Source organism: Hordeum vulgare, chromosome 6H, assembly GCF_904849725.1.
Source record: "Hordeum vulgare subsp. vulgare chromosome 6H, MorexV3_pseudomolecules_assembly, whole genome shotgun sequence".
Classification (NCBI taxonomy): domain Eukaryota; kingdom Viridiplantae; phylum Streptophyta; class Magnoliopsida; order Poales; family Poaceae; genus Hordeum; species Hordeum vulgare.
Window position 1 is genome coordinate 44385014 of NC_058523.1, and position 72089 is coordinate 44457102.

General features: G+C 45.2%; 1 protein-coding gene across 1 annotated transcript; it reads right to left on the bottom strand.

Annotated features, from left to right (window-relative positions):
- Positions 1 to 30137: 30137 nt before the first annotated feature.
- LOC123405038 (receptor-like protein 3) lies at positions 30138 to 32264 on the bottom strand. Its single transcript, XM_045098900.1, has one exon. The coding sequence runs from the start codon at positions 32262 to 32264 to the stop codon at positions 30138 to 30140; it is 2127 nt and encodes a 708-aa protein (XP_044954835.1).
- Positions 32265 to 72089: the final 39825 nt, after the last annotated feature.

Sequence of the window (72089 nt, forward strand, 5' to 3'; positions counted from 1 at the left end):
ACCCTCTTACTTAAATGTCATCAACCCACATAACTCCAACTCTAATGCCCAAACATCCACACTATAATCTTATTTAGATGGATAAAAGGACAGAGGTCCTGACGTATTTCTAGCTTCACATCATCATGCCATGTACGAATGCACAGTCATACACGAAAGCAGGTAATATCATGGGAACCAGACCTTATAATCAGGATGCCCAGGTCCAGCATCCTCGCCCGCTCCCTGAGGGCATGCCGGCCGTGGAGCTTGTTCAGCCCACCCTGATTTTCAATCAAACAGGAACAAAAACAGCGACATCACTACCCACAAGCAAGAAGAACAAAAGAAAGAGATGCACGAGTTCGGGGAGGAGGGGGATCCGTGGTACCTTCCTCGGGCTCCATTCGGGCGGGTAGTAGAAGTTGTCGGCCGTCGCCGCGGCAAGTGTCGACTGCAGGAAGCAACATACAACAAATCAGTCGAATCGTCTCGGCGGACATGAAGGATCGTCGGCCGGACTACCCCGGAATCCCCCGGATTCGGGAAACCCTAGGATTTGGGGGCGAGAGGAGGTCCAATCGAAAGAGGCGAATAGGGCCGATCGTACCATGTTGTCTCCGGCGAGGAGGAAGATATCAGCGGTGCGACGAGCGTAGGTGCGGAGGCTCGTGTGGATCGACGACGACGGGGAGGTCTTCGGCGAGCGATGGAGGCGACGGGGAGGTTGCCAGGCCGCCGGAGCGCCGTGGGAGCTGCAGAGGAGGTGCCTCGCGGCAAGCATGCGGGCGCGAGGGTTCGTTGCGCGGGGCGGGGGGTGGGAGGGAGGGAGGAAGTGGACCGGCGCGGGGGAGAGATAGGCTAGGGTTCGCTGTGCAGGGGAGGACAAAGCACGGGAGAAAGGGAGGAAGGAGAAGAGAGGAAGAAAGAAGGCGGCGGGGGGGGAGGGGGATGGATGGAAATTGCCAGGAGGACAAAGCTAGGGTTTCGGCTAGAGAGATGAGGGCTACCGTTGGATCCAGGATCATCCAACGGTCCTTGATGCATGATCCGCGTGAGATTCACACGGACCAATCAAAATGCAATAAACACTATGAAGACGTTATGACCATCTAAATTGGTCCTAATTGATTGAAAAGAAGGTTTTTACAAGAAAAACATTTTCTTTTTGATTGACAAAGATGTATTTTTATGAAGGACCTTGTTGACACCTGATATTATGCACAATGTTGCATATTGGAATGCCAAACAATGTTGCATAAGAAAGTTTTTATTTTCTTTGGACGAAAAAAAACAATTTTTCATTTTTCAAGTGCCCAAAATGAGTTTTTTGTGAAGGATCTACCATATATTTGTTGTAAAATTAGACCAAATCATTTTATAGAATAGTACACCACATTTAATTTAATAATGATCAAATTGTTGTGTGTAAAAAGATTTGATCCACCTTTCGTGAAAAAGACAAATTTCCGTCGGTTCAGTAGGAAGAGGGTCAAATTTGAACTACAGGTCCCTCATAGTTTGCTCATGATTTTTGACAAAAAAAATTTCTACGTAGATAGGTATATTTTAATCATAGAAACACCAAAAAATTCAATATTCAACCCCTAGCTAGGAACGTTCATGCCCGATGTTTTGACCGCATTTTTAAAACGAGCGTGAAAAATTCAAAAAAAAATAATAAAAAATTGGAAAACCTTCACATTGTGCCATTAAATGTGACCAAGTGACGAGGAAAAATAATAAACTTGTAATATGACAATTATTTTTAAAAAGTGTTCTCGGAAATGAGCTATGATGTGTGAAGATTCATGGCTTTGAAGCCAAATGATAAATGTTATGGCCACATTCATGGCATAGTTTTCTCAAATGATCCCATATTATGGACAAGGGTGCATATTAGAATGACAAACAATGTTGCCTAAGGAAGTTTTCATTTTCTTTGGACGCAAAATTCATTTTCCATTTTTCGAGTATCCAAAATGAGTTTTTTTGTGAAGAACCTACCATATTTATTGCAAAATTGGATCAAAATATTTTTATAAAATACTAGGGCACATTTAATGTGCAAATGACCAAATGGTTTGGTGTCAAAAGCTTTTATGCACCTCTCGTGAAAAAGACAAATGTTCGTCAAATCAGTTGAAAGAGGGTCAAATTTGAACAGCAACTGCATTATAGTTTGCTCCTTGTTTTTCCCAAAAATCATTTATAGGTACCGAAGTATCTATTTCATCATAGAAACACGAAAATTATTACAAGATTCAACCACTAGCTAGGAACAGTCATACCCGCCTTTTTTACCGCATTTTGAAATGGGCATGAAAAATGCAAAAAAAATATAAAAAACTGGAAAAGCTTTGTATTGTGTCATTATATGTGACAAAGTTATCAGGAGAAATAATAAACTTGTAATACGGTAATTATTTTTAAATTTTTTTCTCAGAAATGGGCTATCATGTGTGAAGATTCATGGGTTTCAAGCCAAATGATCAATTTTATGGCAACATTCATGACATAGTTTGTATAAATGATCTAATATTATGCACAATGGTGCATATTGGAATGGCAAACAATGTTTATTAATGAAGTTTTCATTTTTCTTGTATGTAAACATCATTTTTCATTTTTCAAGTACCCAAAATGAGTTTTTTTTTGCGAAGGACCTACCATATATTTGTTTCAAAATGGTACAAAATCATTTTTCTAAAATATTAGGTCATATTTAATGTACAATTGTCGAAATAGTTGGATGTTAAAAGCTTTTATCCACCTCTAGTGGAAAAGACAAATTTATGTCGATTCAGTTGGGAGCGGGTTAAATTTGAACTACAGCTGCATTACAGTTTGCTCTTTGTTTTTCCCAAAAATCATTTATAGGTACATAAGTATATATTTCATCATAGAAACACTAAAAGTTTTCCAAGATTCAATCACTAGCTATGAACGGTCATACCCGCCTTTTTGACCGCATTTTGAAATGAGCATGAAAAATTGAAAACAAATCAAAATATTGGAAAACCTTTGCATTATGTCATTATATGTGACAAAGTTACGAGGAAAAATAATAAACTTGTAATACGGCAATTATTTTTAAAAAGTCTTCTCATAAATGAGCTATCATGTGTGAAGATTCATGGGTTTAAAGCCAAATGATCAATTTTATGGCAACATTCATGACATAGTTTATTGAAAAGGTGAGAAACAAAAGATGATGATGTAGGATTCCTTGAAGCATCATTCAAGGCCACATATTTTTCCATAGAGTGATGGATTTCCTCTACATTGTTAGCAGCACAACTCGAGGAAATAGATACATTTTTATCATGGCAACAAGATATAGAGCATATCATCATGAGATTTTGTCAAGCAGTTTTTACATGATATGCAAGGACTATTAACACTAGCATGTAAAACATTTAGAGTGCTGGAAGTGTTAACGCCAAAATATGAAGCATTGCAATAATATAGTGATAAAGGATCATCAACAATAAGCCCACAATTATCATTGCAATGATACACCACTACTCACCATATCATTACCTTGTGGCAATCTACATGTAGGTGGAGTGGATGAAGTTGAGAAGATAACACGACCGGAGGTGGAGAGCAATGATTCCTACAAATCTTGGACACACCATATTTATCTTGAAGCTTTGTCCACAACTCATGAGCATCCCAGAATGACATGATTTGAAATATAGCTACATTGCTCAAAGCATCAAAAAGCACATTAGAAGTTTGAGCATCGATATAAGAGTTTTTCTCATCGTCTAAAGATATATTTTTGAGAATCCTTTAGAGGAGAAAAACCCATATCTACAATTCGCTCTAAATTTAGGTCCAAGACCCTGAAGTGATTAAGCATGCCAATTACCCAAACATCAAAATTTGTGCCATCAAAACTAAGAGTGTGAGGGAATCCTAATCCCCTAGTCGACATCCTTACTCTCTAGGTGGTTAAACCTAATAATGAGAGACCTAGCTGTGATACAAATTGAAATGACGTGGATCTCGCCTAGAGGGGGGGGGGGTGAATAGGCGCTTTAAAATAATTAGGGTTTAGGCTTGAACAAATGCGGAATAAAACTAACATTTAATTTTTCAAGGACAAAACCTAAAACAACTAGTCTCATATATGTGCACCAACTACTTATGCTAAGCAAGATAAACAACTAAGTGATAGCAAGATATATGACAAGAAACAATATGGCTATCACAGAGTAAAGTGCATAAGTAAAGGGTTCGGGTAAGAGATAGCAAAGGTACACGGAGACGACGATGTATCCCGAAATTCACACCCTTGCAGATGCTAATCTCCGTTTGGAGCGGTGTGGAGGCACAATGCTCCCCAAGATGCCACTAAGGCCATCGTAATCTTCTCACGCCCTCGCACAATGCAAGATGTCGTGATTCCACTAAGGGACCCTTGAGGGTGGTCACAGAACACATACAAACAAGGTTGGGGCAATCTCCACAACTTAATTGGAGGATCCCAACAACACCACGAAGCTTCACCAAAATGGCATATGGCTTCGAAGTGACCACAAATGCTCGGGGCAATCTCCACAACTTAATTGGAGACCCCAACGTTTGCCCGGAGCAATACAACACAATGATTGAGCTCCGAGGCACCACCAAGCTTCTAGGGATACCAAGTACCCAAGGGTAATAAGCTTCTCAACTTCTCACTTCCACGTATCACCGTAGAGAACTCAAACCCAGGCAACTAATGCAACGACAAGAACAGACGAAGTGGTCAAGTCCCTCACACTCAAATCCCTCCACAACAACAAAAGCTATGGATAAATTTGAGAGGAAGAACAAGGAGCTCACAAAGAACTCCAAGATCGAGATCCAAGGGGTTCCCCTCATATAGAGGAGAAAGTGATTGGTGGAGATGTGGATCTAGATCTCCTCTCTCTTTTCCCTCAAGAACTAGCAAGAATCATTGGAGGGATTGTGAGTTAGCAAGCTCTAAGAAGGTCAAGAATAGGGGAAGAACACGAGCTTAACGGATAGATAAGGTCCAATGGGGAAGAAGACCTCCTTTATATAATGGGGGAAAGAATCCAACTGTTACCCCCACTCATAGCCCGACCGGAGCGGTACTACCGCTCCCAGAATGACCGAGGGAGCGGTACTACCGCCCGGGAGCGGTAGTAAAAATTTACTACCGCTCCAGGGGCGGTACTACCGCTCCAGGGGTGTTACTACCGCTTGCACCAGGAGCGGTACTACCGCTGGAAATCTTAAGAACAAGAAGTTATGAGAATGCCAATGATATAGAGATGTGAGACCTCTATGAACGAAGAACCGGAAAAAACTCCCAACATCGAAAACATCATAGAAGATGCATATGGACTCCGTTTTCGATGAACTCGAGCTTGTCATGAAGATGACCACAAGGACAAACACCAAACAAGAACCAAGATATGATGTAAGGATGAAAATGGTTTGAGCTCTCAACGAACGATATGATCAAGCTAATCACTTGAGATCCCCCCTTGACAGGACGACAAACTATCCTACAATAGAAAAACATAACAAGGACAAACCTATACCTTGCACCTAGTTCTCTTGAGCTATATGATGATGATATTGTGTTCCTCAAGATGGATCACCTTTCTTGATTTCTCCCCCATACTCACTATGGGTGAGCCACTCTTCAGCACATTCTTCACAAGTCCATTGCCACCACAATAGACGACAAGCTTGAAGCATGATATCTTCTTGATGCTCCACTTGAACGTGAACACCGCAATTTTGATGACGATAACCACTTGATGTCATCCTTCATAGGTTGAATGAGATGTTCCTCTTGACGCAAACCCATGGAAACGCACCTAACCCCACATAGAACTCTCACGAAGACATGGGTTAGTACGGAAAAGCATTATGAACAATGCTTACCATACCATGGGATCACTTGATCCTTCTAGGTACATATTATACGCTTTATGTGTTGATCATCTTGATTTACTCTCTGCTTAGTTTTGATCAACCTTGTGTCTTTATAACCAATCTTTGGATAATACTTTGAATATCACCTTGGTCATCATATAAACTCCTTGAAACCAAGAGATGAACTTCAAGAAGTGCATATGGACAAATCCTTTGAATATTACTTAAGGCAACCATTAGTTCATAGGGATTATCATCAATTACCAAAACCACATATGGAGAAATATGCTCTAACACCACCGCTCTCTCCCCCTATGCGTAGTCGTGCATTATCTGTCAACGTGGCATGATCGCAGGGCGATGGACGATCTAGGGTCGGCTGTGTGCCACACTCGGATCACGAGTGCGCGTTGTACAACAATTGGATACAATTTTTGTCTTTTGGACTTATAAACTCGGACGAATGTAGTGTAACACTAATCAATGCGAGCATGTCTATTTTATTTTAGTTTTTTGGGGGTTTTTATTTGTTTGCTTTGTCAACGTTTGTCCGGAAATATTGTTTGCCATAGCAAAAAAATGTTCTTGTTTTAAATATTGTTTACGATTTTAAGGATGTTCTCGAATTTCAAAAAAATATGCCCCATTTTGATAAAAATGTTCACAAATTTTAAAAATACATGGTTTGCAATATGTGTTTAACATCAATTGTTGATAATTTGTTAACTATTTTGATAAACGTGTTCAAATTTGTAAAAAATTTCATACATAAATTTAAATTACAAAACTGTTGACATATTTCATGAAATGGTTAGGACATAAGAAAATGTTCATATTGATTGATACGGAAATTCCAAATAACATAAGCATTCAAATTAGAAAAAATGCATGCTTACGCATGCACTCGTCTGCTCTATTCTAGCACACTCCTCTAAATTTTTTAGACAATGGATAAATGACCTCAACTTCTTGAAGTAGCCTGGCACAAACATATGAGGCATCCATGCAAGATTTGAAGGAATTGCGACACCATAAGAAAGTTGCTCACGTTCGGCCATTTATCTATCATTTTTCACGGAGAAAACTGCAGAAAATACAAAAAAAATCAAAAACTCGAACAACTTTTGGCATGGTGCCTTGAATTGATAATGAAAGCTGGTGGAATATTTGGGGCCATTTGCAGATATCGAAAATTATGTGCTTTCAAAAAGACCGATCTGGCCTTACACGAACACCCTCCATTGAATATGATCTAGTTTCGGACATTATTGAAATGACCCCAACTTTTGCAAGCAGGTTTTCATACCTATTGTAGGCATTCATGTCAGATTTTAATGATTTTTGACGTGTATGCAAGTTGCGACATGTCCGGCCATCTATTGACCTTTTTTACCAACAAATATCTAGAAAGATGTGAAACTTGTCAAAACCAAAACAATTTGGCATGGTGCTTTGAATTGATCTTTAGAAAGCCATGAAAAAATTGGGTACATTTTAAGAATGTCGACAAACAAACTGCTCTCTGACACAACCTTGTGGCTTACCTGGACATCCTTTGTTGAACATGTTCTAGTTTTGGACATTCTTTAAATGTCATGAACTTTTGAAAGTAGGTGAGCATGCCACGGAAAGGTATCCATTTCAGGTTTGAACGATTTCCGACACTGTATGCAAGTTGTGACACGTTCGGCCATTTATCGACTTTTTCCGCTTTTCTTCATGTTTTTTTCCTGCTTATTTCCTCATTTTCATTTTTTTTACCTTATTTTGTTTTCCATAAATTCAAAATTTTCAAAAAAAAGGTTTGAAAAAAGCCTTTGAGCCTTTTTTTTGAAAGCTTCTTCCATCAAGTTACTGAATGTCCCCGGGCTAGACTCGTTTTTTCTTCTTCTCCATACTCAACAACGCGAAATCAATAGATAGTTAGCCTTTTCAGCCGAGCCTTTAGTAGCAAACTCTGTTTCAAATTTTGTTCACGTGTTCATCAATTGTTCTTGTTTTTCAAATTTATTCATGTTTCAAAAAAAGTTGAAAATTCCAAATTCCAATAAAATTTCGAAACTCTAGTTGTGTCCATTTTCCAAAAAATGTTCATGCTAAAATAATTCACACCTTATTGAAGAGAAATGTTCACTGTGCATTGGGAAACATGTTCACTATGTATAAATTTTTTCTCATCGTGTATAAAAATTTGGTTCCGCATGCATATCAACAAAGGTCACCATATATTTAAAAAAAATTCAGTATGAATTTAATAAAGTTCATTGTTGCTAAGAAACTATTCAATGTGTATTTTAAATTACATTTTTAGAAAATTATTTCAAATTTTGATTTTTTTGCAAATCTAAAAAATGTTCATATTTAAAAATATGATCACAATTCAGAAAAGTATATTCTAAACTTGTTTATGATTTTGAAACATTCTTTGTATTTTTTTTAAATCATCATATTTGTTTTCAAAAAAATTTCAAGAGTATAAAAACGGTAGGTTTAGTTAGTACTCCTTCTGTACCAGAATATAAAGCGTTATTACTTTACCCAAGAAGTACTTTAAGTTTATTATTGCCTTTATATCGTCCAAAGTAACTACCTAGTGTGGCTAAAAGCGCTACAATTCATGTGGGAGGTTGGGAGTTCAGCTCCCTTAACTTGCACTTTTATATTTTTCGCCGCATTATGTACAGTATTAATCCGTAACCTTAAAGTACATATAATTTGTTAAAGTTCCATAAAGAAATTATTCAAAAGTTGACCAACTTATCACAGAAAAGGTGCAAATTTTTATCTAGTAAGCAAAATCATACTCTTTGGATTTATGAAACTCAAAAAGAAAAATAGCTTAGATTTTTTTTCTAATAATGCATATTAAATATTTGACATATGAATGCATGCAGGGTATAAAGTGTAATCGCTGCTAAATAATAATTATTTGTGTAACATTAGTGTAAAGACAGAAATCCTGTATTTTTTAGTAGGCTGTCAGCGTGTAACTTTATTAGTACAAAAATGCATGTACAGGATGTATGCACGTTGATGGATCTCAACATAGGCTAGCTAGCTAGCTAGATTATTTTTTTAAATGTTAGCAGTATCACTGCTAAATTCATTGAACAGAAGAATGATTGGTCTGGTTCATAAGAAGAACCGAACCTAAAAACCATACAAGAGTTGCCAACCGGCTTACAACGCACAACCACACGCATAACAACAAGGGCATGCCTTGCCTAAACCCTATCAAAATGGCGAGAGGTCAGGACACAGAGCCACAAGACCGCTTCACAACTGAAGCAAACAACTCAAAGCGCAAACCAAGCCCCAGGCAAGCACGTGTCAACGTACAACCCATCCATTTCGCCCAAAGAGAGTGGCGAGTGGACAGCAAGACCCGACTGGGCGTGAGGAAAGCGTCGTCGAAGAGATGTCGCATCAGCGTACATTGCTCCCTAAGGCCCCACCATGCTCTAAGTGGAGGCCAACTGTAGCACCAAGCACTGTAGTGGGACTCCGTGAGAAACCTGAACAGTACCTCCAAGAAGGTAACGACATAATGGCGCCGCCACTGGCTGAACAAGCTTCCTGGATCTGGGGTTTCCCCCGTTGCATGGGAGGAGGATGATAAGGTCCTAGACGACGCCTTCAAGAAGGTCACGGCGCCCACAGCCGCCGCCGTTGTCCGCGACAGCATCAGATTTCTCCAAGCCAACATCATCCCCACAATCCACACGCAGACCATTGAGAGCTAGCAGCCATACAACATCACCGACGAGAGGTCATTCGATACCGCTAGCAGTGATGATGATGGCCGCCTCAAGCAACTCCGAGGACAGACCGACGTGCTGCCAAACCTACATTCACTTCCCTGCATCGGACGGGTGGATGCAATGCCCATGACGGCGCCATTCGTCACCCGCCCGCCACCATACCCTCACGCCATCACCTGTGACAACACGTCGAGCCTGCCACAAACCCGAAGGATGCAACGCCACCAGACGGTGGCGCCATTCCTCTCCGATTCTCCCCAACGCCACCTCGCAACCCCTTCTGAGGAGGCCCGCTGAGCCGAGATCGGGCCCGAACGGGCCTAGATGCGTCGCCGCATCCCAGATCCAGGGTGACGTCGCAAGCTGCCTGGTGCAGCCACCCCTCCGCCTGCTCACACCATCACCCCTCCGCCTGCTCGCGCAGCACAGCCTCTCGCGCGACGGCCGCGCCGCCTCGCCTCCAGCTGGCGCAGGCCGCGCCGCGTTGCGCCCGCGTCGTTCTCGCGTAGATCGCGCCATGGTCAAACTCATGCTCGCACCAGCTGCGCCGCGCTCGCACCCATCGCGCACGGCCGGCCTCTTCCGCCCAGGGGAGCAGCCCCGTGCAGCTCCAGCACCGGTAGCAGGAAGAGAAGGCCCGCCACCACCGACTCTGCGCGGGCTATGCCCGACGGCGACGGAGGAAGGGGCTGTGGGGGGAAGCGGCTTGCGGTGGCTAGGGTTTTGCGCCCATGACGCTCCGCGGGTGGAGCGGCACGGGGCCTTTGCTACGGCAACAAAAGTCCTTCCCCGGCAATGCCAGGAATTCTTCTTGCTACTTCTCTTGTTTGCGTCGGGTTTTCCCTTGAAGAGGAAAGGGTGATGCAGCACAGGAGCAGTAAGTATTTCCCTCAGTTTGAGAACCAAGGTATTAATCCAGTTGGAGAATCTCGTCAAGTCCAAAGTACTTGTGCAAACACAAAAGAGCTTGCACCCAACGCTATAAAGGTGTTGTCAATCCCTTCAAGATTGATTGCAAAGTGAGATCTAAAGGCGGAAAGTGCAACGAAGTAAAAAGTGTAAGGCTGAAAATATCGTGTGGAGTAGACCCGGGGGTCATAGTGTTCACTAGAGGCTTCTCTCAAAATAAAAAATATCATCGTGGGTGAACAAATTACTGTCGAGCAATTGATAGAACCGCACAAAGTCATGACGATATCTAAGGCAATGATCATACATATAGGTATCACGTCTGAGACAAGTAGACCGATACTTTCTGCATCTACTACTATTACTCCACACATCGACCGCTATCCAGCATCCATCTAGTGTATTGAGTTCATGGCGAACAGAGTAACGCCTTAAGAAAGATGACATGATGTAGAGGGATAATCTCAAACCAATGATGAAACCCCCATCTTTTTACCCTTGATGGCAACAACATGATGCGTGCCTCGCTACCCCTTCTGTCACTGGGTGAGGTCACCGGACAGTATGAACCCAAAACCAAGCACTTCTCCCATTGCAAGAATAATAGATCTAGTTGGCCAAACAAAACCAATGACTCAAAGAGAATTACAAGGATATGAAATCATGCATAAGAGAGATCAGAAGGAACTCAAATAAGATTCATAGATAATCTGATCATAAATCCACAATTCATTGGATCTCGACAAACACACCGTAAAAGAATATTACATCGGATATATCTCCATGAAGATCATGGAGAACTTTGTATTCAAGATCCAAGAGAGAGAAGAAGCCATCTAGTTACTAGCTATGGACCCGTAGGTCTATGTTGAACTACTCACACATCATCAGAGAGGTCATGGTGTTGATGAAGAAGACCTCCGTGTCCGAATCCCCCTACGGCAGGGCACCAAAACGTGCCCCAGATGGGATCTTGCGGAGACAGAAGATTGAGGCGGCGGAAAAGTACTTTCGATGATCTCTTGATTTTTATGGAATTTTAGGGAATATATAGGTGCAAAACCTAGGGCAACGGAGCCTCAGGGAGCCCACAAGCCAGGGGGCCGCGGCCCCCCCTGGCCGCTCCATGAGGGCTTGTGGGGTCCTTGGTGGCCCCCTGCTCAGATTCTCCGGCTCCCCGATCTTTTTCTGTTCCGGAAAAAAATCTTTTTGGCAGTTTCATTCCGTTTGGACTCCGTTCAAAATCCACCTCTGAAAGGGGTCAAAAACATGGAAAAAACAGGAACTGGCACTTGGCACTGAGTTAATAAGTTAGTCCCAAAAAATATATAAAAGGCATGCAAAACATCCAAAGTTTGACAAGATAATTGCATGAAACCATGAAAAATTATAGATACGTTGGAGACGTATCAAGCATCCCCAAGCTTAACTCCTGCTAGTCCTCGAGTAGGGAAGTGATAAAGACTGAATTTTCGATGTGGAATGCTACCTAGCATAGTTGTCCTTTGCAACTTCTTTCACGTGACGTGAATGTTCAGATCCGTAAGATTCGAAACAATAGTTTGCTATTGACATGAAAACAATAATACTTCAAGCAAACTAGCAAAGTAATCATGAACTTTCAAAATAACAAGGCAAAGGAAAGTTATCCCTACAAAATCATATAGTCTGGCTATGCTCCATCATCCTCACACAACTAATGTAAATCATGCACAACCCCGGTATTGGCCAAGTAATTGTTTTCGCACTCTTACTTTCTCAAACTTTTTATAACTATCACGCAATACATGAGCGCGAGCCATGGATATAGCACTATAGGTGGAATAGAGTGTGGTTGTGGTTGTGAGACAAAAAAGGAGGAGATGGTCACATTGACTCGGCATATGAAAGGGCTATGGAGATGCCCATCAATAGATATTAATGTGAATGAGTAGGGATTGCCATACAATAGATGCACTAGAGCTATAAGTATGCAAAAGCTCAAAAGGAGAACTAGTGGGTGTGCATCCAACTTACTTGCTCACGAAGACCTAGGGCAATTTTGAGGAAGCCCATTATTGGAATATACAAGTCAAGTTATATAATGAAGGTTCCCACTAGTATATGGTAGTGACAAAGCAAGAAGCTCTCAATCATGAAGAACATGGTGCTATTATGAAGCACAAGTGTGGTAAAAGATAGTAGCATTGTCCCTTCTCTATGTTTTTCTCTTTTTTTTATTTGGGCACTTGGGCCTATTTTTTCTCTTTTTTTTATTTGGGCTCTTTGGCCTTTTTTTCCTCACATGGGATAATGCTCTAATAATGATGATCATCACACTTTTATTTACTCACAGCTCAAAGCTTGGAACGGTGATGACTCTATAGGAAATGCCTCCGGTAGTGTACCGGGATGTGCAACGATCTAGCTTGGCGTATGACGTTGAAAACATATCGCTAGCTATCTTACGATCATGCAATGGAAATATGAGAGTGACGGGACAAGTCATGAGACGGAACGGTGGGAGTTGCATGGCAATATATCTCGGAATGGCTATGAAAATACCATAGTAGGTAGGTATGATGGCTGTTTTGAGGAAGGCATATAGTGGGTTTGTGTACCGGCGAAAGTTGCGCGGCACTAGAGAGACTAGCAAAGGTGAAATGTGAAAGTGCATCTATACCATGGACTCACATTAGTCATGAATAACTCACATACTTGTTGTGAAAGTTTTTATTAGTAATCGAAACAAAGTGCTACACGCATACTCCTAGGGGAAGGGTTGGTAGGTGTTAACCATCGCGCGATCCCGACCTCAACACAAATGATGACAATCAATAGACCAATTATGCTCCGACTTCCTAACATAGCGGTTCACCATACGTGCATGCTACGGGAATCACTAACTTCAACACAAGTATTTCCAGATTCACAACACCCTACTAACATAGCTCTTAATATTACCAAATCCACGTCTCAAAACTAATTGAGAGGAAACAAAACTTCTCTTTCTACTCAATGCACATGAAGATGGAGGTTTTTGCATCCTCTTTGGGTACCTATCACCTTTGGGACTACTTTCATAGCATAAGACAACTACCAAGACACACACCGCCATGCTCTAAAAGATATAAGTGAAGCACATAGAGCAAAATTATCTAGCTCAAAAGATATAAGTGAAGCACTATGAGCATTCTAGCAAAATCACGATGAGTGCATGTCTCTCTCTAAAGGTGTGCAGAAAGGATGATTCCGACACAACAAAAAGAAAAGACTCCTACAATACAAGACGCTCCAAGCAAAACACATATCATGTGGTGAATAAAAATATAGCTCCAAGTAATGTTACCGATGGATTGAAGACGAAAGAGGGGATGCCTTCCCGGGGCATCCCCAAGCTTAGGCTTTTTGGTGTCCTTGAATTTGGCTTGGGATGCCTTGGGCATACCCAAGCTTGAGCTCTTTCCACTCCTTATATCTTTGTCCATGAGAACATCACCCAAAACTTGAAAACTCCACAACACAAAACTTAAACAGAAAATCGTGATAACATTAGCACAAGAAAACAAACTACCACCTCTTTTGGTACTTTAGCAAACTTGAATTCTATCTATATTGGTGTTGGGCTACTGTATTCTCACTTTTCCATGGCTAGTACCCCCCGATACTAACCATAGTTTCATCAAAACAAGCAACCAACTCAACAAAAACCGAATCTGTTAAAAACAGACCAATCTGTAGCAATCTGTATACTTCGTATACTTATGTTACCTCAAAAATTCTGAAAAATTACGAATGCCTGGGAAAAAGGCATATCAACGAGAAGCAAAAAGAATCAACTCAAAATCTCTTTGTAAAGAAAAATGAAAAATCATCTCGTGAGCGAAAAGTTTCTGTCTTTTTCCAGCAGGATCAAACAACCATCACCAAGACTAGTCATAAAGGTTTTGTTTGGCTCAAACACAAAAAGAAACACAAAAACACAATCACAACAGAATTATGATGGTGTGTATGCAACAAAACAGAAAGAAAAAGATAAATTCATTGGGTTGCCGCCCAACAAGCACTATTGTTTAACGCCCTTAGCTAGGCATAAAAGCGATAGAATCACGTATCGTCGTCTTTGGTGCTCAAACCATAAGTGGCCCTCATCATGGATTCATAAGGCAATCTTATTTTCTTTATAGGAAAGTGTTCCATGCCCTTCTTTAAAGGAAATTGAAATCTAATATTCCCTTCCTTCATATCGATGATAGCACCGATAGTCTTTAGGAAAGGTATACCAAGAATAATATGGCATGTAGGATTGCAATGAATGTCAAGCACAATGAAATCCACGGGTACAAAGTTCCTATTTGCAATAATAAGAACATCATTTATCCTTCCCATGGGTTTCTTGACAGTAGAATCCGCAAGATGCAAATTAAGAGAACACTCTTCAATCTCATTAAAACCCAGAACATCACATAAAGACTTTGGAATCGCGGAAACACTAGCACCCAAATCACACAAAGCATTGCATTCATAGTTTTTGATTTTGATTTTGATGGTAGGTTCCCACTCATCATGAAGCTTTCTAGGGATAGAGACTTCCAATTCAAGTTTCTCTTCAAGAGACTTTATCATAGCTTCGACGATATGATCGGTAAAGGCCTTGTTTTGGCTATAAGCGTGTGAAGAGTTTAACATGGATTGCAACAAGGAAATGCATTCAATCAAGGAGCAACTATCATAATTGAATTCCTTGAAATCCAAAGTAGTAATTTCATTACTACTCAAAGTTTTAATATCTTCTACTCCACTTTCAATGCTTTTAGCATCAAGATGGATGGACTCCGAATCATTGGGGCACTTTTCAACCAAAGTGGATTCATATCCAGCCCCATAATCATTAGGTTTGTCACAAGAAAACAAATATTCAATGGGAGTCACACCAAGCACTTTAAGATCTTCGTGATTCTTATCACGAGAACACGCCTTTTTAAGCCATTCATGTCTAGCACGAATTGGGCGGTTCTTTCTTTGCTCTCAATCATGGAAACACGCATAACTTTCAAAGTTTCATCCATATTAATCTTGGGATAGGAGCACATCTAACTTCCAAAGCATCAACATCACTAGACATTCTATCAACGCTCTTAGCCAAATCGTCAATTTTGAGTAGTTTTTCCTCTATGGACGCATTGAAAATCTTTTGTGAGTTGATGAACTCTTTGATATTACTCTCTAGATCAGAGGGTACTATTGTAATTTCCATGAGTATTGTTGTAGGAGTTGCCAAAGTTATTAGAGGAGTTACTAGGAAAAGGCCATGAACATAGTTTCCTCTAAAAGCATTGTTGTTGCCAAAATTATTCTTACCAACAAAATTAACGTCCAAGCTAGCGTTGTTACTCTCAATCAAGGAAGACAACGTAATATCAATAGGATCTAAAGGAGCACTTCTACTAGCAACCAAATTCATTAACTCATCCATCTTAGCACTCAACGAGTTAATTTCTTCTATAGCGTGTACCTTATTACTAGTAGGTGACCTTTCAGTGTGCCACTGAGATTAGTTCGTCATGATGTTGTCTAGGAGCTTTTTGGCTTCCCCTAACGTGATTTCCATGAACGTTCCACCTGAGGCGGAGTCATAGATATTTCTAGAAGCGAAATTCAAGCCATCGTAAAAGATTTGTATAATCATCCAAAGACTCAAGCCATGAGCGGGACAATTTCTAATCATTAATTTCATTTTCTCCCAAGATTGTGCAACATGTTCATGATCAAGTTGCTTGAAATTCATGATATCATTACGGAGAGAGATGATCTTAGCCGACGGAAAATACTTGGATATATAAGCATCTTTGCACTTATCCCAAGAACCGATACTATTTTTGGGCAAAGAAGAAAACCAAGTTTTTGCGCGATCCCGCAACGAGAAAGGAAAAAGCCTCAACTTAATCACATCATTACCCACATCTTTATTCTTTTGCATATCGCAAAGCTCAATGAAGGTATTGAGATGGGATGCGACATCTTCACTAGGAAGGCCGGAGAATTGCTCTTTCATAACAAGATTTAGCAAAGCGGCATTGATTTCGTATGACTCCGCACTTGTGGCGGGAGCAATCGGAGTACTAATAAAATCATTATTATTAGTATTCGATAAGTCACAAAGTTTGGTGTTTTCATTCATGGTGACTTCGGCAAGCAAGCAAGCACACCAACGAACAAAGAGCAAGCGAGAAAAAGGGCGAACGAAAAGGCAAACGGAAAAGGAAAACGAAAAAGGCAAATTGTGAAGTGGGGGAGAGGAAAACGAGCGGCAACTGGCAAACAAAGTAAATGCAAGAGATGAGTTTGCGACACCTACTTGGATGAGTTCTTGACTTGATCCTCCCCGGCAACAGCGCCATAAATTCTTCTGCTACGACAACAGAAGTCCTTCCCCGGCAACGCCAGGAATTCTTCTTGATACTTCTCTTGTTTGCGTCGGTTTTTACCTTGAAGAGGAAAGGGTGATGCAGCACACGAGCAGTAAGTATTTCCCTCAGTTTGAGAACCAAGGTATCAATCCATTAGGAGAATCTCGTCAAGTCCAGAGTACCTGCGCAAACACAAAAGAGCTTGCACCAACGCTATAAAGGGGTTGTCAATCCCTTCAAGATTGATTGCAAAGTGAGATCTGAAGGCGGAAAGTGGAACGAAGTAAAAAGTGTAAGACTGAAAATATGGTGTGGACTAGACCCGGGGACCATAATGTTCACTAGAGGCTTCTTTCAAAATAGCAAATATAACGGAGGGTGAACAAATTACTGTGGAGCAATTGAAAGAACCGCGCAAAGTCATGACGATATCTAAGGCAATGATCATACATATAGGCATCACGTCTGAGACAAGTAGACCGCTACTTTCTGCATCTACTAATATTACTCCACACATCGACCGCTATCCAGCATGCATGTAGTGTATTGAGTTCATGACGAACTGAGTAACGCCTTAAGCAAGATGACATGATGTAGAGGGATAATCTCAAACCAATGATGAAAACCCCATATTTTTACCCTTGATGGCAACAACACGATGCGTGCCTCGCTACCCCTTCTGTCACTGGGTGAGGTCACCGCACGGTATGAACCCAAAACCAAGCACTTCTCCCATTGCAAGAATCATAGATCTAGTTGGCCAAACAAAACCCACGACTCGAAGAGAATTACAAGGATATGAAATCATGCATAAGAGAGACCAGAAGAAACTCAAATAAGATTCATAGATAATCTGATCATAAATCCACAATTCATCGAATCTCGACAAACACACCGCAAAAGAAGATTACATCGGATAGATCTCCATCAAGATCATGGAGAACTTTGTATTCAAGATCCAAGAGAGAGAAGAAGCCATCTAGTTACTAGCTATGGACCCGTAGGTCTATGGTGAACTACTGACGCATCATCGGAGAGGTCATGGTATTGATGAAGAAGCCCTCCATGCCCGAATCCCCCCTCGGGCAGGGCACCAGAACGTGCCCCAGATGGGATCTTGCGGAGACAGAAGCTTGCGGCGATGGAAAAGTACTTTAGATGATCTCCTGATTTTTATGGAATTTTAGGGAATATATAGGCGCAAAACCTAGGGCAACGGAGCCTCAGGAAGCCCACAAGCCGGGGGGCCGCGCCATGAGGGCTTGTGGGGTCCCTGGTGGCCCCCTGCCCTGATTCTCCGGCTGTCCAATCTTTTTCTGTTCCGGAAAAAAATCTTTTTGGCAGTTTCATTCCGTTTGGGCTCCGTCCAAAATCCTCCTCTGAAAGGGGTCAAAAATATGGAAAAAACAGGAACTGACACTTGGCACTGAGTTAATAAGTTAGTCCCAAAAATATATAAAACGCATGCAAAACATCCAAAGTTTGACAAGATAATAGCATGAAACCATAAAAAATTATGGATACGTCTGAGACGTATCAGCCTTTTTTATTTTTCTTCACTTTTTAGCTAGCTAGTTTATCAGTGGATTCTAGAGACATGCACGCATATGATGCAAAGTAGGTACATAGATAACATGGGGCTCATAGTTTGCTACATGCATGTGCCGGTCACCTGAAAATTCATCCACATGTCAGCTTCAAGTACTTGTGCATATCCTTGGCAGTTCGCTATGGGCAAATAGCTCTTGTGCGACATTATTGAGGGGCAATTGATGAACAACGACGCTTTTCGCTGGAATGGCTCAAGTGCGACGTTTTTAGAGCAAACATAGCCCAATTGCGACATGTTGTTTAAATGCAACTGATGTATGATGTTAGAATTATGTGAGACCGAAGGCCAAAGGGAATGACATACGGGATTATACGAATCCTTGGCACTGAGGTTCAAACGATAAGATCTTCGTAGAATATGTAGGATCCAATATGGGCATCCAGGTCCCGCTATTGGATATTGACCGAGGAGTCTCTCGGGTCATGTCTACATAGTTCTCGAACCCGCAGGGTCTGCACACTTAAGGTTCGGCGTTGTTTTATGCGTATTTCAGTTATATGGTTGGTTACCGAATGTTGTTCGGAGTCCCGGATGAGATCACGGACGTCACGAGGGTTTCCGGAATGGTCCGGAAACGAAGATTGATATATAGGATGACCTCATTTGATTACCGGAAGGTTTTCGGAGTTACCGGGAATGTACCGGGAATGACGAATGGGTTCCGGGAGTTCACCGGGGGGGGGGGGGGGGGCAACCCACCCCGGGGAAGCCCATAGGCCTTGGGGGAGACACACCAGCCATTAGTGGGCTGGTGGGACAGCCCACAAGTGCCCTATGCACCAAGGAGAAGAAAATCAAGAGAGAAAGAGAAAAAAAAGGAGGAGGTGGGAAGGAAGGGGGACTCCCTCCCACCAAACCTAGTCCAACTCGGTTTGGGGGGGGGGGAGAGTCTCCCCCTTGGCTCGGCCGACCCCCTTGGGGCTCCTTGAGCCCCAAGGCAAGGCCCCCTCCCTCCCACCTATATATACGGAGGTTTTAGGGCTGATTTGAGACGACTTTTCCACGACAGCCCGACCACATACCTCCACGGTTTTTCCTCTAGATCGCGTTTCTGCGGAGCTCGGGCGGAGCCCTGCTGAGACAAGGTCATCACCAACCTCCGGAGCGCCGTCACGCTGCCGGAGAACTCTTCTACCTCTCCGTCTCTCTTGCTGAATCAAGAAGGTCGAGATCATCGTCGAGCTGTACGTGTGCTGAACGCGGAGGTGCCGTCCGTTCGGTACTAGATCGTGGGACTAATCGCGGGATTGTTCGCGGGGCGGATCGAGGGACGTGAGGACGTTCCACTACATCAACCGCGTTCTCTAACGCTTCTGCTGTACGGTCTACAAGGGTACGTAGATCACTCATCCCCTCTCGTAGATGGACATCACCATGATAGGTCTTCGTGCGCGTAGGAAATTTTTTGTTTCCCATGCGACGTTCCCCAACAGCGCCACCCTTATGGCCTATGGGCTTCCCCGGGGTGGGTTGCCCCCCCGGTGAACTCCCGGAACCCGTTCGTCATTCCCGGTACATTCCCGGTAACTCCGAAAACCTTCCGGTAATCAAATGAGGTCATCCTATATATCAATCTTCGTTTCCGGACTATTCCGGAAACCCTCGTGACGTTCGTGATCTCATCCGGGACTCCAAACAACATTCAGTAACCAACCATATAACTCAAATACGCATAAAACAACGTCGAACCTTAAGTGTGCAGACCCTGCGGGTTCGAGAACTATGTAGACATGACCCGAGAGACTCCTCGGTCAATATCCAATAGCGGGACCTGGATGCCCATATTGGATCGTACATATTCTACGAAGATCTTATCGTTTGAACCTCAGTGCCAAGGATTCATATAATCCCGTATGTCATTCCCTTTGTCCTTCGGTATGTTACTTGCCCGAGATTCGATCGTCAGTATTCGTATACCTATTTCAATCTTGTTTACCGGCAGGTCTCTTCACTCGTTCCATAATACAAGATCCCGCAACTTACACTAAGTTACATTGCTTGCAAGGCTTGCGTGTGATGTTGTATTACCGAGTGGGCCCCGAGATACCTCTCCGTCACACGGAGTGACAAATCCCAGTCTTGATCCATACTAACTCAACTAACACCTTCGGAGATACCTGTAGAGCATCTTTATGGTCACCCAGTTACGTTGCGACGTTTGATACACACAAAGCATTCCTCCGGTGTCAGTGAGTTATATGATCTCATGGTCATAGGAATAAATACTTGACACGCAGAAAACAGTAGCAACAAAATGACACGATCAACATGCTACGTCTATTAGTTTGGGTCTATTCCATCACGTGATTCTCCTAATGACGTGATCCAGTTATCAAGCAACAACACCTTGTTCATAATCAGAAGACACCGACTATCTTTGATCAACTGGCTAGCCAGCTAGAGGCTTGCTAGGGACGGTGTTTTGTCTATGTATCCACACATGTAAATGAGTCTTCATTCAATACAATTATAGCATGGATAATAAATGATTATCTTGATACAGGAATTATAATAATAACTATATTTATTATTGCCTCTAGGGCATAATTCCAACAGAGGTGGGCAGAGCCGAGGTTGAGGAACTCGCGGGTGAGTTCCACCGGGCCCCTCCACCTCGATATGGCCCAGAGGTGGAGGGTGTCCTCCACAATCACGCCGGTCGGGTAGCGCCTCTCCGGCACGGCGGGCGGCGGGTTGAAGGTGACTCCGACGAACTCCATCGCGACTAGAGAGGAGAGGAACGGGAACTGGAGGGGCGAGAGGGGGCGCTAGAACTGGATCTGTGCTTTCCGTGGAGAGAGGTGGTGGTTATATAGCCGATTGGAGAAGATGAAGGCGAAGAGAGGCGTGCGAGTAAATGGCCAACGCGTCGGACGAGTACACGTGTGTACTTGAAGTTGAATCGAGCGTGCGCGTGCCCTATTTTTGCCGCCTGTTGCATCCAAGTCTGAACAACGACGTTACTTGCTCTGGTGCAATGTGTGAGATGAGTCAGTGATGTGGTTTAATTGCTGCGGTGCGGCGTTCGAATCGATGTACTAGTTCGCATGCATTCTAACGTGGAAGCAACCTGGATGCGGGCCACACATGCATGCAAAAGCGGGTGCCCTCCGAAAGACTACATGGATGCGTTGCACAACGGGCCAACGAGTGTCTTGCGGACCAACCAATCCGAGCACAGAACAAGCGTCTCGCGGATAGATGTGGCTGAGGGGCCGATCGCAACCGTCCGACGGAAGATTCCTTCTACAAGGCCTCGATCTAACAGCCGAGGTCGAATCTGGGTCAACATGGTTTTGTGAGGGTTGACCAAGTTTAAAATGAGCATACATAATTAAAAACAAATCAAAAAAAATATAAAGCCGACGCACATAGTACTGTTGTGTCATATACTAACGAGAAAAAAAATATAAACCTGTCTTATAAACAATGGAACGAAAAATCCTTCACCGATATGTGATATCTCGAACATAGTAGTCCAGATTTTGAAAACTTTGAAAATGAAAATACTCAAAACCTCACAAAAGCTTCATTTTGGAGTGACTAAGAAGCATCGAGGCTTGGTTTGTCATTTTCATGTTTGAAACTTGTTTAAATGTTTGTCAAACTTAGGTTTGACCAAGTTTGAAATGAGCATAAAAAATAAAATGAAAAATATAAATATTGGAAAAAAGTGCACATATTCTTACTTTGTCATATACTAACAACTCAAATTGATTTGGCTGTTTTAGACATGGTGGACAAAAAAACTTGTTTAGAAATGGGGTATTTACCCCCTTTGGAGCTAATATGAAACTCATGTGTGAAGACAAGTGGTTTTGGGTCTTGAACTTCAAACTTTCAAAAACCTCACAAAAGCTTCATTTTGGAGTGACTAAGAAGGATCAAGGCTTGGTTTGTCATTTCCATGTTTGAAACTTGTTTAAATGTTTGTCAAACTTAGGTTTGACCAAGTTTGAAATGAGCATTAAAAATAAAATAAAATATTGAAATAACAGAACACATGTTCTTACTTTGTCATACACTAACAACTCAAATTGATTGGCACCAATTTTCTATTTTTTTAATTTTTTTGAATTACTTATGCTCTACTCTAACCTTTAAAAACCGTAAAACCTCGTTCGTGATAGCCAAGTTTGTGAAGGTTTTTTCATGAAAAACTCCATAGTCCAGATTTCTTATTTTTCCTATGGACTTAGTCACATAGAATGATGATTGACACCAGTTTTCTATTTTTTTGATTTTTTTAAATTACTTATGCTCAACCCTAACCTTTGAAAACCGTACAACTTCGTTCGTGATAGCCAAGTTTGTGAAGGTTTTTTCATGAAAAACTCCATAGTCTGGATTTCTTATTTTTCCTATGGAGTTAGTCACATAGAATGATGATTGCCGCAAGTTTCCTATTTTTTTTGATTTTTTTTAAATCACTTATGCTCAACCCTAACGTTTGTAAACCTCTCAAAACCCCATCAAAACCCCGCACCTGTCCGGACCATTGGATCGCCGTGAATGGACGGTATGGATCACGAAGTAGGGCTACGTTAGCGATCCACGGGCTGCGCTTTCATTGGTCGGCCCAGCTCCACCGAAACATTACTCTCCTCCACAACGATTAACTGAAGAATTGCTGTATTTTGTTAACTGAAGAATTGCTATGCTACGAGAGAGTGCAGCGTTGCCGTGGCCAAAGTCGTGGACGAGGGGGAGGGCTCAAGGACATTGGAACGAAAGCAGGTTTTGAAAACTTTGAAAATGAAAATAGTTAAAACCCCACCAAAGCTTAATTTTGGAGTGACTAAGAAAGATCCAAACTTATTTTTTCATTTTGATGTTTTAAACTTGTTTTATTTACGATTTTCGATTAAAACCATTATTATTCAAAAGAAAATAAATAATATGAATATTCATCCAATAAATAGTGAGGCTTCGGAATGACATTATATAGGTCGAATACAAGTCTAGGAAATTTATTTGGCTTATTTAGGAAAGGTGGAAAAATATACTTGCTTAGAAAAGGGCTGTATACCCTACCTTCGGGGATCATTTGAGGCTCATTTTTCACGACTTGGTATTAATGCTCGGATTGATGACCAAGTTAAAACAAAACAAGTAAAAACATTGCAAATAGCATCACATCATTAAAACAACAGATTATTACAAATAGCATCACATCATTATTACAAATGTTGGTTCAACTTTCAAATTTTGAATTCAAATAACAAGTCTTTACTTCAAAACACAATTGCCAATCACATCATTATTACAAATTTTGGATTCAAATAACAAATCTTCACTTCAGAACACAATTGCCAAATCTATTTATTTTGCCTTTTCTTACCACTCGATTTCTTTGAATTCTCAAATTTTCCTGCGGACAACTTGTTGATGCTCCTGGTTTTCTTGCCACGACCAGTAGGCCTCCCCACGGCAGGGCCAAACACCTCAGCATGCTTCACCTGATGCACCTCCTCAACTTCAGCAACAATTTCACTTTGCACAGCAAGCTCCAAAACAGGTTCACTTTGCACAACAAGCTCCAGAACAGGTTCAGTTTGCAGAATTGGTTCATGTGCATCGAAAACAGGTTCACACTGCTCCGGTGCATTGAAAACAGGTTCACACTGCTCCGGTGCATCAAAAACAAGTTCACTTTGCTCTGCTGCGTCAAGAACATGTTCAGTTTGCTCCGGTGCATCCAAAATAGGTTCAGTTACTGGATTAAGCCTTCTCTTCTTTGTACATCCATTGAGTCTTGCGTTTTTCACTGGCCAGTACTGTTCAACAACAAGAGGTGGCATTTTTTCTGCACGCTTTCTCTTGAAAAATAAATCATATCACTTGATTAGAGACTGAAAAAGCATAAACAACAAGAAACAACATAAACAGTAACATTAACATACTTTGGTCTTTCCGGAGTGTAACGACATTTTGGTGAACCAATTCTATGCCCAAGTTCCTCACACAACTTGCATATGTTTTTGTTACCTTCTTGAGCCCTTTTTGGCTTCACATCCTTATCTTTTTTCCCTTTCTTACTACTCCCACCTCTCTCAAACCATGCTTTGAATCTGCTCTGTTTGGGCCTTCCAACCTTTCTTCTAGTGATGGGTGGACACATGAAAAATTCAAAGTCCACCTCAGGCCACTGTGATTGGTCTGTCAGTGCTGGAATTGGAGTAGCATATGCATCTCTGAATCTCTGTACTGAGTAATAGTCATGCAAGTATGGGTGCATATTTAACTTGGGTCTAGATGTTAAAAATAGTATGGCGTGCTCACATGGTTTCCCAGTGTGTTGCCACTCTTGGCAAGTGCATTCATGCAAATCAGTGTTGACAACATGCCTCTTGCTAGTCTTTGTATCTCTAACTTCAGCACCCCATAATGAAGATTTCGCAACAGCTAGATGTGAAAGCTTTCGACTCCTATTAACCACCTGTTGTACCATTGCTGGTAGCTTATCCCCTTGTAAAAGCTCACCAATTCTTCTTCTCAACTCCCACATACGCATGATCATGATCCTGATTTGGTCCACCATGTCATGCACAGACAAATCTTTCAACTCCTTCACCTTGTTGTTGAAACTTTCTGCCAAGTTATTGTTGATATGACCACACTTGATGGCAGTATTAAAACCGGACCTATACCATAAAATAGAATGGTATGTGTTCAACCATGTAGAAAAATCATTCTCACCACATGCTGCCATTATCTTACCAAGGTGATAGGAATAGGTCTGTGTGGTGTAGGATCTTGGGCTGGCCACATACGCCCAAATTCTTCCCGCCTGAATTTTTTGATCAAATTCATGCACATATGGCCAAAGAACTGCCTCTGCTCAACATGGGAGAAAACAATCTTGACTGCATTTTCTAGCCCTTTGCATGCATCTGTGTGGATGGCCAAAGGTGATACTGGTCCTATGCATCTTTTCAGCTGCATCATGAACCATGTCCACGATGCCTCTGTCTCTGATTGGAACATTCCAATGGAAACAAGAAACATCCAGTTGTGTCCATCTAGAGCATTGCATGCTGCCAACTGACCATTCCACTTTACAGTCAAAAAGATGAGTCTATGCTCAAATATGGACGGCACCCTGCTTTAAATCCATCGATGCAAGGCTTTAGACACATAAAAAACTTGCTGAAATAAACCTTGCCATCCTCTTTTACATCAGTATCTATCTCTACCACACTTTCAGGTGACCTCTTCTCCACCTCTGCTTTAAAGTTATACAACATCCTAAATGTATTTGCCTAATCACCGTATAATGCTTTCACTGCCCTTTGTTTTGCCTTGAACACTGTGGTATATTTCAGCATAATAGGGTATTGCTTTTCCAAGTCAACTTTAAGTATCTTTGTTGTAGTGTTTGGTGTCTTGGCTAAAATAGAAGTAATCTTTTCTGTAATCCAAAGCTGTGATGTCATCCTTGAAACTGTCTGTGAACTAGTAATACAAGTATGCTGATTTGGGATTTGATTTACCATGAGTGTACTTCCATCAGGTTGTCGTCTAGCAGATATGTACCACTTACAAGGATTGGCACCTCCATCATAACCTTGACACCTAGCATAACATTTCTTTCGATCAGTCCACAAAGTCTTGGCCTCAAACTCACGATTCACTGCATAGGTCTTGAAACACATCCTAAACTCATCCATGTTTGGCCACAACTTCCCCACTTCAATAACATGGTTCTCTTTATCATACAAATTTACTTGCTCATTGTCATCTGCATCATCCACATCATCTGCACCCATTTCCATCATATGCTTGAGGATATCAACATCATCTTGAGGGTTTGAATTTCGGGGGTTAGCATCAGCAGTCACACTAGTGTCATCTTTCTCCTTATCTCTGTCATCAACTGGAATGCCAAATAATTTGGCCATCTTAATGTCAGCTATTGGTGCAATGATCAAATCTATACGTTACTCTAAATCTACATCATTCCAATCAATAGAAATAACTATTCCAGCACCATTGTGGCCCTCTTCTTCATCAGCATCATCCCTTCTTTCTTCACCTATTATTGCCAGTTCAGAAATCATCGGCAACAACATCTGCTTTTGTGCAACCCACTCAGCATCTGCCATCTGTGAAGCCATTTTTGATTGCACATAACCAACTTTGGAATCAGATTTCAGATCAATTAACTCTGCATAAAAAGTTGCAGCTTTGCTTGTCCAACCTTCTTGTCGATCAATTTCAGCTACCATATCTTCCCCATCCTCGAATCTCACATAAGAACCCTTCCAATTGTCGAACCGTAGCAGTGATATCTCTTGATCTGGACCCCCAAACAATACTCTCCCCAATTCGCTCCACCAAATTCTTGACGGCCTTCTCCTCCATGCTCTGCAACTCCTGTGGATCAATATCTCTACAATCGACATCCCACCGAACAAATGTATCTCTATGAATGTCTTGGACGCTACCATCAACTAGCTTGACTTTACAAGGAAAGAATTCTACTGTAATTGCGAAGGTAGGCGTAGAATCTCCCCTGCCCCTGTTTGTCAATGGCGGGAAGGGGGAAGAGGTAGTGGAGTGAGGTACTTCAGGGGACGGCGCACAAATGGAGTTCAAAAACAACTAAAGAAGGGGGGTTGAGTGCATTACCGATTAGAAGTATTCTCTCCTCCCTCCATCTCATTAAATCCGTCCACGACACACACATCTATTTCAAATCGGCGGGGGAAACAGAGAGTGAGGCAACAAATCCTTGCAAAATTATGAGGAATGGAGCTAGGTTGCGAAATTACTCACCAGAGATAGCTCCTCGTCGCCGAGAAAGGCTATCCATTGCCCCCCAGAAGAAAATCGCTGCCGCCGCCGGAGAAGAGGCACAGGGCGGCGGGAGCCGTCGAGCAGGGGAGAATCAAGCGGAAGGAGTCAACTCGCGGGCAGCGTAGCAACTAAAGTAGGTCCCACCTGGCGGAGCACATAACCCCTGTCCTAACAGGTTGTCCTAACCTAACCTTGTCGTCCGTTAATAGCCAGACGATCGTTTTATCAGTTATTTCTGTTTGAGCTATTGCCACTCGTGAAAACGTTGCACGTGAACCATTTCAGCCAACGATGTCGTTGTCCATCCAAGTCACCTGAATGATGTCGTACATGAGCTATTTACCCGTTCGCTATACGACGTGGTAACTATCTGCGAAAACATGCTTGTTGAACATCCACAGTCGGAACCTACATCAACATGAGACATGACGGAAGGCCGGGGCCTGTCATTAGAAAGCAGCATCGTGCTCGGCTCTCTGGTGAACTTTGCTTGACCGAAAGGCCATGGTCCCACGGACGGGAAACACCTTCTGTTTTCCAGAGATACGTGAGGATTGCGCTGGCCAAAAAAGTTACATGAGAGATTGCTAGAGATACGTGAGAGAGAAAGGGAGGAATACCTCAGAAATCGAGCCATGAGAGATTGATCTAATTGAGTCGATGGTAATTATGTACAGGATGGGTCTGGTTTATGTACAGGATGGTAATACTGTATTGTGACTTGTGAGAAACATTTTGTCTCTATTTCCATTCTGTGTTGAAGAGGTAAGGGCATGCGAGTCTTTTTTGAATGATGTTAGTCTCAGTTAAGAACTAGTGGTATTTTGGCTAGATAAAACTGAACTGATTGCTATTTTGGCAAGTTGGCTTTTACTAGTGGTATTTTGACTAATGATAATTTGGCTATTGTCTGTGAAAAATAGGGGATGCTTCCAATCTCGCTGGCTCGCCGCTAGCCTCGCCGGCCGCTGTCACCCGCCAGTCCTCCCAATCTGCCAGGCGCCACCACGCCCATCGTGCCCCCGCCATCGAGTGCCCAGCAACACCCCCCTCCCTCCTCCTCCCCACCCCCAAAGTCCGCAGTCGGCAGCACCGCGGCAGTCCTGTGCACGACGGCTGACGGGGTACACGCGTACAAATGCAGCGGACATCTCCAATTTCTTATTGGTTCATTACTCATTACAAATTTAGGGGTTGATAACTTGATAGTGCTGTCCAGTTATATCATAATGATGTGTCCAGTTATATCACAATTTGATAGTGCTGTCTTCTGCCGCATACATACGTGAACACATACACTGTAGAAAACATAATTTGATGTGTTATTGATAAATTAGTTAGTAAGTTAGCATGTTAGATGCTGTTAGTGCCTTCACATCTACAAAGGAATCGATGGTCATTGCCATCAGAGTGTACTTGCGAGGCACCGCACACAGAAATTCAAGCACCACCTTATGCTCAATAATGGGATCATTGAGTAGCTTTGGGTCTTCAACGACGGTGGTCAATCATGGCACAAAGTCCTCGATGGACTCCACATCACAGAACGGATGCTCGGTGAACCCGTGGTGGCGCCTCCATAGCCTCACGCAATCTTTCACACCCTATTTCAATGTCCCGCGCTGCCTTGGCGCCGTACTTCCCCGCAATTATTCGCACCATCTCTGATGGCACGTCCTGCAGCAGCGCAGCGAGCGGCTACTGATTGTTGTGATCATTAGCACACTAGTCTCGATGGCGTCCCACGTCATCATCGTGCAGTCCGTGTAACTGGTGCGCGTGAGCGTTGGGTATTGAGCAACCCTGTTGCTTTCCCTCACTACTCCGTCGCACGCCATCAGTTCATGCCTGCCACAGCGTGTTGGACTCGAGCTGCAACGTGCAACGGGAGATGGCGACGATCTGCATCGGCCTGTAACCGTCACCAGGGTGCATCACCGGCCAGTTTGAGAGCGAGTTTGTGGGCTGGAGTGTGTGAACCACCAGAGCTCACCATGGACCCAAATGGAGTTTTTGATACCAGTTGTAGTTGCAGCGGTGCTCGAGTTCGATGAAGACAACAAGGACACGAGTGATTTTGTGTAGCATACTGAATTGCTACTTTTCTATTTTCTTCTCCTTTTATCCAGTGCAAGAACTACAAATACGCTAGTCGCCCCGCTACTTCGGCCACGATCCGTCATTGTCATGCCATCACATGACCAACTGTTGATACCTTCGTCTATGCTAACTACTCCCTCCTTTCCTAAATATAAGTCTTTTAAGAGATTTCACTAGTGGTCTATATATGGAGCAAAATGAGTGAATCTACACTCTAAATTATGTTTATATACATCCGTATATAGTTTATTAGTGGAACCTCTAGAAAGACTTATATTTAGGAACGGAGGGAGTACTTGTAGAAGCTAAAGAATTGGTCTGGGCGCTACATGCATGCCACAACCGGCAAGTTCACGGGCAAACATGCGGTCGCTAAAAACAAAGGCTAGCTAATTAACTAGCTGAAAGATAAGATTAAGGAACAAAATGGAAGTTCGAATGCATTTTCTGTTCCAAAAGATTTCAGAGATGCAGAGAGTCGAGAATGACGAGTTATATTGTACCAATGCCTCTTCAGTTTGAATTGTCACACATATTACATATTTGTACATATCCAAGAAATACAATAACCCTTAATCCTGAAAAATTATGTAGAACTAATTATGAGTTTATGAATCGTACTTAGAGGATAAGCTTATTTACTGGACGAAGTTGACATAAACAAATACCCAACTAGGAGTAGTACTAGCCAAAATACCTTGATAGGACTATCTGATCATACAACACCCCTACACCAAAGAACGCACTGAAGGCAATCACGCATGCCACCTTGTAATCAGTTTGTTCTGTTGATAGAACAGTGGATGGAGGTGCTTCTGCTAAACCACATTCGTGAATGATCATAGACCCGCAGAGCTTTGCATTCCCATCAAAGCTCGAAGCCCCAAATGTGTTGAACTGGCCTCCAGATGGAATAGGACCTTCTAGATCATTGTTAGAAACATTAAACACTGCAAGGAAGTGCAGGGTGTTCAATGTAGCTGGGATTGCACCCGTGAGATTGTTGTTGGACAAGTCTAGAACCTGCAGGTCTGTGAGATTGAATATTGATTCCGGGATCTGTCCTGTTAAGTCATTAAAGCTAAAATTAAGTGAATGGATGGATTTCAACTGACCGATATCCAAAGGAATCTCACCAGTGAACTTATTGTTGCTTAGATCCAACAATATAGGGAAAGCGAAAGCTTGGCGATATTGGTGTGTTTGAGCTGGATAAACAGGCAGTATGAAGTCCCTTGGGTTTGCTGACTTTAGCATTGGCATATCCATCAATGCTGTTGGAATTTCACCTGTGAGGCTGTTGTTTGATATGTCAAGATAGAAGACATGGCTTAGAGCTTTGATCCAGGCTGGTATTATTCCGGTGAGTTGATTGTTAGACAATATTAGTATCTCTAAATTCGCTAGCTTTGATATCCAGAAAGGTATTTTTCCCGATATTGGGCAATTACCTATAGCAAGAAACCTAAGATTTTCAAAGCAGCCAATGATGTCATCCACTGGCATGGTCTCATGCTGGAAGTTGCGCCCAATAAGAAGGGTGGTGAGGTTTTTGGAGCTCCCAAGAATCTGAAGTGCATGTGTTATGTTTGTAAGATTATTATAGTAAAGTGATAGGAACGATAAGGACTTCAGATTGCCGAGCCCTTTGGCTAGCTGGCCTTGGAAATTATTGTAAGATAGTCGTAGTGCAACTAGATTTATGCAAGTGTAGATACTTTCCGGAATTGTGCCATTGAAGTTGTTCTGTATAAGATCTAAAGACATGAGATTCGGTAGGTTGGAAAAATTGACCTTGTTGAGTTGCCCGTAGAAATTGTTGTAGCTGAGGTCGATGATTATGAGATTTGTACAGTTGGCCAAAGCATATGGAAGCTGCCCATACATGTTATTATTGTTCAAATGGAGCCCCTCCAATCTCTTGAGATGACCTATAGACTCCGGAATTTTGCCACTGAAGTTGTTCTCTCCTAAATCAAGGGTAACCAAATTGGTAAGTTTGGCAATATTCGTGTCTTGAAGTATCCCTTGTAAACCACTCCTGGGGAAAGAGAGGAACTCTAACGAGGTAGCATTGGAGAGTTCATCTGGGAGATTCCCGATGAGGTTGTTGTGGCCAACCTTGAGCACTCTGAGCATGGAGCAGCTACCTAGTTCAGGGGGAATGCTCCCTCTGAATCGGTTGTAAGAGAGCTCAAGCACAACCAAGGATGGAAAGCTGTTGCAGAAATGAGTCGGTAGTATCCCAGTAAAGCTGTTGTTACTAGCGTTGAGCGCAACCATGTTTTTCATGGCCTTCCATGTGGTTGGTGGGAACTGTCCTGTAAACAAATTGCTCGAGATGTTCAACACCTTCACTGGCCGGGCAGGCGTAGATGACAACTCATGTAGGTCTCCTTCGAGGCGGTTAAAGCTGACGTCAAGGATGACGATGCTGCTGGAGGATACCAGTTCTTGTGGTAGACCACCAGATAGCATGTTGTTTGACAGGTTGAGGCATAGCAATCCAGGGAGGTTACCAAGGGAAGGAGCGATGTGCCCCTGAAGACCCCTAGAAGCCAGCAAGACATCGGTAACAATCTCATCCGTACTGCAGGTGATCCCTTCCCACTGGCAGCAATCCGTGCCATGCTGCCAGGACGCACCGAGGTCGCCGTGTTGTGAGAGGCCAGCGACGAACTGGAGAAGGGAGCTCTTCTCCTGATCCGTGCAGGAACTGGTGGGAGAGGCCAAGCAGATCAGCAGCACAAGAGCAAAACCAAGGTGAAATATCTTGCTGCATGTCTTGATGGAAAGATGGAGTGTCTGCATGGTGTTTTGGCGCGCGAGACTAGTACAGGAACCGGAGCTTATGTTGTTCCCTGACTAGGTAAAGCATCAACGGTAGTCTAATCATGAAACAAAGAAGCAGATCTTTCTCCCCTTTGGTCTGTCCCTTGTAGTCCTAGTCACCACAAGGAATTTTGGGTCCAAGAAATTGGATCTTTCCCAACTGCCCCCCCAGCCCAACGGGCAGCTTCCAAGTAGTTCACGCTGATGTTTCAGTATTGGTTCCATGCTGCAATAAGTCAATTGCCCAATATTCCTGAAATGCATTGTGGATTTTCTAGTCATCCTTGACTCAATCCTTAGTGAATTTCTACAGCCTGCCTTGGTTTACTTGCCCTGACATCACTTGACTTACCGACCGCACTAAAGATATCTCACCTGCTCTTACTACCACTGACCGAAAATATTACTTCTTCATACATCATTACCTTTTCGGAACAGAAAAAATGCACCTTTTTTATGGCAAAACCAGTTGCTGAAGGTTTTGTAGAAATTCAAGCAACGAGATATTACACGGGAAGAACATTTCGGGAAGGCGCTCGCAATCATCAGCTTCAGAATAAGGGTGTGGAGTGGACAAGACCAAGTGGAGGGCATGAAGATGTGACATTTTGTTGCTTAATGAACGCGGTCTGTTTTCTGTTCCAGTCTCTTTGTAGTTGGTGTAGTTGTGTAGCTGCGCTGTGTCATTATTATTTTGATATCGCAGTCTGTAGTTGATCGTCATACATGTGGTTAATGACATCCTCCTTCTGACTGAGAAACCAATAGCAAGTGGCTGGCTCTCCACATAATTTAGGCATTCAGAGACTGAGATTTAGCATTCGCCATTTCTACTGTTGTTGTGGGGGTTGCTTCTCCTTCTTTTCCTTGTGCTAGATATTTATTATGCACTAGGGGAAGAAGGAATAGCAACCATCATCGACGATCGACAAATCAGGTGAGGGACTGTCCACCATATATGAGAGAAGAAGAATGCCGACTGTTGTTGTGGTGATCGCTTTTCCTTCTTCTCCTTGTGCTAGATATTTGTTATGCATTAGGGGAAGAAGGAATAGCGACCATCATCGACGGTCGAGAAATCAGGTGAAGGAGTGTCCACCATATATGAGAGAAGAAGAATGCTGACTGTTGTTGTGGTGGTCGCTTATCCTTCTTCTCCTTGTGCTAGATATTTGTTATGCACTAGGGGAAGAAGGAGTAACGACTATCATCTACGGTCGAAAAATCAGGTGAGGGAGTGTCCACCATATATGAGAAAAGAAGAATGCTGACTATTGTGGGGGTCGCTTTTTCTTCTTCTCCTTGTGCTAGATATTTCTTATGATTAGGGAAGAAGGAATAGCGACCATCGTCGACGGTCCAAAAATCAGGTGAGGGATCGAGTGTCCACCATATATGAGAGAAGATGAATGCCGACTGTTGTTGTGGGGTCGCTTCTCCTTCTTCTCCTTGTGCTAGATATTTGTTATGCACTAGGGGAGGAAGGAGTAGCGACCATCATCGACAGTCGAAAAATCAGATGAGAGAGTGTCCACCATATATGAGAGAAGAAGAATGACGACTATTGTTGTGCGGGTCGCTTCTCCTTCTTCTCCTTGTGCTAGATATTTGTTATGCACTAGGGGAAGAAGGAGTAGCGACCATCATCGACGGTCGAAAAATCAGGTGAGGGAGTGTCCATCATATATGAGAGATGAAGAATGCTGACTATTGTTGTGCGGGTCGCTTTTCCTTCTTCTCCTTGTGCTAGATATTTGTTATGCATTAGGGGAAGAAGGAATAGCGACCATCATCGACGGTCGAAAAATCAGGTGAGTGAGTGTCCACCATATATGAGAGAAGAAGAATGCCGACTGTTGTTGTGTGGGTCGCTTCTCCTTCTTCTCCTTGTGCTAGATATTTGTTATGCACTAGGAGAAGAAGGAGTAACGACTATCATCTACGGTCGAAAAATCAGGTGACAGAGTGTCCACCATATATGAGAGAAGAAGAATGCCGACTGTTGTTGCGGGGTCGTTTTTCCTTCTTCTCCTTGTGCTAGATATTTGTTATGCATTAGGGGAAGAAGGAATAGCGACCATCATCGATGGTCGAAAAATCAGGTGCGGGAGTGTCCACCATATATGAGAGAAGAAGAATGCCGACTGTTGTTGTCGGGGTCGTTTCTCCTTCTTCTCCTTTTGCTATATATTTGTTATGCACTAGGGGAAGAAGGAGTAGCGACCATCATCGACGGTCGAAAAATCAGGTGAGGGAGTGTCCACCATATATGAGTGAAGAAGAATGCCAACTGTTGTTGTGGCTGTCGCTTTTCCTTCTTCTCCTTGTGCTAGATATTTGTTATGCATTAGGAGAAGAAGGAATAGCGACCATCACCGACGGTCGAAAAATCAAGTGAGGGAGTGTCCAACATATATGAGAGAAGAAGAATGCCGACTCTTGTTGTGGGGGTCGCTTCTCCTTCTTTTCCTTGTGCTAGATATTTGTTATGCACTAAGGGAAGAAGGAATAGCGACCATCATCGACTGTCGAAAAATCAGGTGAGGGAGTGTCCACCATATATGAGAGAAGAAGAATGCCGACTGTTGTTGTGGGGGTCACTTTTCCTTCTTCTCCTTGTGCTAGATATTTGTTATGCATTAGGGGAAGAAGGAATAGCGACCATCATCGACGGTCGAGAAATCAGGTGAGGGAGTGTCCACCATATATGAGAGAAGAAGAATGCTGACTGTTGTTGTGGGGGTTGATGAGGACATCAATACCATTGCTACACCCACAGCACCAGCTGCTATACATACTGGACCAGTTACTAGAGCTCGTGCACGCCAATTGAATTACCAGATACTTTCGTTTATTGGGAATACTTCTAATGTTCATGAACATATGATGCTGCCTAAGTTAGATACTTTTGTTGTTCTCATGAATGAAGGACCTAGCATGGACAAGAAGGATATCCGTTGGAGCGGGATGAAGCATGGCAAACAAGGGGCACGCGCGGGAGAGAACAATGGAGCTTCCCTTGGTGATTTCCGCACTTTAAAGCCACCATAAGGAGAGCATGAAGACTTTGGACGAAATATTCAAGACCCCACTTTATTAATTTCGTCCATAGGCTATTATAGGTGTTGCGCCACCTTATTTTTGGGCCAGGTCCATGTAATTTCGAAATACCATAATATAGGCTATTTTTAGAGTCCGTATGTGTGGGGAAACCGAGACTAGGGCTGTTTTCGGAACCCTTCCCCAAGGGTTACGAAATTGCCTCTCTTTTCCCCCATATATACAGCCCTTAGGGCACCGTTTAGACTTGGGTTTTGTTTAGATTTCAAGTTCGCCATAGCTGCAACTTCGCGTTCTTCGTTTGTGTTCTACGACCAGACAAAGACGTCACAGAACCCCACCTTCATCAATAAAGCTTTTCTCTTATATTCGCAATATCCTGATTGCAATCTTGGTTTCTTGCTTGTTCTTCGTTTGCGTGCAGGAAACAGACCCTCGTGGTCAGGTTGATCGTGCTCCGGCGTGATCAATAACCTCTCGGAGTTGGTTTAGCGATTGCTAAGGCGCGACGTCCTCACACGTTCGTAGTCGGATCGTCAAAGTCTACTCCATCTAAACGATATCCACGATCTCATCGAAAGACAGGGACAACTTCGCCTCTATCAAGTGGTATCAGATTTTCAGGTTGCTCGGTGAGATTCTACCAGTTTTTCATCTTTAGATCGGATCTGTTCTTCATACCTATCGTCCACGAAACAGCCCAAAAAAAAAATATTAGGCTTAGATCTTCATATCCGAACCAATCTGAGCCTTTGCATAATCTTTTCAGTAGTTTGCTTAGTTGAATTTGCGGTTACATCGTCGTGTCGAGTTGCTGGTCTTAGTGTCTAGTTCTTTAGAGTTTCGAGTTCTGTTCATAGTTTGTCACGCCGTCACCGCATCGTATTTCATCATATACCACCACCACGCCACCATTATCCTTGCTGCCATATACCACCACCACGCCACCATTATCCTTGCTGCCATATACCACCACCATATATCCATTACCATCCTAGTCTGTTTCGGTTTAGGTTAATTTCGAGATCTATTTGATTTCGATTTCGCGTTTCCTTACCTGAGTAGGTTTCGGGAAAAAAAAAAAAAAAAAAAAAAAAAAAAAAATTTCGAGACTGGCACGCTTTCCAGAGCACTTTTTAGGCCAAAATTTCGAGGGGTGAAATTTTTTTTCCCTATCGTTTTGTTAGGTTTTTTAAAGAGTTTTGAGACCCTCGCCATCATAGTGATTTTTTCGCATTTTTTTGGCCGCCGCAGCCCCGCACCGCTAAAAAAAAAAAAAAAAAAGTGTCCACAAAAAATTTCGTCCCTATCCTGTTTTTAGTCCTTGGGAAGAGTTTTGAGCCACTCGCCATTATAGTGATTTCCTGAAGAAAAAAAAAAATCAGAGTGGCTCTTCCCTTGATTAGTACGTGTCGTCGTGACTTCGTTGGTGTTCTAGGCTCGCGTCTCTAGTACGATCTAGCCTAGGACCAGCACGGTACCGTCGTTGAGCGTCTTTTCAATTTTGCATCTCTGAACTGATTATAGCTGACCCTTCTTGCTACCATATTATAAGCCTTCCCAGCTCCACATACATCTCCATCGTGTGTTTGACACCACCTGGCAATCGCTATATCCAACCTTCGAGAGTTTTGACTACACCGGTTGCCGATCGCCACCTGCTGCTGGGTAAGAATTTGTAAGAAACTGAGATTTGCTTGACAGATTTGTGACACACCACCACCACTTCCTAGTAGTCTGTAGGATCATATTTTGCTGTGTTCCTCTTGCTGCTAACCATGCCAGGATCACACGACGAGGAGATCGACTGGGAGAACCTGACCAACCAGGAGCTTTATGATAAATTTCAGCAAATGATGTCTCAACAGGTACAGGGTTTCCTAACAACCTTTGGAGAGGCCATGGAAAAGCTGGACGGTATGGAGCAGAAATTCGACACCAAGATGAATGCCAAGTTCAATGAGGTGCTTGCCAGATTACCACCACCAGCTATAGCTTCTGTTCCCCTTCAACCACAACAACGGCGACGACCGGGACGCGTGCCTCTCGGCCACGTGCAGCCTTTTATTGGTCTTGATCCTCCAACTGCTGCTGCTGGTGCTGGTGCTGGTGCTGCTGCTGCTGAGGTTTCTACGGCTGAGCAGCATGATGATTATGATGATGATTACGATGGTGATTACGATGCTGAGGGAGAGCATGCTCCAGTTCAGCACGGGGAACAACAACCACCACCACGACAAGCCGCCGGTCGTCCACATGGATACCACCGCAACGGTAGGGATGCACCACACCCTCAGGTACGGGATCACGACCATCTCCCTAAAGTTAAATTGAATATTCCTAGTTTTGATGGTCGCTATGTTCCTGATCTATATCTTACTTGGGAGTTAGAAACAGAACAACGTTTTACATGCTTGCAATTTCCTGAAGATAGACGTGTGGCTGCTGCTGTTTGTTCTTTCACTAGTTTTGCTTGTGTTTGGTGGTCTGAATATTGTCGAATACATCATGCTAATATTCCAGCTACTTGGGCTGCTTTGAAAACTGCTATGCGTACTCGTTGGGTTCCACCATATTATCAACGAGACTTACTTCAAAACTTGCAGCGTTTAAGACAAGGAAAAAAGTCTGTAGAAGAATATTATCAGGAATTACAAACTGGCATGATTAGATGTGGTATTGTTGAGGACAATGAAGCTATGCTTGCACGTTTTATGGGTGGACTAAATAGAGATATTCAGACTATTCTAGAATATAAGGATTATCACACTATCACTCGTTTATTCCATCTTGCTTGCAAAGCTGAACGTGAAGTGCAGGATCGACAGGCTTTGGCAAGAACTAACTTTTCTGCAGGTCGCACTTCCTCATGGACGCCACGAACCACGTCTACTTCAACACGTCCTCCTGCATCCGCACCACCTGTTTCAGCCGCCAATTCCACCAGAGATACCAGGAAACAGGCCCCTGCACCATCGTTCGCCAAGAGTACACCTTCTGGGCCCGCACAGAGTTCTTCTTCATCCACTGCATCTACAGGGCAAACACATGAGGTTATCTGTCGTCGTTGCAAGGGTGGAGGTCATTATGCGAGAGAGTGTCCATCCAAGCGTGTGATGATTATTACTGAGGATGGTGGATATGACTCCGCTAGTGATTATGACGAGGAGACTCTGGCTCTTATTGCAAGTGAAGAACGGGGTGTAGATGATACTGCACAAGAGACACAATACATGGCTGCTGACTACGCTGACAGGTATGAAAGCTTAGTTGCTCAACGTGTTTTAAGTGTGCAGGTAACACAGGTTGAACAAAATCAGAGGCACAACTTGTTCCATACTAAGGGAGTGGTAAAGGAACGTTCTGTTCGCGTAATCATCGATGGAGGGAGTTGCAACAACTTAGCTAGCATGGAGATGGTGGAGAAGCTATCTCTCACCACCAGACCACATCCTCATCCTTATTATATCCAGTGGTTCAACAACAGTGGCAAGGTTAAGGTAACACGTACTGTTCGTGTGCATTTTAGCATTGCTACATATTCTGATTTTGTTGATTGTGATGTGGTACCCATGCAAGCATGCTCCGTTTTACTTGGTAGACCATGGCAATTTGATAAAAATTCTGTACACCATGGTAGAACAAATCAGTATACTCTTGTTCATAAGGATCAAAATATAACTTTGCTTCCTATGTCTCCTGAACATATTATGAAAGATGACATTGCTAGAGCTAGTAAAGCAAAACAAGACCTACATAAGAGTGAAAATCAGATTGTAGCAAAAGAATTTGAGCAACACAATAAGCCTAATAAATCATCTTCTAGTGTTGCCTCTGAAATAAAACTGAAAAGTGGTTGTTTACTTGCCACTAAATCCGATATTACTGATTTGGATATCACTACATCTGTTTGCTATGCTTTCGTCTGCAAAGAGGTATTATTTTCATTTGAGGACATGCCATCCTCTTTGCCTCCTGCTGTCATTAACATTTTGCAGGAGTTCGCTGACGTCTTTCCACAAGACGTGCCACCGGGATTACCACCTATTAGAGGGATTGAGCATCAGATTGATTTAATTCCCGGTGCATCGCTACCAAACCGTGCACCATACCGTACCAATCCAGAGGAGACGAAGGAGATTATGCGTCAAGTACAAGAGCTACTCGACAAAGGTTATATACGTGAATCTCTTAGTCCTTGTGCTGTGCCTATTATTCTAGTGCCGAAAAAGGATGGTACATCGCGTATGTGTGTTGATTGTAGAGGCATTAATAATATTACTATTCGTTATCGTCATCCTATTCCTAGGCTAGATGATATGCTTGATGAATTAAGTGGCTCTATAATTTTCTCTAAAGTTGATTTGCGTAGTGGATACCATCAAATTCGCATGAAATTGGGAGATGAATGGAAAACGGCATTTAAAACTAAGTTTGGATTATATGAGTGGTTAGTTATGCCTTTTGGTTTGACTAATGCACCTAGCACTTTCATGAGATTAATGAATGAGGTTTTACGTGCTTTCATTGGACGCTTTGTGGTAGTCTACTTTGATGATATATTAATTTATAGTAGATCTTTGGAGGACCACTTGGATCATTTGCGTGCTGTTTTTACTGCTCTCCGTGATGCACGTTTGTTTGGTAACCTTGGGAAGTGCACCTTTTGCACGGACCGAGTATCTTTTCTTGGCTATGTTGTTACTCCACAGGGAATTGAAGTTGATAAAGCTAAGATTGAAGCTATTCAGAGTTGGCCGCAACCCAAAACGGTCACACAAGTGCGGAGTTTCCTTGGACTCGCTGGGTTTTATAGGCGTTTTGTGAGAGATTTTAGCACCATTGCTGCACCTCTCAATGAGCTTACAAAGAAAGATGTGCCTTACTCTTGGGGTACTGCACAGGAAGAAGCCTTCACAGTTTTGAAAGATAAGTTAACTCATGCTCCCTTACTCCAACTTCCTGATTTTAATAAGACTTTCGAGCTTGAATGTGATGCTAGTGGAATTGGATTAGGAGGTGTGTTATTACAAGATGGTAAACCTGTTGCATACTTTTCTGAAAAACTAAGTGGGCCTAGTCTGAATTATTCTACTTATGATAAGGAATTATATGCTCTTGTTCGGACTTTGGAAACATGGCAACATTATTTATGGCCCAAAGAATTTGTCATACATTCTGATCATGAATCTTTGAAACATATTAAAAGTCAAGCAAAACTGAACCGTAGACATGCTAAATGGGTTGAATTCATTGAGACTTTCCCGTACGTCATTAAACACAAGAAGGGTAAAGATAATGTTATTGCTGATGCTTTGTCTCGTCGTTATACTATGCTTTCACAACTTGACTTTAAAATATTTGGTTTGGAAACCATCAAAGATCAATATGTGCATGATGCTGATTTCAAAGATGTGTTGGAGAATTGTAGAGAAGGGAGAACATGGAACAAGTTCATCATTAATAATGGCTTTGTGTTTCGTGCTAACAAGCTATGCATTCCAGCTAGCTCTATTCGTCTTTTGTTGTTACAGGAGGCGCATGGAGGAGGATTGATGGGACACTTTGGCGTAAAGAAGATGGAGGACGTACTTGCTACACATTTCTTTTGGCCAAGGATGCGACGGGATGTTGAGCGTTTTGTTGCTCGCTGCACGACATGTCAAAAAGCTAAGTCACGACTGAATCCTCATGGTTTATATATGCCTTTGCCTGTACCTAGTGTTCCTTGGGAGGATATATCTATGGACTTTGTTTTAGGTTTACCTCGAACAAAGAAGGGGAGGGATAGCATATTTGTTGTCGTGGATAGATTTTCAAAAATGGCACACTTTATACCATGTCATAAAAGTGATGATGCCGCTAATGTGGCTGATTTGTTCTTTCGTGAAATTATTCGCTTACATGGTGTGCCAAATACGATTGTTTCAGATCGTGATGCTAAATTTCTTAGCCACTTTTGGCGATGTTTATGGGCTAAGTTGGGGACAAAATTGCTTTTTAGTACTACATGTCACCCCCAAACTGATGGACAAACTGAAGTAGTCAATAGATCTTTGTCTACTATGCTTAGGGCTGTTTTGAAGAACAATCTAAAACTGTGGGAAGAATGCTTGCCTCATATTGAATTTGCTTATAATCGTTCGCTGCATTCTACTACAAAGATGTGCCCTTTTGAAATTGTGTATGGTTTCCTACCTCGTGCACCTATTGATTTGTTACCTATTCCATCTTCGGAGAAGGTTAATTTTGATGCTAAAGAACGTGCTGAATTGATATTGAAGATGCATGAGTTAACTAAGGAAAACATTGAGCGCATGAATGCTAGATATAAACTTGCTGGAGATAAGGGTAGAAAACATGTTGTCTTTGCACCTGGAGATCTTGTTTGGTTGCATTTGCGTAAGGATAGGTTTCCGGATTTGCGTAAGTCAAAGCTAATGCCGCGTGCTGCTGGTCCTTTCAAAGTGTTAGAAAAAATAAATGATAACGCATATCGACTTGAGCTGCCTGCAGATTTTGGGGTTAGTCCCACTTTTAACGTTGCAGATTTGAAGCCATATTTGGGTGAGGAAGATGAGCTTCCGTCGAGGACGACTTCAGTTCAAGAAGGGGAGGATGATGAGGACATCAATACCATTGCTACACCCACAGCACCAGCTGCTATACATACTGGACCAGTTACTAGAGCTCGTGCACGCCAATTGAATTACCAGGTACTTTCGTTTATTGGGAATACTTCTAATGTTCATGAACATATGATGCTGCCTAAGTTAGATACTTTTGTTGTTCTCATGAATGAAGGACCTAGCATGGACAAGAAGGATATCCGTTGGAGCGGGATGAAGCATGGCAAACAAGGGGCACGCGCGGGAGAGAACAATGGAGCTTCCCTTGGTGATTTCCGCACTTTAAAGCCACCATAAGGAGAGCATGAAGACTTTGGACGAAATATTCAAGACCCCACTTTATTAATTTCGTCCATAGGCTATTATAGGTGTTGCGCCACCTTATTTTTGGGCCAGGTCCATGTAATTTCGAAATACCATAATATAGGCTATTTTTAGAGTCCGTATGTGTGGGGAAACCGAGACTAGGGCTGTTTTCGGAACCCTTCCCCAAGGGTTACGAAATTGCCTCTCTTTTCCCCCATATATACAGCCCTTAGGGCACCGTTTAGACTTGGGTTTTGTTTAGATTTCAAGTTCGCCATAGCTGCAACTTCGCGTTCTTCGTTTGTGTTCTACGACCAGACAAAGACGTCACAGAACCCCACCTTCATCAATAAAGCTTTTCTCTTATATTCGCAATATCCTGATTGCAATCTTGGTTTCTTGCTTGTTCTTCGTTTGCGTGCAGGAAACAGACCCTCGTGGTCAGGTTGATCGTGCTCCGGCGTGATCAATAACCTCTCGGAGTTGGTTTAGCGATTGCTAAGGCGCGACGTCCTCACACGTTCGTAGTCGGATCGTCAAAGTCTACTCCATCTAAACGATATCCACGATCTCATCGAAAGACAGGGACAACTTCGCCTCTATCAGGGGTCGCTTCTCCTTCTTCTCCTTGTGCTAAATATTTGTTATGCACTAGGGGAAGGAGGAGTAGCGACTGTCATCGACGGTCGAAAAATTAGGTGAGGGAGTGTCCACCATATATGAGAGAAGAAGAATGCCGACTGTTGTTGTGGGGGTCGCTTTTTCTTCTTCTCCTTGTGCTAGATATTTGTTATGCATTACGGGAAGAAGGAATGGCGACCATCATCTACGTTCGAAAAATTAGGTGAGGGAGTGTCCATCATATATGAGAGAAGAAGAATGCTGACTGTTGTTGTGGGATCGCTTCTCCTTCTTCTCCTTGTGCTAGATATTTGTTATGCACTTGGGGAAGAAGGAGTAGCGACCATCATCGACGGTTGAAAAATCAGGTGAGGGAGTGTCTACCATATATGAGAGAAGAAGAATGGTAACTGTTGTTGTGGGGGTCGCTTCTCCTTCTTCTCCTTGTGCTAGATATTTGTTATGCACTAGGGGAAGAAGGAGTAGCGACCATCATCGACGGTCGAAAAATGAGGTGAGGGAGTGTCCACCGTATATCACTACTGGAAATCAGTAGTTTGCCATCTGCCTAGTCTTTGCCGTCTGCTAGCTGATGGCAAAGAGTGTCTTTGCCGTCAGCTTCAGCAAAACAGACGTCACAGTACTGGCTGATGGCATACAGTCTTTTTGCCATCCGTCACCTCTTTGTCGTCTGCTAGCGGACGGTAAATAGTCCAAAGGCAGACGACAAAGATATAGACAGGCCCACCTGACCGCGGGTTGGCTAGGTCAAACAGGAGTCGGATCTTTGCCATCTGCTAGCGGACGGCAAAGAGTCCGGAGGCAGACGGCAAAGCACTAACTCCGTAAACGGCTCCTTCCCCCCACCCCGCCCCTCTCTCTCTGTAACGGCTCACCCCGCGCACCCCTCGCTCTCTCTCCCCATCCCGCGCACTCTTCTCTGTGTAACGACCGCCAGGACCACCGTCGCGCCGCCGCCCCCGTCGCGTAGCCGCCACTATCGGCCCTGCCGCCGCCCCTGTCGCGCCTCACTGCCGCCCCTGTCGCCCTTGTCACCCCCGCAGCCGCCCCTCTCTCCCCACCTCGCCCCCGCTGCCGCTGCCGCTGCCCCACCACCGTCGCGCCGCCGCCCCTGGCGCCCCCGGCGCCGCCCCGCCACCCCCAACACCTCGGCCCCTCCACAGCCGCCCCTCTCGGTGAGCCCCCACACCCCCACCCCCACCCCCCCACCCTTCTTATTTTTTACTGGTTTTATTATTTTTTTAGTAGTTTTAGTAGTTGTAATTGTTAGTAGTTTTATTGGTAGATTTAGTTAGGTTAGTAGTTTTAGTTAGGTTAGTACATTTAGTTAGGTTAGTAGTTTTAGTTAGGTTAGTAGATTTAGTTAGGAGGAGAAGAGGAGAAGAGGAGGAGGAGGAGGACAAGAAGAGGAGAATAAGAAGAGGAGTAGGAGGAGGAGGAGGAGGACAAGAAAAAGAAGAAGAAGAAGAAGAAGAAGAAGAAGAAGAAGAGGAGAAGAAAAAAATAAGAAGGAGAAGAAGAAGAAAAAGAAGAAGAAGAGAAGAAAAAAAATAAGAAGGAGAAGAAGTAAAGAAGAAGAGAAGAAGAAGAGAAGAAGAAGAGAAGAAGAGAATAAGAAAAAAATAAGAAGGAGAAGAAGAGAAAAAAGAAGAAGAAGTTGATTTTTTTATTGTTTGGTATTTAGTGGTAGCTAGATTCTTTTTTAGTTACTTAGTGGTAGATTCTGTTTTTGTTATAGTGGTAGATTCTGTTTTTGTTATTTTTTTGCTGTTTAGTGCTATCTAGGTTTAGCGATAGGTTTAGTTAGCTTGGTTAGTTAGGTTAGTTAGTTAGTTAGCTTACTAGAAAGAATAGGAAGAAGAATAAGAGGAGGAGGAGGAGAAGAGGAGAAGAGGAGGAGGAGGAGAAGAAGAAGAGGAAGAAGAATAGGAGGAGGAGAAGACAAAAAGAAGAACACATGTTTGGTATTTAGTTTTTTGGAATTAATTAGTAGTTTTTGTGGTAGATTCTGTTAGTTAATTGTAGATTTAGTGGTAGATTCTGTTAGTTTATTGGCCCATCATTATTGCTTAGGTTCAAGACTACTTCAAAGAAGATCACATGTTCTTTTGTTGAAATCAAGTCTGTCAAAATAATGTATCGTCTATATTTATTGGTACCGGAGCAAAACAAGACAACTTAAATAATATTGCCATCCTCAAATGTAGAAAATATCAAAAAGTTTTATATAAACTGAAAAGTAGTATAGGTAACCTGGAAAGTCCTCTGGACCAAAAGGGCAACTTGTGGACGTGCGAACTTTGCGTGGTAGGTGCATGTCCATGCAGCAGGGTAATTTCCCCAACAATGACATAATTAGTCCATTTAGCTCCAAAATACCATAATAATCTCAAAATGGCATAAGAACCTTGGTTAGCTCATTAATATTATATACTTAGCTTGTTTTCCTCTAAAATGGGATAATTAGCCCATTTAGCTCAAAAAAGACATAATTAGGTAATTTAGCTCCAACAAGAGGAGAAGAGGAGAAGAAATAGGCAAAATGAAAAGAAAGAAGAAGAAGAAGAAGAAGAAGAAGAAGAAGAAGAAGAAGAAGAAGAAGAGAAGAAGGAGAAGGAGGAGGAGGAGGAGGAGGAGGAGGAGGAGAAGGCCAAGGAGGAGGAGGAGGAGGAGGAGGAGGAGAAGGCCAAGGACCTTCTATCCTTCTCCTCCTCCTCCTTCTCCTCCTCCTCCTCCTTCTTCTTGATTTCTTCTTTTTCTCCTCCTCCTCTTTCATATTATCCTTGCTTTAATTAACCCAACAATGTCATAATTAGCCCATTTAGCTCCAAAATACCATAATAAGCTCAAAATGGCATAAGAACCTTGGTTAGCTCATGAATATTATGTACTTAGCTTGTTTTCCTCTAAATTACATAATTGGAATATTTGTGTTGATCGGGTGGATTTACATGTGATAGTTGTCTTGTCTCTATGAGGTCAGCTGTGCGAAGACCTGCCCGTGCGTTGTACGAGCTTCGCCCCTGCATTCGTGGGTCAGTACAAATTTCATCTCCTCCCCGCCCCTTCATTTACTGTGGCTCGGTTTCCGATGAAACTTTCTGGATTTAGGTAATTCAATTAATTTATAAGTATGCGTGACCAGTATGCGTCTCCCGTTCGAAAGGGCGACATCTATAAATATGCATGTCTTTGCATATTTATAACCGCCATCCTTTCGAATTGTCCAACATTATCCATGGACAGCCCGAGTATGTGTAGATTGGGTTCGTTTTCCCATATGCTGTGCTCTGGATCCGATGCGGAATTTCGTCACTGCCTCCCTGTTGTTCTCTGGATGCACATCCTCTCTGTTTATTGCGGAGACGTGTATCAGGAGAACAACGGGGAGGTGCTGCCGAAATTTTGCGTTGGATCCGGAGCAGAGCATGGGAAAACGAACCGAATCTACACATACTCGGGTGGGATTAGGACCTATCTTTACCTATTAGCGTGTAGGTTGCCTGGACGTAATAAAAATGGCGAACCTGATTAACCGATGAATATAAATGCTAAATTATATATAAAAATATTTCTTCTATCTTTAGAAGCTACGCAAGATGAGTGATCATGCGTGGATGTATACCGGTCACCCTAGTCAGAAAGAGATGACGAAATAATGGTTTTTAAAAACAAAGGAATTTGTGAAAGCCGCATTTGCAAATGGCCAGGAAAGAAACTATTGCCCCTGTCCTGGATGCGACAACTATAAAAAGACGACAGAGGCTGTAATGATTAAACACCTGCAGAGGAGGGGTTTCAAGCCTAATTATACGGTGTGGACATTTCATGGTGAGTCTATACAACGCACAAGAGCTGAGGTGGTCCGTCGTCGCACGGACGAGCATGGTACTGGGATCGAAGACATGGTGCAAGACTTTGATGATGCTCGGGATTTGAAAGATGAGATGGAGGAATCTGCAAAGGCCTTTTATGAAATGTTGGAGTCTTCAAAATGTCCTCTCCATGAGCACACTGAGCTCTGTCAGCTGGATGCAATTGCACAAGTAATGGCTCTGAAGGCTCAGTTCAACTTGGAAAGAGAATGCTACGACGCGATGATGACACTATTTGGACGTTTCCTACCCAAAGGCCATGTCATGCGTGCAAACCTGTACCAGTCGGACAAAATACTTCGTGTACTTAAGATGCCCTATGAGAAGATAGATGCATGTGAGAAAGGATGTGTCTTATTTAGGAAGGAGTATGCACACTTGGACTATTGTCCCAATTGCGAGTCTTGCAGGTATCTTGTGGTAGACAACGGTATGGGTGAGAAGAGGCAGACCAAAATCACAGTTAGTGTTCTTCGGTATATGCCAAGCGTACCAAGACTTCAACGTCTTTTCATGGTCGAAGAGACAGCTAGACAGATGACATGGCACAAATTGGGCAAAAGAACCGAACTAGATGCGGATGGGAATAAGATGATGGTACACACATCGGATGGGGAAGTGTGGAAACATTTTGATGGATTGCATCAGGATAAAGCGGAAGATCCAAAGATTCCTCGAGTCTGTGCCGCCACGGATGGTTTTAATCCCTTCGGCATGAGGGCAACCCAATACAGTTGTTGGCCTGTATTTGTCATTCCACTCAATCTCCCCCCTGGGCAGATTATGCAAAGAAAGAACATATTTCTGACATTGATAATTCCAGGGCCCAATTATCCGGGGAAGAATATGAATGTGTACCTGCAACCGCTTAAGGATGAATTGGAAGAAGCTTGGGAAAATGGGGTCAAGACATACGATGCCGATAGAAAAGAAAACTTCAAAATGCATGTGTGGTACATGTACTCTATGCATGACTTGCCAACGTATGCGCTATTTTCTGGATGGTGTGTGCATGGAAGGTTCCCGGGCCCCCAATGCAAGGCAGCTCTTCAGTTTCATTGGTTGCAGGAGGGTCGGAAATATTCTTGCTTTGACTTGCATAGACAGGTCCTGGATCCTGACCATCAGTTCAGAAAAGACAAGAAGAACTTTACCAAAGGTAAAGTTGTCAAAAACTTGGCACCAACTGCGTTCACAGGCCAACAGATCCTGGATCAGTTAAACGCCCTCGAGCCTGTTCCAGAGCGTCCTGGGTATTTCAAGGGGTATAATTCAAAACATGCCTGGACTCACAAGCCATGCTTTTGGGGTCTGCCTTACTTCAAAGACCTCCTTCTTCCACACAATATCGACATGATGCACACTGAAAAGAATATCGGAGAGGCTATTTTTGGTACATTGTTCGACATAGATGGGAAGACAAAGGATAATATTAAGGCTAGAGTCGATCAAGAGACACTACGTCATAGACCGTTACAAAACATGCGAGAAGGCAAAGGAAAGCAGAAGTGGTCGAAGCCAAAGGCCTGGTTCAATCTTGGAAGGCCAGCTATGAGGGTAATTATCTTGTGGGTCAAAATGCACTTGATGTTCCCCGATGGGTATGCAGCGAATCTAAAGAGGGGAGCGAGTCTTGAAAAATTAAAAATCTTTGGTCTCAAGAGTCATGATTGGCACATATGGCTAGAGCGGGTAATGCCGGTGATGTTACGTGGCTTTATTGCTGAGGATGAATGCTAGTACTGACGGATCTGAGCTATTTCTTCCATGTTTTTTGTGCGAAAGAATTGTCGCCTGGCATGGTAGAAGACATGGAGGAGTTTGCACCGGAGTTGTTGTGCAAGTTAGAGAAGATCTTTCCACCGGGCTTCTTGAATCCAATGCAACATTTGATTTTACATCTACCGACCGAGGCAAGATTGGGTGGGCCCGTGCAAGATCGTTGGTGCTATGCAACTGAGAGGATGCAGAAGACCCTTCGAGCTAAATGTAAAAAATAAGCGTAGAATTGAAGCATCGATGGCTGAGGCATTCATTACTGAGGAGGTGGCAAACTTTGTGACAGCACACTACGGAGCCAAAAATCATCATTTGCATAATCCGAAGCCTCGGCACAATGATGGAGACCCTAAAAAAGGTGGGTCCAACCTCAGCCTATTCAAAGGGAAGCTCACACCAGCCGGTGCTTCGAAACAAATAACATTGGATATCGAAAAATGGCGGAACATTTCCTTGTATATCTTCAACAACCTAACAGAAGTGCGGCCGTACATCGAGTGAGTTCTCGGCACATTTTCCCGTAACTTCTAATTCAATTGAACTACTCTTATTCCCGGACATTTCAAACAGCCGTTACGTCGTCAAATTCTCGGATGGAGCGGTGATCGAAAATGATTTCGTCGAAGAGTATGGGCTTCTGTCAAAGACAGGAGGCGGCTATCCCGGTTTCATCTCTTGGTTCAAACAAACGGTAATTATCAATAGTGGACCATTTCATTCTTGGTCTAACTTGTGGCTAATGCAACAACCGTTTCGTATTAAACTTGTAGGCTAATTCAGAGTCTATGGACGCCGAATTGAGACAAGTCGCTAATGGTTTTGACTATAAGGTCAGTTCATTTGAGAAATACAACATCAACGGGTATCTCTTTCGTACCTTTGGCAAAGAGCTATCTATGCCCGACCGGAAATCTACAAATTGTGGTGTCTCTACTATCGGCGAAGGTGTTATCGAGTATTATGGAAGAGTTGAAGCAATTTATGAACTTCAATTCTATGGTGAAAACCCACCGAACGTCGTAGTCTTCAAATGTTATTGGTTCCAGCTGAAAAAGACTAGAAGGACTCATGAACATATAGGACTAGTCGAAATCAATCCAAACACGCATTTAGATGTTCCCGATGTCTATATTACGGCTCAACAGGCGACCCAAGTTTTCTATCTACCGTGGGCATGCCAAACGGATAAGAATCTGGAAGGTTGGTATGTTGTTTATGAAGTGCCGCCACATGTCAGACCACCTCTCCCAAATGAACAGGATTATGAACCTCACATTAACCCAAACACATATGATGGAGAATTCTTCCAAGAAACACGTCTTTCCAAGAAACGTTTCAAGAACCACCGTGCTTCATCCAAGAACATGGAAGTAGACAGCGACAATGAATCCGACTCCAGCCCTGAGCCGGAACCAGATGATGGGGTTATAGTCCTCGGGTAGGGTCATAGGCCTGACCTGTAGGTCCTACCCAAGGACTACCCTTCACAAAGGACAAGAGCCTTAGTCAGTTCCGACTGAATTAAGGAGTCCCCATCATCCAGTCGGTAACAGGTACTCGATGATGCAGTCGGGGACTAACATTTGGAGGATATCAAGCTGACCGACTGGATATCACTCGGTACATCGTAACCCCCCTCGAGGGAAACGGTCGTACGTTTCTAGGTGCATTTATTAGCATTTAGGTCATACGTTACCTGTAACGTACGCATTCTATCACCACTACTCCACCCCTATACCGGAACCGTTGTGGTGGGCAGCGCACTCTATATAAGCCACCCTCCCCCATCGGTAAAGGGGTTAGCAACTCATTGTATTCCCTATTCCACTCGACAACAAGCTCCGTGAGCACTAAGACGTAGGGCTATTACCTCCACCGTAGAGGGGCCTGAACTCACACATCCTCGCCGTAGCTAGGACTCTGCCCATCCTTTTCGTACCTTACACATCTACTGTCAGGCTTATACCCACGACAGTTGGCGCCCACCATGGGGCAGGCGTCTAAGCGACTTCCGGCGAGTTTGCGACTACTTCCTTTCGGCATGTCGTCCGGTGGAGGTTCGAGCATGGGTCACCAGATCTTCTTCGGCGCTCTCTCCTTCATCGTCGACGATTCGGGTGGCTTCGGGATGCTCCTCTCGACGTCGAGGCGTTTCCCCGTCGTGGGGCTACGCACTTCCGTGCCGGCGCCTGCGGCATTCTTCTTCTGCAACAGTTGACTCCGGTGTCGACCCGCACCGCCGTCACGCGCCGCAGCAAGCGGTCTCGCCGTCCGCGGCTCCAGCGTTGGGTGCAACACGCCCAGGCGCGCTAGAACGCATCTTCACAAGTGGCGGTTCTAGAGTCCGTTGTGGTTGCCCCGCTGTCCCAGCACTCGGACTCGGTTCCGACTGAGTTTCCTTCCGAGTATGCGGGTCGCGGGCCCGCAGCAGAAGTACACATGGCCAACTCCCATGAAGATCCCCATCAAGCTGGCCGAAGCGAGCGCGAGGTCGGCGAAACGTCCGGCGCGCGCCGTCCACCTCGCCGTTCTGCCAGTCGGCACACTCGGCGGAGCAACGTGGAGTTGTTCCGCACACCCCTCCTCAACTTGGCTGCGGCTGCGAAGATAGCCGATTCCCTCCAGCCGACTGATTCAGAGGCAGGAAGGGAGATCGAGCAGATCCGAGCCCTGTTGCACACGGCGCAGCAGCAGAATTCGGCGGTCTCCCAGTCGCACAACAGGATCCATAATAGTTCCGTTCATGCGAATACGCATCGGTCGGTTCACAGCCCTGGTTCCCATCAGCACCATAGGGGAGGCAGCCGTTCCATGATTCAGGAAGATCGCCACCGCTCACGCACCCCTCCGTGGGGTGGGCCCTATGGGTCCTGACATCATGAAGATCGGCGTTCAGTCGGCGACACTTACGACCCAAGACCCAACGCAAGAGGGCGTATCTGTTGGGGAACGTCGCATGGGAAACAAAAAATTTCCTACGCGCACGAAGACCTATCATGGTGATGTCCATCTACGAGAGGGGATGAGTGATCTACGTACCCTTGTAGACCGTACAGCAGAAGCGTTAGAGAACGCGGTTGATGTAGTGGAACGTCCTCACGTCCCTCAATCCGCCCCGCGAACAATCCCGCGATCAGTCCCACGATCTAGTACCGAACGGACGGCACCTCCGCGTTCAGCACACGTACAGCTCGACGATGATCTCGGCCTTCTTGATCCAGCAAGAGAGACGGAGAGGTAGAAGAGTTCTCCGGCAGCGTGATTGCGCTCCGGAGGTTGGTGATGACCTTGTCTCAGCAGGGCTCCGCCCGAGCTCCGCAGAAACGCGATCTAGAGGAAAAACCGTGGAGGTATGTGGTCGGGCTGCCATGGAAAAATCGTCTCAAATCAGCCCTAAAACCTCCGTATATATAGGTGGGAGGGAGGGGGCCTTGCCATGGGGTCCAAGGACCCTCAAGGGGGTCGGCCGAGCCAAGGGGGAGGACTCTCCCCCCCAAACCGAGTTGGACTAGGTTTGGTGGGAGGGAGTCCCCCTCCCTTCCCACCTCCTCCTTTTTTTTCTTTTCCTCTTGATTTTTCTTCTCTTGGTGCATAGAGCACTTGTGGGCTGTCCCAGCAGCCCACTAAGGGCTGGTGTGTCTCCCCAAAGGCCTATGGGCTTCCCCGGGGTGGGTTGCCCCCCCGGTGAACTCCCGGAACCCATTCGTCATTCCCGGTACATTCCCGGTAACTCCGAAAACCTTCCGGTAATCAAATGAGGTCATCCTATATATCAATCTTCGTTTCCGGACCATTCCGGAAACCCTCGTGACGTCCATGATCTCATCCGGGACTCCGAACAACATTCGGTAACCAACCATATAACTCAAATACGCATAAAACAACGTCGAACCTTAAGTGTGCAGACCCTGCGGGTTCGAGAACTATGTAGACATGACCCGAGAGACTCCTCGGTCAATATCCAACAGCGGGACCTGGATGCCCATATTGGATCCTACATATTCTACGAAGATCTTATCGTTTGAACCTCAGTGCCAAGGATTCGTATAATCCTGTATGTCATTCCCTTTGTCCTTCGGTATGTTACTTGCCCGAGATTCGATCGTCAGTATCCGCATACCTATTTTAATCTCGTTTTACCGGCAAGTCTCTTTACTCGTTCCGTAATACAAGATCCCGCAACTTACACTAAGTTACATTGCTTGCAAGGCTTGTGTGTGATGTTGTATTACCGAGTGGGCCCCGAGATACCTCTCCGTCACACGGAGTGACAAATCCCAGTCTTGATCCATACTAACTCAACTAACACCTTCGGAGATACCTGTAGAGCATCTTTATAGTCACCCAGTTACGTTGCGACGTTTGATACACACAAAGCATTCCTCCGGTGTCAGTGAGTTATATGATCTCATGGTCATAGGAATAAATACTTGACACGCAGAAAACAGTAGCAACAAAATGACATGATCAACATGCTACGTCTATTATTTTCGGTCTAGTCCATCACGTGATTCTCCCAATGACGTGATCCAGTTATCAAGCAACAACACCTTGTTCATAATCAGAAGACACTGACTATCATTGACCAACTGGCTAGCCAACTAGAGGCATGCTAGGGACGGTGTTCTGTCTATGTATCCACACATGTAAATGAGTCTTCATTCAATACAATTATAGCATGGATAATAAACTATTATCTTGACACAAGAATTATAATAATAACCATATTTATTATTGCCTCTAGGGCATAATTCCAACAGTATCGCCCATGCGACACTCATGATTTTTGCTGACGTCGAAAGCAAGAGTCGACTGAAGCTGGTGAAGAGGGAGGTTAACATGGCCACTCCAACAAGCCCCAAGTTCCTTAAATGGTCTCAGACTGCGATCACCTTTGACCAGTCGGATCATCCAGCGCATGTTCCCACCCCAGGAAGACAGGCTCTGGTCGTCGACCCGGTGGTGGAAGGAGTCCGACTGCGCAAAGTCCTCATGGACGGCGGCAGCGGTTTGAACATCATGTACGCTGACACTCTCAAGGGGATGGCATTCCGATGTCCAAACTCAGCGAGAGCAGTATGCAGTTCCATGGTGTTGTCCCTGGACGGAAGGCCAAGTCACTCGGCCAGATCGCGTTGGATGTCGTTTTTGGCTCCGACAAGAACTTTCGCAAGGAAAAGCTCACATTTGAGGTGGTGGATTTCCAGAGTGCTTACCACGCAATCCTGGGTCGCCCAGCGTATGTGAGTTTCATAGCCCATCCATGCTATGTGTACTTGAAGCTGAAGATGCCAGGCCCAAAAGGCGTGATCACCATCATAGGCAATCGGCAGCGAGCCGAAGAGTGCTTGCAGCAAGGATCAAGAATCGCCGACCAGCAGATGGCCGTCCTCGAGCTCGACGAGTACAAGAAAACAGTCGACCCCGCCGACCTAATGCGCTCGAAGAAGCCAGCTTCAGAATCCGCATTCCAGTTGGCGGGAGAGACGAAGAAGGTCAGGATCCACCCGACGGATGACACTGCTGCCCCGACGAACATCTCCACCACCCTCGATCCTAAATAGGAAGCCAAGCTCACCCAATTCCTCCGTCAGAACTCGGACATCTTCACATGGAAACCCTCTGACATGTCGGGTGTACCTAGGGAGTTGGCTGAGCACCGACTGCATGTGGATCCTGTCGCTCGGCCCGTCCGAGAGCGCTTGCGCCGGTCCGCCACGCACAAGAGGAAAGCAATCGGGGAGGAGGTGGCCAAGCTGCTGGCAGCCAACTTCATTCGCGAGGTTCACCATTCCGAGTGGCTCGCCAATGTTGTCATGGTGCCCAAGAAGGACAAGTCGCTCCGAATGTGCATCGACTTCAAACACCTCAATGAGGTCTGCCCGAAAGACCATTTTCCACTCCCCCGCATAGATCAAATTGTCGATTCGACTGCGGGGTGCGAGCGTTTATCATTTCTTGATGCTTACTCGGGCTATCATCAGATCCGTCTGTATGGTCCCGATGAATTAAAGACAGCCTTTATCACCCCATTCGGGTGCTTCTGCTACATCACTATGCCATTTGGTTTGAAGAATGCAGGGGCTACTTTTATGCGCATGATCCAAAAATGCCTTCTCGACTAGATCGGTCGGAATGTGGAGGCATATATGGATGATATCGTAGTCAAGTCATGCAATGGTTCCGACCTGCTGACTGACTTGGCAGAAACATTCGCCAACCTTCGTAGGTACGATATCAAGCTCAACCCCGCCAAATGTTCATTCGGCGTTCCCAGCGGAAAGTTACTCGGTTTCTTCGGTTCCGAACGAGGAATCGATGTCAACCCCGGAAAGATCGGGACCATCGTTCGAATGGAGAGGCCGGTCAGAATACATGAAGTTCAACGGCTCACAGGTTGCCTAGGGGCTTTGAGTAGGTTCATCAGTCGATTCGGCGAGAAAGCACTTCCTCTGTACCGACTCATGAAGAAATCAGATACTTTCGAGTGGACAGACGAAGCCCAAGTCGCGTTCGACGACCTCAAAGTCCTACTTTCCACCCAGCCGGTTCTTACTCCTCCGCTCAGTAAAGAACCCCTTCTTCTGTATATCGCGGCTACGAATGAAGTTGTCAGTACTGTTCTTACAGTCGAACGAGAAGAAGAATGCAAAGCATACAAAGTTCAGCGGCCAGTGTACTACGTCTCCGAGGTCCTGACTCCTTCCAAGCAGAAGTATCCCCACTATCAAAAACTTATCTATGAGATTTACATGACCGCGAAGAAGGTGGCTCATTATTTCCAAGACCACTCGGTGTCTGTCGTTTCTGATGCTCCGTTGTCAAAAATTCTCCACAATCGAGACGCGTCAGGCCGAGTGGCGAAGTGGGCAATGGAGATGCTGTACTGGGACATCAAGTTCGAGGCCAAGAAAGCTATTAAGTCTCAAGCCCTGGCTGACTTCATAGCAGAATGGGTAGAACAACAGCAACCGACCCACATCTACTCGGCCCATTGGACAATGTTCTTTGATGGGTCCAAGATGTTGAATGGCTCCGGCGCTGGCGTTGTGATCATATCGCCAAAGGGCGACAAACTCAAGTACGTGCTGCAGATACACTTCGATTCCTCCAACAACGAGGCAGAGTATGAAGCTCTCCTCTATGGATTGCGCATGGCCATGTCACTCGGCGTCCGTCGCCTGATGGTTTACGCCGATTCGGATTTGGTGGTCAATCAAGTGATGAAGGAGTGGGATGTCAGGAACCCCACCATGACCACATACTGCAATGCAGTGAGGAAGCTCGAGAAAAAGTTTGAAGGTCTGGAACTCCACCATGTTCCGCGACTGAAAAACCAAGCAGCAGATGAATTGGCGAAACTCGGATCCACTCGGAGACCAGTCCCGAGTGACGTCTGCCTCGAGCACCTTCACCTCCCTTCGATCAAAGAAGATCCTTTTACAGAAGAACCAGTACAACCCAAGAGTTCAACAGATCCGACTGATGTCGACGTACCTGCTGTGGTTGATCTGGTCGTGGAGATTCTTACTGTCATCCCCGATTGGACTGTGCCGATCATTGCATATATCCCGAGACAGGAACTACCAGAAGACGAAGTCCAGGCCAGGCAGATAGTTCGCAGATCGAAGTCGTTCACTGCCATTGATGGCCAATTGTACAAGGAGAGTGTTTCGGGCGTTCTCCAACGTTGTATCTCCCCAGAGGAGGGGCAGTTGATCCTGGAAGATATTCACCCGGGGACCTGCGGTCATCACGCCTCTTCGAGAGCAATCGTCGCCAAGGCATTCAGGGCTGGTTTTTTCTGGTTGCAGGCGAACGAGATGGCTAAAGATATGGTCAACCGATGTGAGGGCTGTCAGTTCTACTCCAACAAGTCCCACAAGCCGACATCTGCATTGAAGACAATCCCGCTCGTGTGGCCGTTTGCGGTTTGGGGATTAGACACAGTCGGACCATTCAATACAGGCCAGGGGGGATACACACATGTGTTAGTGGCAGTCGACAAGTTCACGAAATGGATCGAAGCTAAGGCCATCAAGAAACTCGACGCCTCAACAGCCGCCAAGTTTGTCAGGGACATCATCTCCACATTCGGTGTACCTCACAGCATAATCACGGATAACGGGACAAACTTCGACTCAGACAGATTCAAAGGTTTCTGTGCAAGCCAAGGGTTTGAAGCCCCGACTCCTGCGAGAGGTGGGCCACGCCGCTGGCGCATGGGTCATCGAGTTACCTTCAGTACTTTGGGGTCTCCGCACAACCCCGAACAGATCTACAGGACGATCACCATTCTTCCTCGTTTATGGAGTAGAAGCGGTCCTTCTGAGTGACTTGCTTCATAATGCGCCACGAGTCGAACTCTTCTCCGAAGCTGAAGCAGAACAAGCAAGACAAGATGGAGTGGACCTTCTGGAGGAGGAGCGCGAGATGGCACTGACTCGCTCAACCATTTATCAACAAAATCTGTGGCGGTTTCATGCACGCCACGTCAGGAGTCGCACGTTCCAAGCAGGCGACCTGGTGCTCCGAGTGGATCAGCAAAGACCTCAAAAGTTAGACCCGGCCTGGGAAGGACCCTTCATCATCTCCAAGGTGCTGAACAACGGAGCATACAGACTCTACAACATCGAGAGGGAGACAGACGAGCCGCGTGCATGGAATGGAGACCTCCTGAAGCGCTTCTACACGTGATGGTTGACTGAAGCAGTGTACAGAACAAGTATTGATGAAATAATATAAAGCAGATTCAGTTTTTGCAGATTCAGAGTTCTTCCGCGGTCGCAGGCTCCGGTCACACACACAAAAAAAAAACTTAGTCGCGATCCAGAATCGCCTAAGTTCTAACTTTCTCCGACTGTGCACTAAACGTTGCACTCGGGGACTTAGCTGTGATCAAGAATCACCTAAGTTCTAAATTTCTCCGAGTGTGCACTAAACGTTGCACTCGGGGACTTAGCTGTGATCAAGAATCACCTAAGTTATAAATTTCTCCGAGTGTGCACTAAACGTCGCACTCGGGGACTTAGCTGTGATCAAGAATCACCTAAGTTCTAAATTTCTCCGAGTGTGCACTAAACGTCGCACTCGGGGACTTAGCTGTGATCAAGAATCACCTAAGTAATAACTTCTTCCGAGTGTGCACTAAACGTTGCACTTGGGGACTTAGCTGTGATCAAGAATCACCTAAGTAATAACTTCCTCTAAGTGTGCACTAAACGTCGCACTCGGGGACTTAGCTGTGATCAAGAATCACCTAAGTTCTAAATTTTTCCGAGTGTGCACTAAACATCGCACTCGGGGACTTAGCTGTGATCAAGAATCATCTAAGTAATAACCTCCTCCGAGTGTGCACTAAGCGTCGCACTTGGGGACTTAGTTGTGATCTAGAATCGCCTAAGTTCTAACTTTCTCCGAGTGTGCACTAAACGTCGCACTCGGGGACTTAGCTGTGATCAATAATCACCTAAGTAATACATTCCTCCGAGTGTGCACTAAACGTCACACTCGGGGACTTAGCTCCGATCCCGAATCGCCTAAGTACTAACTTTCTCCGAGTGTACACTAAACGTCACACTCGGGGACTTAACTATGATCAAAAATCAACTAAGTAATACATTCCTCCGAGTGTGCACTAAACGTCACACTCGGGAACTTCGCTGCGATCCCAAATCACCTAAGTAATACATTCCTTCGAGTGTGCACTACACGTCGCACTCGGGGACTTAGCTGTGGTCAGTAATCACCTAAGGGATAACTTTCTCCGAGTGTGCACTAAACGTCGCACTCTGAGACTTAGTTGTTATCAAGAATCCCCTAAGTTCTAACTTCCCCCGAGTGTGCACTAAACGTTGCACTCGGAGACTTAGCTGCGATCAAGAATCGCCTAAGTATTAACTTTCTTCGAGCGTGCACTTCATGTCACACTCGGACACTTAGATGCGATCAAGAATCGCCTAAGTATCAACTTTCTACGAGCGTGCACTCGGAGGCTCAGCTGCGATCCAGAATCCCCCAACTACATGAGTTGCAGATCCTCATTGACGCTCATGTGGATGTCAAAACAACTGAGAACTACATAAGTTGCAGACCCTCATTGAGGCTCATGTGGATTTCAAAACAACTGACAACTACATCATTACCAACTCGCCCCGAGTGCGACCTCATAGTCGCACTCGACAACCTAGCTGCGATCCCGCATCGCCCAAGTACTCTTCGACCTCCGAGTACGTCCTACCGGTCCACTCGGCGATCTTACTGATCCACTCGGTGATAATACGGATCCAATCGGAAATTCCATGGACCCTCAATGAGGTTCATGCAGATGTCAAGACAACTGACATGTTCCGAATGTTTGCCTTTGGCTTCACCAACAAACGACAAACAAAAACTCGAGTCAAATTTGCACACAGAAGAGCAAAGGATTCGATTTAAATCTCAAACAAAGATAGTGGATCGGTGTGGATCAAGCTTACCCACACCGAAACAAGAATGTAACGGCCAAGAGCAGTGGCCAAAGTTTCTTACACATCAACACTCGGCATACCGAGGATAAAGTTTTCTTACGCGTCAGCTGGGTCGGCGCCAGGACTAGAGGGCTCCACGAAGGTGTCCAGGTTGATTCCGTCGGCGATGCGGGTGGCACTTTCAAGGAAGGTTTCCATGAAGTCTTCGAATTGAAGTTTCCTCGTGTTGGCGACCTTCAACGTTTTCAGCTTTTCCTCACGCACCTCCTTGCAATGAACTCGGACCAAGGATAGAGCAACATCTGCACCACAACGAGCCGCAGATTTCTTCCATGACTGCACTCGGTCGGGGACCTCCTCCAGTCGACTCAGCAAGTTGTCCATCTCTTGTCGCGACTCATCTTCAGGCCAAAGCTCCTTGTCGATTCGGCCGATGACTTCTCTCAGTCGACCGATGAAAGGACCAACTTTGCCCACGCGGATGTGCGCTCGGAGCAGATCTCGGTTGGCATCTTCGTCGAGTGGAACGTTCTCAAGAATAGACCGCTCCACATCAGTTGATTCAGCTTCAGCGTCACCACAAAAATATGTGACAACAAGACAAGCAAACAATAAGCGCTGACTGCTGACGCACATACCACAATCACTCGGAAAAAGTAGGACTTACCAGCCATACGCGTCATCATCTGCCGAGCCCAGTTGCTGACATACTTCTCCTGAGCTATGCATCATTTATTCAGCACGACCATCTGACCCGTCAGAGCAGTCCTTTGTTTCCTCATCTTTTCAACTTCCTCCGTCAGCACTTTGTTGACTTCACGCGCCTGCTCCAACGACTTCTCTCGCTCCGCCAGCACCACCTTCATACCATCCATTGCAAGCAGTGCCGCATCCCGCTCACCCACAAACTGAATCTTCTCCGCCCTCAGAGTCTCGTATGCGGTCCCCATCTCACATATTTTCTGCCAGCCAGCACCAAGAGACAATCAGATAATTCAACAATAAAAGTCTAAGTTCTTCAGACCCCTGCCGACGCAAGCAGTCGACAACGATCTCGGGGACTACACCCAGTGGGTTCACTGAGAGTGACCCCACTGGTATGCAACTCAAGCAGGCCCGCCCTATTGAGATGCATGTTACAACCTACGCCTACGAGGCCAACACTACCCGACCTGAGTACAAATTACTCTCGGGGAATCTTACAGTAAGTGCACTACGAGTGCCACAACTGCTCGCAGTCGGTCATATTATTTATAGACCTGACCAAAGCAAAGACAATATGTATAAAGACAACTGCCGGTGCAAGCACTCGGCAGAAGTCTCGGGGACTACACCCACTGGGTTCACTCAGAGTGAACCAATTGCAAACAACAGATGCTATCCAAGAACACCCAGCGGGTTACAAGAGAAAAGTAAATACTTACTAGCCCACTTACTCGGAGATCATCCCGCAGGTCCAAGCTCCGCTGGTACAAGGATGCGACGGAGTCGTAGGCCCTCTTGGCTTCTCAAGTCATCAGCTCCACCTGCACCATGGCTCCCTTGGCCGCTCCCACCTGCTCCTCTAGCAGACGCTGGATGTTGAACTCGACATTCGACGAGCCTGGCATCGTCGGAAGCTCCTGAGGCATCCCAAGGTCCGCTTCAGTCGGCTCTTCAACCACCAGCGCCGGTTCGGTCGGCGGCAACGCCTCAGTCGGCAACACGTCGGCGGCGAGAGCAGCAACTGGCGGGACGGCCTCAAGGATAGGATCTGCGGCGGGCTTGGGTTCCTCCTGGTCACCCTCGCCCACGCAAATCGCCCCTGCCAGACCGAATGTCGCGAGATCTCAGAAAAAGAGAAGGACAAGACCGAAGATAGAATTCGAGACGCGATAGTATAAAACACTCGAAGTCACTACAACGCACGTGGCTGGGACATGACGACGTTGGCCGTGTCCATGGGGTCGTCCTCCTGGCGCGCCGGAGAGGTGGCAGAAGTAGCGAATCACTCAGATATCAGAAGAAATTAGAAGATCAATACACTTACATGGAGGTGACGGGGACAGCAACCCTCATCCGCGGCAGAGCCTTCCGAGGTTTGGACCCACTCGGTTTGGCCGCCTTGGAAGACTGACCCGTAGGTTCAGCGGCGGCATCCCTGGCCCTCTTGGTGCTCCGAACGCTCGGAACCGCTGGAGCAGCGAGCGGGGCGCTCAAAGATGCCGGAGGAGCCGAGGGAACGGCACGCTCGTGTCGGAGCTTTGTCCGATGCTCTAATTGTGGAGGCGGCGAGTCCTGCTCCTCGTCTTCCTCCTCTTCCCCGCTAATCTCTTCCTCCGACTCCCCGCTGTCGGAGACATACTCAGTGCTCTCCATGATGCCCTCTTGGCTACCTTCTTCCTCCTCCTCGTCCGGGTCCCCGTTCGAGACAGGAGAAAACCAGTTGGTCCACTTCTGCGTGAAAAACAGTCGGCGACATCAAGCGACAGGCAGAGATTCAAAAAAGCAATGAAACCAAAACAGATACGTGCACTCGGCGCATAGTACTCATCCGATTCGGAGGAGGATTGTCCGCACTGAAAGCCCTCACTCGCTGAGACCCCCTGGGGTTCTCGCAGGCGCCAGTGATCTGGACCACCCACGGTGCCACCTTCTCCTCGGTCACACTCAAGATGTTGGTCCGAGTGGAGTCCTCGACCCCCGAGTAGTGCCACATGGCGTGGTCGCGGGCCTGCAGCGGTTGTATGCACCGACCAAGGAAAGTCTCCAGCAAATCCATGCCGGTGACTCCCCTCCTGACGACGTCCACGAGTGCGTCTACCAGGGGCTGGATGTCGAGCTTCTCTGCCTTCGTGGGCGCGAGCTGCTTAGGTGGAGCGGGACGATCTAGGCTAAAAGGGGGCAGCCCTGAGGAGGCATTCGGACAGGCGACGTCTTGGCAATAGAACCACGTCGACTGCCAGTTCCTCACCGACTCGCTCAGCTGGAGATCAGGATAACTACTCCGACTCTTTTTCTTGAAACCTAAGCCTCCGCAGAGTTGGAGAAGATGCGTTTTATCATCCGACTGGCTGAGTCGTTTGATAGTCTGAGATCTAGCAGAGAATATGTGTTTGAACAACCCCCAATGGGGGGGGGAGCCTATGAAGCACTCGCACATAACAATGAAAGTGGAGAGATGGGCGATGGCATTCGGATGGAAGTGGTGAAGCTGTGCCCCGAAGTGATTCATGATGCCCTTAAAGAAAGGATGGGGGGGCAGGGAGAAACCTCGGTAGACATGGCTGAGCAGCAAGACGCGCTCCCCCTCCCGGGGCGCCGGCTCGACCTCGTTCTCCGCCGGCAGCCTCCAAGACTTGTGGATGATCATCCCGTCCTCCACCAGCTGCAGCAAATCCCCCTCCGTCACCGTGGAGGGGAGGAAGTCGCCTTGAATCCACCCCGCCAGCAACGGCCGCTGCCGCCGCTGAGCAGGAGCCGCCGCCTTCCCCTTCTTCTTCCTCGCCTCCATCTTGCTGGTTTGACCCTTGGTCATGGCAGAAGTTGCGAGTTCGCGGGGAGGGAGGAGGAGTGGAGAGGTTAGGCGCGCTGGAAGAGGCGAGGAGGACGAAGCAATGGCAGGCGCGCTGGAAGAGGCAAGGAGGACGAAACAATGGCAAGAGATCCGGCGGGCGTAACGAAAAACACTTGCCGCCGGGATTTAAGTAAGGCTCCGACTGGGCCGCTGGCAAGTGGACCCGAAACCATATCCCCCGACCGACCGCGGCGATATCAATGGAGGAGTTGAAGGCCCGAGAATCGAGGCATCAGGTGCTACTCGAGCGCGCCGGCTTCATCCCCGCTGGGCGCGCGGAAACCGAAATTTGAAGATCTCGGAAAATCCGTCGCTGTCAGTTGATGGGTCGCGTCAAGAGATACCCCGAAAACACTCGGTATCCGACAGTTTGTTCCACGGAAATTTCCACTCGGATCGTTGGTCAGAAAAGATAAAATGGATCGAGGCAAGCAACGCCCAAGCCAAATCCGTTCCAGTCGGATTCAAACTTCAAGCATTGCCTCGTCGTTCCAACCCCAATCCATTCGGGGACTAATGATGGGGTTATAGTCCTAGGGTAGGGTCATAGGCCTGACCTGTAGGTCCTACCCAAGAACTACCCCTCACAAAGGACAACAGCCTTAGTCAGTTCCGACTGAATTAAGGAGTCCCCATCATCCAGTCGGTAACACGTCCTCGATGATCCAGTCGGGGACTAACATTAGGAGGATATCACGCTGACCGACTGGATACCACTCGGTACATCGTAACCCCCTGGAGGGAAATGGTCGTACGTTTCCAGGTGCATTTATTAACATTTAGGTCGTACGTTACCTGTAACGTACGCATTCAATCGCCACTACTCCACCCCTATACCGGAACCGTTGTGGAGGGCAGCGCACTCTATATAAGCCACCCTCCCCCATCGGTAAAGGGGTTAGCAACTCATTGTATTCCCTATTCCACTCGACAACAAGCTCCCTGAGCACTGAGACATAGGGCTATTACCTCCACCGTAGAGGGGCCTAAACTCATACATCCTCGCCGTAGCTAGGACTCTACCTATCCTTTTCGTACCCTACATATCTATTGTCAGGCTTATACCCACGACACCAGAAGACCTGGAACTCGTAGAGGTTACTGATGCGGATGACCTGTCAATGCTTCAACGATTAAAGGAAGGCCTTTCACAACTTCATGCCGTTAAACCCGATGAGCACGTCATTCATGAAGACATGCGTGATAGTGATGATGATGATGCATTTATTGATGATGATTATTAGTTTGTAAGATTCACAACTTAAATTATATATATTTTAATCTTTATTATTCATGTACATATTATTATTCATGTTAGTCATTCAATTTTTTTATGTTGTACTAATTTCTTTTAATCTTTATCATGGCAGGTGTTGAAAGATGGTGGTCGCGGGTCCAGATCGCTCGACGGGTTCTTCCCAGGCACCCCGCACGAGGGGTGGTACTTCCCTTCCACCCCTATCTCTCCGTAGAGCCTTGGCAGACAGTCTTTCGACACCAGCCGGGGGTTCTTCTTCGTCGGCGGCATTGCCCACTGGGAGAGGTGTTGGTTGGGTAGGGAGGAAGGGGAAGGGTACAGGGAGAGGTGGTGGCCGCGGAAGATCCAGGAGGACTGTTGAGCCGTCCTCGCCACCACCACCAGCTCATTCACCCGAGCATAGGACTAGTATGGTCGACCCGTTTGTGGAGGAGGCTACGGGGACTCCGGTCCAGGGGCCTGGTGTTCACGGGCATTCGTCCCATGAGACTCCGGTCCAGGAGCAGCCTCGGGTCGAGGTGCATTCGGCCCAGGAGCAGCCGGAGGAGACTACGGTTTCGAAGGCTTCACCCGACGTGGACAGGCCCGGATGGGAGCCTTGGCCGGATCGTACCGAGTTGCCGCATTGGACCGAGGGTCCGGGTGGCTCAGGGGGCTGGGATGGCGGGGATGAGCTTACGGATAGTGAGGGCGATGTGCAGGTGGACGGGGCCATCGTGTACAAGCGTGGTAGTACACGTCTCCCGGTCGCCCCGGCTACCCGCGAGCAGAGGCCGGTGATTAAACCTGAAGGAGATAGGTAAGTACATTTACCCTTTTTTTAGCTTTTGCCTTCAAGTTTGTTCAAATATCTAATGCGCTGACCTTATCATACTTCAGGGGATGGGTACACCCTCCTGGAGTCCGCAGGCCGAACTCCGTCCTTGGTGTGCTTTGCCGAACAAATTTCCCGGGGTTTGTCACGTTGCCTGGTGAGGGTCAGGTTCCTACACTAGGATTTACCTCGGAGCACTACCAAGCTGCGCAGGCCCCGCCGGAGGAGATTATAGATGGTGTCTTGTTCCACACGAGGGTCGAGATGGTGATCAAGAGCTTTTGGGTAAATTATCCTTTTACAGAATCTAAAATTAACAATATACCTAATTATTTTACTAATCGGTGTTTTCACGTTTGATTGCAGACCTTCTATAGGTCTGAGGATGGTTATGAGGAGGAGGCGGCCAGGGTTCTCGAGGTCGAGTGTAGGCGGTTACTACAGAACTTGCACCACGAGGCTCGGCCGCAGGCTATTCGAGATTACTACGCCACGCGTGGTATTAAGAAGGAGAAGAAGGATTGCCGCGGAAAGTTTCTGAAGAAGGAGCAATACATGAAGGTAATTACCTATTCTTAATTCCTTCTACGTAGTTTTCTTGATTTCATTCCTAGGCGTAGCGCTGAAAATTCTTTCTAATAACTTACAGGTGCCCTCGAGATGGTGTGCGGATAAGATGGATTGTTGGGAGGCGTTGGTTGATGAGTGGTGCACAGGCAGCTGGCGAGCCGTCCACGAGAATGCGAAGGATCGGCGTAGCCAAATGGTTGGTGTGTCACACCATCAAGGCAGCGCCAACTTACTTCAGTTTGAACGAAGCTGGGTATGTGATTTGCTTCATGATTCATGAAATTCATTCTTGATGCTAATATTTTGTTCCTCTCTATTAGGCGCATCACAATAAGACTGAGATGCCACACTTGTACGACCTCTATGGCATGGCCCATACTGCCTCGTACAAGAAGGCGAAGGCATTCTCTGAGTCTGACCTGGATGATCCCAATAACTTCACCAACATATCATCCCACCAGAAGCTCGTGGCATACAGGGACGCGGGCATACAGGGACGCGGGGAAGGCTACGAAAGGGGATGACTTTAACCCTAGCCAGGAACCTTTGGATCCAGAGCTGGTGATGATATCTGGTGGCGGGAGGCCCCATGGCTCGATAGCCATTGGAGATGGGATAATACGTTGTCCACTCACTCTTCCGGATATCAAGGCATGCCAGTCGAGCAGCTGTCCTGAGATAACGCGTCGTCCACGGCAAGTCGAACTTGCCATCGAGGTTAGTTGTATGGACTAAGAACACTTTCATCCATTTCATTATGCGTGTCACCGTAGATCATTACTGTGGTAACGAGGAATGGTGTTTAAGGCTGCTCTTCAGAAAGAGAGAGCGGCAAACCAGGCTGCTCTTGAGAAAGAGAGATTGGCAAGCCAGGCTGCTCTTCAGGCTGCCCTTGATGAGAGGGACCGGACCATGACACGATTGCTTGAGGAGGAGAGGGCCCGGAATGAGGCGGGTCAACGGGCCCTGTACGAGCTTTTTGTGGTATGTTTTTTTTCACTGTAGCCAAATCATGTGTGTAATGTCTGTTTCAATACTAACTAATACGACCCACTCTTCAGGGTCTGTGCGAGAAGAGCGGTCAAGTCCCTCCGCCGATGCCCGTCTTCTCTTCGATTGGCACGGTGAGTTTCATTATAAACTAGTATTAATAATTGAGTGTCATCATGCTAACTGCGACATTGCAAAATATCTTTTCTGCAGAATAACTCCCGAGCGGCATCGCACGACCCTTCTCCAGGGCAACCGTCTCCAAACGAAGCCGGCACGAGCAACCGTGGTGTTTCTCCTCCTTGATGACCACTACGGTAAGTTTCTCCTCCAAACTTAGCTTGTTTTCCTCTAAAATTAGATAATTAGCCCATTTAGCTCCAAGAAGACATAATTAGGTAATTTAGCTCCAACAAGAGGAGAAGAAATAGGAAAAATGAAAAGAAAGAAGAAGAAGAAGAAGAGAAGAAGGAGAAGGAGGAGAAGGAGGAGGAGGAGGAGGAGGAGGAGAAGGAGGAGAAGGCCAAGGACCTTCTAGTCCTTCTCCTCCTCCTCCTTCTCCTCCTTCTCCTCCTTGATTTCTTCTTCTTCTTCTCCTCCTCCTCCTCCTCCTCTTTCTTCTCCTCTTTCATATTATCCTTGCTTTAATTTCCCCAACAATGACATAATTAGTCCATTTAGCTCCAAAATACCATAATAAGCTCAAAATGGCATAAGAACCTTGGTTAGATCATTAATATTATATACTTAGCTTGTTTTCCTCTAAAATGGGATAATTAGCCCATTTAGCTCAAAAATACATAATTAGGTAATTTAGCTCCAACAAGAGGAGAAGAAATAATCAAAATGAAAAGAAAGAAGAAGAAGAAGAAGAAGAAGAGAAGAAGGAGAAGGAGGAGGAGGGGGAGGAGGAGGAGGAGGAGAAGGCCAAGGACCTTCTATCCTTCTCCTCCTCCTCCTCCTTCTTCTTGATTTCTTCTTCTTCTCCTACTCCCCCTCTTTCTTCTCCTCTTTCATATTATCCTTGCTTTAATTAGCCCAACAATGACATAATTAGCCCATTTAGCTCCAAAATACCATAATAAGCTCAAAATGGCACAAGAACCTTGGTTAGCTCATGAATATTATATACTTAGCTTGTTTTCCTCTAAAATGACATAATTGGAACATTTAGCTCAAAAAAGACATAATTAGGTAATTTAGTTCCAACAAGAGGAGAAGAGGAGAAGAAATAGGCAAAATGAAAAGATAGAAGAAGAAGAACAAGAGAAGAAGAAGAAGAGAAGAAGGAGAAGGAGGAGGAGGAGGAGGAGGAGGAGGAGGGGGGGAAGGCCAAGGACCTTCTAGTCCTTCTCCTCCTCCTCCTTCTCCTCCTCCTCCTCCTTCTTCCTGATTTCTTCTTCTTCTCCTCCTCCTCCTCTTTCTTCTCCTCTTTCATATTATCCTTGCTTTAATTAACCCAACAATGACATAATTAGCCCATTTAGCTCCAAAATACCATAATAAGCTCAAAATGGCATAAGAACCTTGGTTAGCTCATGAATATTATATACTTAGCTTGTTTTCCTCTAAAATGAAATAATTAGCCCATTTACCTCAAAAAGAAGGAGAAGGAAGAAGAAGAAGAATAAGAGAAGAAGAAGATAAGGAGAAGGAGAAGAAGAAGAAGGAGGAGGAGAAGAAGAGAAGAAGAAGGAGAAGGAGGAGGAGAAGGAGAAGGAGCCCCCCTTCTTCTCCTTCTTCTTCTCTCCTTCTTCTCCTCCTTCTTCTCCTCCTTCTTCTCTTCTTTTTTCTTCTTCCCCTCCTCCTTCTCCTTCTCCTTCCCCTTCCCCTCCTCCTCCTCCTCCTTCTTGTTTTTCTTCTCCTTGTTCTCTTCTTGCTTCTTCTCTTTCTTCTTCAATTTAGCTTATTTGTCATATATATGTTGTTGTTGTTCTTCTTCTGACTTTCTTATTCCCATTTTGCAGACTGGATGTACTACATGCATGGAAGCTGGCGTTGGAGTGCTTTAGTTTCCGTTTTTATTTGAGTTGATGAACAATGTGGAACTATATGTATATGTATATATGGATGAACAATACATGTGCAACTATATGTATGTATATATGGATGAAACTTTGTATGTGTTGGTTCTTTTGATATATGGGATGTACGTTGATGAACAAATGGCATTGATGAGATTTATATGTATATCATATGTGTGTGGTGACCTATTTATGATATATGTGCTATGAATTATATGTATATGTGCTGTGAAGCAGAAAAAATAAATAAATATGTGACAATATAGGCTCTTTGCCGTCTGCCAGCTGATGTCAAAGGCCTTTGCCGTCAGCTGACCGACGGCAGAGGTGCCATGTGGCGCCCAGCTGTGCAACCTCGGCAGTAGCAGCTGGCCATATAGTCTCTTTGTCGTCTGCTTCCTAGGGGGCAGACGGCAAAGAAGAGGGCACAGAGGAGGGGGGGAGGAGGAGGCAGACGTCAAAGAGTGGAGAGAGGGGGAGGGGAGGACCCGGCAGACGGCAAAGATGGACGGGGAGGCAGACGGCAAAGATGGAGGGGAGGGGAGGGGAGGAGAAGGCAGACGACAAAGATGGGCGGGGAGGCAGACGGCAAAGATGGAGGGGGAGGCAGACGGCAAAGCCTCCATTAACCCCTAACGGAGGCAACGCCTGTCTGCGGCCGTCTCAAGCGCTTTGCCGACTGCTCCTAAGGAAAGCTGACGGCAAAGAGCTTTGCCGTACGCCTTGCGCGGGCAGACGGCAAAGAAGGTCCTATGCCGTCGTAGGCTGACGCAGAAATTTTGCCGGCCGTGACAATCTTTGCCCTCTGTGGTATTGTCTTTGCCGTCTGTGATGGCAGACGGCAAAGTAGGTGATTCCTGTAGTGTATGAGAGAAGAAGAATGCCGACTGTGGTTGTGGGGGTCGCTTTTCCTTCTTCTCCTTGTGCTAGATATTTGTTATGCATTAGGGGAAGAAGGAATAGCGACCATCATCGTCGGTCGAAAAATCAGGTGAGGGAGTGTCCACCATATATGAGAGAAGAAGAATGCCGACTGTTGTTGTGGGGGTCGCTTTTCTTTCTTCTTCTTGTGCTAGGTATTTGTTATGCATTAGGGGAAGAAGGAATAGCGACCATCATCGACGGTCGAAAAATCATGTGAGGGAGTGTCCACCGTATATGAGAGAAGCAGAATGCCGACTGTTATTGTGGGTTGCTTCTCCTTCTTCTCCTTGTGCTGGATATTTGTTATGCACTAGGGGAAGAAGGAGTAGAGACCATCATCGACGGTCAAAATATCAGGTGAGGGAGTGTCCACCATATATGAGAGAAGAAGAATGCCGACTGTTGTTGTGGGGGTCGCTTTTCCTTATTCTCCTTGTGCTAGATGTTTGTTATGCACTAGGGGAGAAGGAATAGTGACCATCATCGACTCTCGAAAAATCAGGTGAGGGAGTGTCCACCATATATGAGAGAAGAAGAATGCCGACTTGTAATGCCCCAAGAGTGTATCTTTCCCTATTTGGAACCTTCTCTATGTGGGTCCACCTTGTCATTGCAATGAGAGTCGATGCATATGATTTCATGTGTGTCACCTTGTTTTGTTTTCCCTTTGCATGCATGCATCCCATCCATCCCATGTCTTGTGTTTGTGCCTTTGTGAATCCATGTGTGTTTGTGGTATGATGAATATGTCATGTGGTGATAGTATATGTGAGTGAAGGAGTGGTGTAATTGCTAGTAGGAAACTATGTGGTTTACATAGGCTTCAAAACCCTCTTCCTCTCTTTTATCTGAAGGTCAAGTTTCTCTTGCCCCATCCCTATTTTAAAAATGCCCATGGTTTAGGATATTTTGTGGTGGATATGAAGTTGTGATTTTGCTGTTTTGAAACTATGTTGAAGGGGTGCAAATATTCACAAAATAGCTCAACTTAATTCTGTTTTGTAAATATTTATTGGCTTCAAATATTTCTTTTCCAAATTATTCAATTAGGTCATCCTTTCTTATGACCAGGGGAATTTTTATTTTGTTTTTTGGTGCCATAGGTTTTCCTGGGAGTTATTTGTTTTCTCGTGTTAGTTTGAAAATAGAAAAGCTCCCATGAATTCTTTTCCTTTATATGGCGCCAACCTGGGCGTGCATCTCCCTTCCGAGGCCTAGTCCTCCTGTCTGTTCCCCGCGGTATCCCAGGCGCGTTGCTCTTGTTTCTCCTCACAGCGTTGTTGCTGCATCAGTAGGAGAGAGCGAGCACGCTGACATCAGGTTGCTTACCTGGCAATGGCTCCAGAAAAGGTGCTGATCCTGCAATCTCTAGTGTTAGCTAGACGAATGCTTATAACAACTAGCCTTCTCCTTCAACGACACCAGAAGAATGCTGATAGCACTCCCCGGCAATGAAACTGCAAGAATGTTGTTGATGGCCCACCAGCACGTGGGTTCCCAGCAGTTTTCGAGGGTAGAGTATTCGACCCAAATTTGTAGGTAAGCCAGTCAGGAGGTGAGAGTATACTCTCAAGTATTAGCAGCTGAATTTGTCAGATTCAACCACACCTAACAGATTAGTATCTGCAAGCACAGTAGTAACAGCAAAGTAGCGAGTAACGGCAGTGTAACGAGCAATAGCAGTGGCAAGGAACAGCAATAGTGACAGTAGTAACAAGTAGCAACAGTAGAAAGCGACAGTAGTAGCAACAGTAGCAGCAGAGAAAGACAAGTAACAGCAATAGCAACAGTAGTGGCAGCAGTAGCAGAGCAAGACAAGTAACAACAGTAGCAACAGTAGGTCAAACTCGTAGGCAATGGGTCGGTGATTTGTTTGGATGATATTCATCATGCAACAACTATAATATGGAGAGATATGTGGCTAGCTCCCGTTCATCAATGTGATGTAGACATGCATTCCGTGTGTCGTCATACGTGCTTAGGGAAAAGAACTTGCATGACATCTATTGTCCATCCCTCCGTGGCAGAGGGGTCCAAAAGGAAACTACGGGATATTAAGGTTCTCCTTTTAATAAAGAACCGGACCAACGCATTAGCACTTGGTGAACACATGAACTCCTCAAACTATGATCATTACCGGGAGTGCTTCCGGTTATTGTCACTCCGGGGTTGCCGGATGATAACACATAGTAGGTAACTACAACTTGCAAGATCGGATCTAAAACACACATATATTGGTGACAACATAATAATTTTAGATCTGCAATCATGGCACTCAGGACCTAGTGACAAGCATTAAGCATGGCAAAGTAGTAGCAACATCAAATCTCAGAACATAGTGGATACTAGGGATCAATCGCCATCAAAACTAACTCGATTACATGATAGATCTCATCCTACTCATCACCGCCCAGCGAGCCTACGAACAGATTACTCACGAACGACGAAGAGCTTCATGGAATTGGAGAGGGAAAAGGGTTGATGATGATGATGGCGACGATTTCCCTTCTCCGGAGCCCAAGACAGACTCCAGATGTGCCCTCCAGATGAAGAACAGGAGGTGGCGGCGCCTCCGTATCGAAAACGCGACGAAAACTTCTCTTTTTTATTTTTTCTGGACGAAAGACAACTTATAGAGCTGGAGTTGGGGGCGGCAGGTGCCTGTGGGTCCCACAAGCCTGCCCACCGCCACCAGGGGGGGTGGTGGCGGAGCAGGGGCTTGTGGCCCACTGGCCCACCCCCTGAGGTGGAACTTGACTCAGATATTTTTGATATTTTCCAAAACTGCTCCCCGTAAATTTTCAGGACGTTTGGAGAACTTTGATTTCTGCACAAAAATAACACCAAGGCAATTATGCTGAAAACAGCGTCAGTCCAGGTTAGTTCCATTCAAATCATGCAAATTATA

Coding starts and splice junctions, on each gene's coding strand:
- LOC123405038 (XM_045098900.1), bottom strand. CDS start 32,264: ATGCAGACACTCCATCTTTCCATCAAGACATGCAGCAAGATATTTCAC.